The following is a 70,946-nucleotide window of genomic DNA, read 5'->3' as shown; positions in this document are numbered from 1 at the left end:
TTTACTGCACTACACGCCACGCACCGGCTAGAACAAGGTAGCGATGGAGTTTCTCAGACACTCATCATGGCAGAGCCAGCGAAAAGTAGAAAGCGAGTAAACCGTTGTTGGAGGAACAGGGAAAGAGGAAACGGCAGATTGACCGAGCGAGGAGTGTCGTAAAATATATACTCTAAAGCTGTAGGGGGAGCTCTGCAGAGAAAACTGCGAGCAAAAGTGAGAAAATAGCAAAGAAATTGCATAGGGGGTCTTTAAAGCCATGAAGGGGTTTTTCATGAAAAAAAATATGGCTAATATATGTAACTGTTGTAAAAAATGATGTCATGAGGTACTAATGTGAGTTTTTAGGAGTTAATCAATTGGCTGGAGGTCTTAACCCTGTTTCTGTCTCTCCACGCCCCATGTAGGTTTCTTGGAGCAGGGCCTGCTGGTGAAAGATCTGCGCAGGCTGAGGGACGCCTACATCCACACCCTTCAGTTCAAAATGGACGTTCTGTCCATGTTGCCCACTGACCTGGCATACATCAGCACAGGAATCCACACTCCTCAACTGCGCTTCAACCGCCTGGTCCGCTTTCCACGCATGTTTGAGTTCTTCGACCGTACCGAGACGCGCACCAACTACCCCAACATCTTTCGCATCTGCAACCTAGTGCTCTACATCCTTATCATCATCCACTGGAATGCCTGCATCTATTATGCCATCTCGAAATCCCTGGGGTTTGGCTCCGACCAGTGGGTTTATCCGAACATCACAAACCCCGAGTATGGGTCCCTGACACGTAGCTACGTCTTCTGCTTATACTGGTCAACCCTCACGCTCACTACCATCGGGGAGATGCCTGCCCCGGTCAGGGATGAGGAGTACGTGTTTGTGGTGTTTGACTTCCTGGTGGGTGTGCTGATCTTCGCCACCATTGTGGGAAACGTGGGCTCCATGATCTCAAACATGAACGCCACGCGAGCTGAATTCCAGGCTCGTATAGACGCCATCAAGCACTACATGCATTTCCGCAAGGTAAGCCGGGAGCTGGAGACACGAGTCATTAAGTGGTTCGACTATCTCTGGACCAATCAGAAAGCTGTCGATGAGCAGGAAGTGCTGAAGAACCTTCCGGACAAGCTGCGGGCAGAAATTGCCATCAACGTGCACCTGGACACACTGAAGAAGGTGCGCATCTTCCAGGACTGTGAAGCTGGACTGTTAGTGGAGCTGGTTCTGAAGCTTCGTCCTCAGGTGTATAGCCCAGGAGATTACATATGCCGCAAAGGGGACATTGGTAAAGAAATGTACATCATCAAGGAGGGCAAACTGGCTGTTGTGGCCGATGACGGAGTGACTCAGTACGCTCTTCTGATTGCTGGCGGATGCTTTGGAGAAATCAGCATCCTTAACATTCAAGGCAGCAAAATGGGCAACAGGCGAACTGCCAACATCCGCAGCATCGGCTACTCTGACCTGTTCTGTCTGTCAAAAGATGACTTGATGGAGGCTGTGATGGAGTATCCTGATGCAAAGAAAGTTCTAGAAGAACGAGGCAGGGAGATTCTGATGAAGGAGGGGCTTCTTGACGAAAGCCTGGCTGCTGGAGCTCTGAGCGTCATAGATACTGATGAGAAGGTGGAGAAGCTGGAGTCATCTCTGGACGTTCTGCAGACACGTTTCGCCCGCTTGCTCGGAGAGTTCTCATTCACACAGCAACACCTCAAACAGCGGATCACCACTCTGGAGCGCCAACTCTGTCACACAGGCCTCGGGTATATGTCGGACCACGAGGCCGACGTGGATATGGACGCAAACACAAGTGCAGGTGTTCACGCACAATCACACTCAGAGACTCATGAACAATCAAACGCATTGACAGAATCACACATGGACATGGACACAAATGAGGTCCACAGGTCATTAACAGATATACCTGCTGAAAACTGCAACCAGGTAACAAATGAAGCTCCTACTGAGCCAAAGAATGAAACATGAGTTAGAAGACAGCATAGAAAATGACTCTCATGGTTACCTACGCTGTTATTGGCAAATTCCTCAGGACAGCCTAAAGACAGACCCAATCTGAGTTGGTACTTCATGACATTGTGTATTGGAGAAATGACAGACTGCTCCTGAAAGCGGAGAAAACAGAGAGGTAGAGAGGGAATGGAATCTCTTGACAGAAGCCTTTGTGCCACAGCACAGTGCCATGACTTTTGCGGTCCACGGGGACAAGCACCCTGAGCACCCAAGTGTTGCTATGTGACTCGATGTGTGTGTGTTTACCAGTACGGCTGGTGATGACACATGCTCTAGACTCTCGTGGTGATTTTTCCAAAGGGTTCAATTGGATTCAAAATCACATCACATTTCCCATGCTGTTAATTACTCTCTCTCAAATTGTTTCATCATTTGTGATGTGCTTAAGTTTGATATCTGTGACATAAGTTTAATCGATATAATAGCCAGAAATAATATACGATTCAATTATTATGAAATAATGTCTACCATGTAACAACAGAGGTCATCTGAGGCCAGTTGATCAGTTCACCATGTCACCATCTCAGTTCACTCAACTCACTAACTATTCATTGTACAGTTTTCAGGTTGTGCAATCATTACCTGATAAACAAATCACAGAATACCACAATGTTGGACTCAATCTAATGGTCTCTTGCCCAATCCCGGGTGGGAGGAGGTGGCTCATATAAGATATCATGTACCATACTTTACAGTAAAGACATATTTATACATATTTCTAATTATATTGTGATTCTTACACAAGCAAAGAAGTGCTTGAAAACAGTACATGAAAACATTGTTAAAGCAACTGTTAGGGTCACACCTCCCTACATAAATTAACTTCATTTGACATTATGATTTGCTTTGTCAAGAAGTGACAAAAATGTAAAATTGGGTTTGCCTTAATCTTGAATTATGATCACTGGCAGCATGCAATTATACCTCGGAGAGTATAGCTTGCATGTTGCTTTCGATATCCATGTAACTTATTTAGCTGTAACCACAAACATTTCAGGGCACAATGTTAGTTTTAGGATTTTCGATATCACTCCTAGAAAAAGTATTAATCCTAGAAGCTAAATATGTGCAAACACTTACTACACTTCCCATCCCCATTATTGCAAACACTAAACAGAATAAATGTTTCCGGGGAATTGAAAAGACTTCAATTGAGAAGCCTCTATGAAAACTTGAGAACTGTGCAGACCAATCAAGTTGCCTGGGCATCATCATACGATGATGAATATCAGCAACCTATTGTGAGCAAAGGTACCATTCAGGTCACCTGAGTGTGCTTCGGTTGATTTTGTTTACAACAAAAAGCCTGTCACTCGAGAAGCTAGTTGTTTAGATGTCACTATTGCATCTGTTGTACAAGACATTGACAGCACAATAACTTTCAAATAAAAAAAACAAACAGAAAACAGCCAAGGCATTTGCTGAGAATAAGGATGTTTTGGCTGTTCTCCCTACAGGATTCATGGTAGGCTATTTTGTTGCTCTGATTGGTTAGGTCTATCCAATAGTGTGCAGGTGCATTTTCCCCTCGGTTGAAACATGCCCCATAATCAAACCCCATAATTACGTCCTAATGGTGCCATGTCAGACTCAAATTCTGAATAGTATGGTTACGTCAGGCTCGATCAGAGACTTTATAATGAGGAGACACAGCACTCTAAGGGCCCTAGTTTAACGATCAGAAACACAGCGCAAAGCGTATTCTTATTACAATGCAAAGCTTATTCCTATCTTACACTCAATTTTTTCACCAAGTGCTTCTCTTTTATTATACAATGCGCCAGGGGTGTGGCAATTAACAACCTAAGGTGTGGTCTGGCGCATTATCTAAAAATCGCTATCTTACACTATCTAAAAAGCATTATGCCACTGACCAAGAAAAACCTGGTCTAGTGAAAGGCGCATATGAAGCACAGCTGAAGACGCATTGTCACGAGATGTAAGCACCAACTCCTCTGCAGGATAAATGTCCTTAGGTTTTTTATTCAGTCATTCGAACATTATTGGGTTGCTTTTTTCAGGCTGTGTTTTCGATGGTAACCCATTGTCAGTCAATAGTCAAAGTAATTAACTATGTATAACTGTTTTGTCATTGACTATGACACCACCGTGAAGTTAGTTTCACTTTGCCTAGGAGTTCAAATAATAGACGAATGCAGATGTGTGTAGGCTATACTCTGCTAGGTTTTAGTAAAGCATGGTTTAGTGGAATACCTGTTCCATATGGTCTCGCATGCAATCAGATTCCTTCAAATTCACCGCTGACTATCAATATACCGATGCGCTGTTTGAAGTTGTGCTGCTTGCTGTTAAAAGGGAATGACAAATGTCATTTTCATTGGTTTAAAGGATATTGCTCCCAAAACACACCCATGACTGATTAAGAAAAATAAGAACCACCTTTTTGCGCCATGCACACGACATTTGATAATAAAACCACCCTGAATGTGGACAGGACAAACCCCTAAATGTATTTAAGCTATTCGCCAGTGACCATGCATTTTAGATCGCCAAAATAGGGCTCAAAGAATCCTCCATAGAAGAGGTTAGTTTGTAACGGACAATTTTTTTTTTTTTTTTGGGGGTGGGTCAGTGTTTATACCAGATCTGTGTTTGCATATTTAATACGTTTCATACACGTGTTTCAACACTGCATTTCGGTCATTGCTTTTACCTTACCAGAGCCCGTTTACGGAGAGCCGGATCACTCCCTATTAACTCCATTGTACCTGCAATATGTTGCAGTTCCGCTAGGGGCGATCACGAATAAGTGCAAAAACAATGGGGGTCTATGGAGCTAGATGGCTAAATTTGTCTCTTTCACCTGGTTGTCGTTGAGAAATTGAAGATTTGATTGTGGTTTCTGCAAGCTCAATATGGATTATAGGTCAAAAGTTGAATGAACGAGTAGTCACGTCCTTTCGATTTTTTACAGGTTGGGTCATTGTTGCCCACAACACACTAGCTTTCTGCTAATGAATGATGTCATTGACACATTTGAAAGGCTTTTTAGAACAAAAAAGTGACTCCAAAAATATAATACTCAGCGGTTTGTATTTTCTATGCCCCCTCTTTTGACTGCAACATTCAAATTTCTGGGCAAAAAATTATATCCCGAGAAAAGTGGATTTGAGGGGTACAGCTCCATAGGCCTCCATTCATTCTGCACTTATTCGTGAGCGCCCTCATGTGGAACCAGAAAAGGAACTGCAATCAGAGCTGTACCCCTAAAATCCACTTTTCTCGGGATATAATTTTTTTGCCCAGAGATGTGAATGTTGCATGCGAAAGAGGGGACAGAGAAAATACACACCGCTGAGTACTATACTATATTTTTTGAGTCACTTATTTGTTATAAAAAGCCTTTCAAATGTGTCAATGACGTCATTCATTAGCAGAAAGCTAGTGTGTTGTGGGCAACGACCCAACCTGTAAGAAATCGAAAGGACGTATACTCGTTCAAATCAACTTTTGACCTATAATCCATAGTGAGCTTGCAGAAACCACAATCAAATCTTCGATTTTACAACAACAACCAGGTGAAACAGACAAATTTAGCCGTCTAGCTCCATAGACCCCCATTGTTTCTGCACTTATTCATGATCGCCCCTAGCGGAACTGCAACAGATTGCAGGTACAATAGAGTTAATAGGGTGATCCGGCTCTCCGTAAACGGGCTCTGCTTTACCATAGACCTCTCCAGAATAAGTCCCGCCTCCGTAACTTCCGTATCCATCCAACTTCCGGGCGTCGATTGTCTATGGGAAATAACATGGCGTTTCAAAATATCATACCGGTAAAACATCTGTAGGTAGCGAAGTAGAAAAAAATGGTGGGCCGATTGGCCTACACACTTCTGCCATCTAGTTTCCACTGGGTTTTTTGATTGTCGGTGCCGTTAAAGTAGAAATATATCAGTAAGAAGCACTAAGCTAACGCATGCTTCAGACGCCGCGACTCCCCCAGTCAAGGTTGCATAGCAACGGCAATGTTTCATAGTTTGTCTTCACCGAAATAGGTGGCACTAACCCTGCGTGAAATCCTCATGTTTGATAGGTTGTTAATACCAGGGGCGCATGCAGGAATTAATGCTATGGTACGCACACCCATCACCCCCCCGCAAAAAAAAAACAATATTTGTCCGTTTTATTTGTCCGTTTTAGGTCCGTGCATTGGTCAGTCAGCAAAAAAGTAGCCTACATAGCATAACAACATCCACATGCAATAATACAACGACAACGTCTACAATGACCTGTTCATTTGGACAACTTGATACAGCCCTATACAGGCTAAAGTTACCTTTAGTTTTGTTCTAGCATAACGTGACGTCTGGCTTTAGTGCAGTCTCGTTCTGACAAGCACACCAATTGCCTACCTTGTTCTTGTCCATCTGGAATAACTCCTAGCTTTGCTGCCTCCATCCTTTCTGTTTTCGTTGTCTAAAACTTGTGATATCCATGATGAGTATTGAGTTAGTGAATTAGCTCAACATTGTGTGCTGATAACCATATATAGATAGCCGAGTAAAAGAAAACAAGTAGCCTATTGCGTGCCTGCGTGCATATTCTCTCTCCTGCTCAAACAAAATGTGTGCAGGTTAATTTTGATAACGTGTTCACTAACTTTACGTAATAGAAAATGGTAAATAGCCTGATGGCATGCAGCTAATGGGATACTGTGCATAGTTGGGAAGGTATGGTAGGCCAATTTGGTGTGAATACACACACACACACACACACACACACACACGGAAATTTTCTCTCGCTGTTGAGTAGCCTGATGGTACGCACAGTGCGTACGGACGTACACCTGCAGGCGCGCCTGGTTAATACATTCTGAAAACGTTACTGTTCTGATCAAGGTCATGCAAAATAAAGCTATCGACTCAATACGATTTAGCCTCTGATTCCTAGTCTGCTTATCATTATCTGTTATTCGTGAAAAAAAAATCTCATCTCGTCATGTCTTTAGTGTCTTCGTCGGCAATTTCTTTCTTTTTCAAACATCTCAATAACAGCCAACAAACTCGCACAGTCAAACCAAAGTTAAGGTCATGTTGAAAAGAGGCTGAACCTTGCAAACGATTTACATTTGTAGACCACTGAAACCATGCATTAATTATCACACATGAAAATGACCATCACGTTAGGTTGTGACTGGTTGGTTGTGAGCAAGATCAGAGCCCGTCTACGGAGAGCCTGGCCACTCCGTATTAGGTCCCATTGTACCGAATTTTGGTTGCAGTTCCAGATTTCCACTGGGGGCAATCGCCATGAGTGCAGAATGAATGGGAGTCAATGGAGCTAGACGGCTAAATTTGTCTCTTTCACCTGATTGTCGTTGACAAATCTCAGATTTGATTGTAGTTTGTATAAAACTTCAACATCTGTTATAGGTCAAAAGTTAAATGAACGAGTACTTATGTCCTTTGGATGTCTTATAGGTTGGGTCGTTGTTGCCCATAACACGCTAGCATTGTGCTAATAAATGACTTTATTGATACGTTTGAAAGGCTTTTTAGAACAATTAAGTGACTTTAAAAAATATAATACTCAACCAAGTGTATTTTCTTTGCCTCCCCTTTCGAATACAATATTCAAATGACTTGAAAAAAAATTATATTCCGAGAAAAGTGGATTTTGAGGGGTACAGCTCCATAGACCTCCATGCATTCTGCACTTTCGTGGAATGGCCCTCATGTGGAACCACAGAAGGAACTGCAACCAGTTCAGAAACCGGAAGTTTTCCGAGAGTGGCAGTTCTCCCCTTATTAGACATTCTCTGGCAAGATCTAACGCCCTCCTCCGCCCGCGTACATCGGAACTAGCTCCTGGTTAGCATTAATAATCGTTTACTACTTAAACGGCACCGACAATCAAAAAATCCAGTGGAAACTAGATGGCAGAAGTGTGTAGGCCAATCGGCCCACCAGCTTTTTCTACTTTGTCACCTACAGAGTTTGACAGGTACGATCTTTCAAAACGCCATGTTATTTCTCATAGACATTTGACGACCGGAAGTTGGAAGGATACGGAAGTTACGGAGGCGGGACTTATTCTGGAGAGGTCTATTACCTTACGCATGCCAGTTATGTATCCACCAGCTGCCTGTCTGCTAACCTGACTCTCGCCAGATGAATTTCGTCCTGTTTAGCTCCGCCTAGCTTAACTCACATCCATCTGGGACCTCTTCCATTGAGAGTGATTTCTGCACCAGATTTTATGATACAGCCAATCAGGACGCAGGGCAGGAGTTTCATAGATGTGACATAGCATAGAAGCGACTGTGAGACTGCTATCAGCGTCACGGGTTGGCTTCGATGTGAGTGGTTGAAGTAGCACGTCAATAGATGACGGACAAGTGGCTTATTCAATCATATGCAAGCATTTTTGATTTTACGGTATTTAAGGGGGTTTGGGGGGTTTCCCTACTGATAGGTAGTGCTAGCTACTAGCTAGTGGATCCTTCGTGAGCCAGAACCAAACTGACAACTAGCATAGCAACCTGTAGTGCTAGATAGCAGGAATAGCAAGAGAGGCAGCAACTGTCGTTCATGCATAACCCCAGCCAATCACAGACAGAGTAGGGCGTATTCTCATACATATCCCAGCCAATCACAGACAAATAAGGAAGCGGGTGCCCAGTCTCGTCGTGCAAGCGGGCTGCGAATGTTTGTTTTTTTTGTAGGGTGGTAGCGGAAGACTGTCTGTGATTGGTGAATACCACCCTACAAAAAAAAAAAAACATTCGCGAGTCCGCTTTGCATTTGACGAGACTCGCACCCGCTTCCTTATTTGGGTTTTGGGTTGCCTGGTTTTAGCCTATGACAAAACGGTTGAAATTGAAACTAAGTGATCGTGTATGTGTAGGGTGTATTTCATACACAATCTGGCAACCTGGGAGATGTCAGACAATAGAAAAAATGAATGGATCAATGATTTTAAAATGAAGTTTAATGGCCATGCAAATTACGGGAGTATTCCGGGAGAAATAACCATAGGAAATAACAAAACGGGAGGGTGCTGGGAGATGACCTTGAAATACGGGAGAACCCGGGAAAAACGGGAGTGTTGACAGGTATGATCCCGCCCCTTCCGCTGCCAAAAGTTGTCATGTGATTACACCATGCCAATCATGTGATGATCTCGCAGCTTGGTGTCGTGAAGCCTTGCACACACACAGTGTGCCCAAAATAGCTGCCCAATAACTGACCAAAGTGCGTTGCAAGATGGCCGGCAAGTGGGGGACTTGCCTAAAAGGGCTGTGGCTATATATAAAGTTGACCAGACTCTTGACACTCTCGGCCGCCAAAGTGCAACGCTAACAATCTTGCAGGCTGGCTCTCATAGTAAATTACTAAAATGACTGACTTCTATTCATCATGACGAATTTAGACAAAAGCAGATACTGTATTAGTTGGGGGCCTTACACCCCATTGTTTGTGCAAATTCATCTACAAGCACCAAATTTGGCACAGAAGCAGCTGAGGGCATACTGAAATGATTTAGCCAGGGCGCCCTAGCCAATGGTCCCTGAGACCAAGATGGCGGCCAAATCCAATATGGTCGTCGCCAGAAAGGGATTCGGCTGTATACAGTTGAAAGCGTGAGTATTATGCAGTAAATTCATGATTTTAAATGGATGCCTCGACAATGTGCATAAGTAGGACTTTTGTTTAATATTTCTTACCCATTTGCAGTGGAACTGAAACCCCTGAGAAGCAGACAGACTCTTCAGCTGATCTGATGAAATGCCAAGTCCAATTTCCTCCAGCAGTCTTAACAGCACTAAATAACGAGGACCCGGCTCTGAAGTCGCATTCAAGGAACAGACTAAAAAACATGCTTATTCAAGCACTGTTTGATTACTTGAGTGACAACACAATGTATGTAGACAAGGTAGAGATTTGTCTTTGGTTAATACATGGTCAGTTTTTTTAAAGGAAAATTTTACTGAAACGCTTGGATTCTGACAAGATAGAGTTGCTTGCTCTGTCAGGGAACCCAGTCACATACTTAATTAATTATTTTTTGCATAGCATAAAAAAGCTTAAATAAATTAATACATTTTAAGTTAAACTGTTAAGAGGAAACAAAGCTGGAGCCAGTAGTGGATTCCTATCTGATATAACTCTGATGCAAATCAGTGTGTTCATGTCACATGCCTTAAAGTGTGCGCTTTTGATGGGAAATTGCATTGAATTATAAATAAGACATATTTTATGATGCCTTACTTTGTTCCTTATAGGTAGGCCTATCCATCTCACGAACAATATGTGGAGCTCTTAAAAAATGTCCTGTTCAGCTTCCCTTTTCTAAAAGAAAACTACGGATCTGGATATGTAAGTACTGACTTTCCCACAACCTAGAAATACTCTACCAAATTATATTTCATGATAAGTTTTTAATATTGTTGCTAGCAGGTAAGTAGTGGTGTCTGTTAATACTGGGGGAGGTCCTAAGGCCGGCACATGCCAATTTGTGACGTCAACATAATTGATCTGGCCGCTATATTGGATTTGATCAAAAACACTAAAAAGATTTCACAGGTCACAAATGTGGTCCGATTTTCACGAAACTTGGCACAGATTATCTTCAGACCAAGCCTCACAAAATATACCTATTGGCGTTTCAATATTCAAAAGACAATCAGCTCAATACAGCCAATCAAATTTGGTGGCAAAGCAGCCAAACAGGAAGTGACCTCATATCTCAGCAAGGCTTTGATGTATGAAGTCCAAACTTGGTATAGAGCTATAGTTTTTGAGCCAGATGAGATACAAACTCGATGTCTATTTAATCTTTTTTGACCATGAAACCCATAGAAATACTTACATTTATGATTGGGTTTATTAGGACCCCCTCCCAAATTCCCTAAATTCAATATGGCTGCTGTCCGAAAAAGGGTTTTGGCTACAAATTTTGAACCAAATGCGGATGTTATGTTTATTTTATGTTTATTGACCACATGAAGTCCATTGGTATATTTATATGTATAGTGTAAGTCTGAAACCTGTTTTCTTTTTTTTTACCACAACTTTGAAGGTTATTCTCAATGTTGATTCATTTCCTTAAGTGAATACATTTCAAAGTGTAATCATATAAAAAAGAATAAGGCACAATTATTATTGCACAGCAATATTTATATTATGCCAAATTGTTAAAAGAATAATATAGTCAATTTGTCCAAAACTCTTAAAGGTTTTCTTAGCATAACAAAAAAACAGCGATAACATAAAAAAGCAACAGTGAATTCTCTTGGTCTCTCTCATGAATTCTCATGGTCTGTCTCATAATTGTGGTCATAAGAACAAAACACTTGTAGAAAAGAAGTACACCTGGTCAGGAAGAAAGTTGGTAGGAAAGGAAGTAGTTGGCTAAACACTGTTGTTGGTCATCTTATGAGACCACAGATGACCACCTACGACCCATTACAATTCACATACAGTCCAGAGGTGGGTGTGGAGGATGCCTTAATCTACCTGCTTCATAGAACACACTCTCACCTGGACAGGGCTCATGTTCTATGATTTCTCAAGTGCTTTTAACACCATACAGCCTATGCTGCTATGTGAGAAGCTGCAAAGGATGCAGGTAGACACCTCCACAATTTCATGGATTACTGATTACCTGACTGACAGACCACAAGTTGTGAGAATGAAAGGGTGTGTGTGTCTGAGCAGGTAGTCAGTAACATAGGAGCACCACAAGGGACTGTGCTGTGTCCGTTTCTTTTCTTTTCTTTGTACACCTCAGACTTCCAGTAAAACTCGGAGTCATGTCAGCAGAAGTTCACAGACGATTCTGCAGTTGTGGGGTGTGTCAGTGATGGGTGAGGAGACGGAGTACAGGCAACTGGTGGACCACTTTGTGACATGGTGCAGAAACCACCTTGTCTTGAATGAAGACAAGGGAAATAGTGGTGGACTTTAGGAGGACCAGACCTAATACCATTTGAATACTAGGTGAGGAAGTAGTTGTTGAGAACTACAAATATTTGGGGGTTCTTATAGACAATAAACTGGATTGGAGATACAACACTGAGGCTGTATATAAGGTCAGAGCAGACTATTTCTTGAGAAAGCTTAGGTCATTTAATGTGTGTAGCAAAATGTTGCAGATTTATCAGTGTTGTTGCAAGTGCAATTTTATTTTTTCCCCCATCTGTTGGGGCAGTATAGCATTACAGCCAGGGACACTAAGCAACTGAATAAAAACTTTAAGGAAGGTTGGCTTTGTGTTGGGGACAGCTCTAGAGCCCCTGGAGTTGGTGGTGGAGAGAAGACTGCTGAACAAACTGTCAAATATATTAGACAATACCTCACATCCACTATACAAATTACTGTTCAAACAAAAAAAAGTGTTTTCAGTTGGAGGCTATGCCAACTAAGCTGTAAGAAGGACAGATACAGAATAATGTTTTTTTACCCACTGCAATAGCACTTTATAATGACTTCCCCCTGAGCAGAGAGAGAGAAATAATATTTTTTAAATAATTTATGTATGTATGTAGGCCTATGTATGTGAATGCTGTGTTTGTCTGTGCTGCTGGAACACTGTAATTTCCCTTTAGGGATGAATAAAGTCTATCTATCTATCTTCATCTTTCACCATTGCTGTTCATCTTGCTCAATGCTCACACACATGGAGTAGCACTAAACAGCTGCTCCACCACAGTTCAAGTCAACTAGTATTCTCAATATTTGCTCAATATTGCCCAAATCTATGCTGGAATTCTGACTCTCCCTCATATATGCCTTCCCTACATTCTCAATTAGAAAATTGGTGCGAATATTTAGAATTATCAGGTTGTTGCTTTCTAACTGGGGGTCTAAACGTAGGCAATCACAAATGTAAGCATTCCAGTGTGTTTGTCATGGTAAAAAAAAATAGACATTAAGTTAAGTTTTCATCTGTAGGTTATTTGGTTCAAAAGTTATAGTCAAAACCCTTTTTCGGACAGTAGCAAGATTGGATTTGCCATAGCCAGAAAAGGTGAAATATTTATCAACTTTACATTTGTATCCCATCTGGTTCAAAATATGCAGCTTAATCCCTTTTCAGGTGGCGGCCATATTAGATTTGGCAGCCATCTTGGTCTCAGGGATCACTGGCTCGGGCGCCCTGGCTAAATCATTTCAGTATGCCCTCAGCTGCATCCGTGTCAAATTTGGTGCTTGAAGATGAATTTGCACAAACTATGGGGTGTAAGGCACCATAGGCCTTATGACCCGAGCTACATTTGTGCCAAATTTGGCGCTTTTAAATGAATTTGCGCAAAATTACCTATCTATGTGCTTAAGGCCCCCAACTATATGGTGTGAACACACAGTTAAGGCCCCTATACACATAGAAGCGACAACAGCACTGGCACAGCACTCTGAACCCATACTTTCAATGGCTTGCATGGCACAACAACGGTTTGCCGCTGCACTGAGCCAAGTGTCATTTTGCTGCTCTTGCACTGAATGTAAGTGTAGCATCAATATGAGGTAATACTGGTAAGTGATTAGTAAAAGGCCATTATTTCTCATCCATGTCTTCACCTTCATAGCATCTAGCATCCTTCCTTGAGTCCTTCCTGTTTTTGTGGGAGGGGCTAAGACGTAGCGAAGGAAGGGAGGGGGGGAGGAATGGCAAATAATGGACACACAAGTACCCACACTCATCCAAATTGCCCAGGAGTTGAAAGAAGGCAGTTAGCATTAGCTAGCTTGATAACGGTGGGATTTTCTGCACCGTATCACCTAATGAAAGTATTTGCACCTAAACAACCTAAACAGATGAACATCATCTAAGAGACGTGTTTGAAAGTAGCTGAAAATGTCAACAGATATTCTCAGGTATGGACAATATTTTACCTAATGTTAGCCAGCTAGCTAACTTGCTAAACCTAGCTACCTCTCTGTCTGGATAGTTTATGATGTCAAGCTTTTTCAGGTCTTCGTTAAATTAAGTTCAGCCTCTAACGATTTGGTTTATTTGTGCAATGTCTGACACTTGGTTAAGATTTTTGGAGTGTGGTAGCCAGCTCTGGCTCTATTGAGAATCTGAAGACTATCAATAGCCGTCTTGCTACTTATCGATGCTAACGGTAGCTCTCCTAGGTAGCTAAATAAAGAGGCAAGTTAACCGTTACTACATTACTGGGACGTATAGGTTTTCATATTTTAATAAGATAAGTTACCTGGTAGTGCTCATTTGGAGACATACAGAGACCACATTAGCATTAGAGATTTGGGTATTGTTATATTGCGACTGTCATCAGCTCAGTCATGGGTAATTTGAGCCATGCTATTTCAGTTAGACAACTACAGTAAGCTTACTATCGTAACTTCAAACCAGACTATTCCAACATCACGGTCAATTTAAAATTGTTGCTAGAGATCAACTTGATCCCTTGGTGTTCTGGTATTTTCCGTATGGAATTGTTAGGAAATAACGAAATTAATGGGGGGGATATTGAACAGCACGATCGCAGTAGGACACTTCACGAGTAAAGCATTCTGTATTCTTTGGACGTAGGCCTACATTTCGCCTGATCGATTCATTTCAGCATCATCCTATTTAATGCCAAGATGAAGTTCAGTGGTCCTGTTACACAGATAATTAAACATGGTATTAGGACCAAGCATTATTCCGAATAGCATCACGACAAACTACGTGGTGCTTTAAAATAGTTTTTTGTGCCTTTGTACTGAAACAACATTGAATGAAAGGTTATTTGCTATCTCAAATCAGGTCACAGCTGTTCGATTCTGATGATGCTGTAACGAAATAATTCTCCCACAATCTGGTCTAGGCTCTTGTTAGGTGGACATTTTGTCGGTTTGCTGCCATTTCAGGCCATCCTTAAAAATATTTTTGTTTGCAGTAACAGCCAAAAAAAATTAAAAATGGGTCGGTAGGTAGGTCAATATTTTTTTTTTCTCAAGATTCAAAGTAAAAAAAAAAGTACAATTTTGGTCATGGTGATTACGTAGGAATGAATTTACACAAATGTGCATATCGTGACGTAACTGACTGGGTCTTCAACCTGTGCCTTCAGGCGCACCATTGCAAACCTCATTCTGATGCAGGTTATATAGACCAGCCTTTCTCAAACTTCTTTGACCTGAGGCCCGGTCATGGCAGACTTTTGGGTCATAGGGCTCATCTACATGTACCCAGAAAGAAGGCTACAATAGCTCTTGGCCACGTTATATTGAAATTTGACTATGCAATACTCAATGCTATACAGTGTATTATACAGTCTCTGCTCTGTTTCTAAGGAAGTTCCAAAAAAACAACGTCGTTCTATTAAGTTTCGTTAAATAAATAAATAGCCTTCCAACAGGTTGAAGCGGAGCTTTGATACCAACGTTATCGATTAGTTTCAGTTTCTCTCGCGCAGACGCATATTGAATGAATGCTCATACCACCACTTAATTGTAGGGCTCCATGTTTAATGACATCGATAGCAGAAACGTTTGTTTTCTTTTTTCGTCGATCCGCGGTTTCTTGATCAACTGCTCAGCAAATTATCAGATGAAGCACCGGGCCTAATTTCACTCCACGACTCCGCGGACCAGCAGTCTCCATGTTGCGGACCCATATTTTGAGAAATGCTGAATAGACCACAACCAATTTCAATACTCCGACACGGTCACCGTTAGACTAGGGGGAGGAGGGATGAGAAAAGATCTGGCCACAGTTCTTCCAGAACTTCGTGCCAAGTAAAAGCGTTATCAGTTTGTGTGAATGAAACGAAGCGTAGGCCATAGTGTGACATGCGTAAAACCAATGGTGTAGAGATGACGCCACAGGTTTTTTTTTTTTAAGTGAGCCACGTTTGCATGTAGGCAATTTATATTCACAATACTTGGGCCTACTAAAATAAATATTATTTTATTGCATTTGTATTGGTTGTTTAGAGTAAAAAAAAAAAACAATCGGTCGGTATTAGCATAAGTTTTTACAACCGGCAAGTCGGTCGGACTAAAAAGGGGAAAAAATAAATATTTGGGTCAGTTCTAAATTGACAGGGTCGGTCGGGTTACGGCAAACGAAAATATTTTTAAGGATGGCCTCATATAGCTCGCTCAATATCCTATCAGATAACCTAGTATAAATTCCATAGATTTGAGTAGATTCTGACCTTTTCAACAGTACTACTATTTGTTCTGGTATGTGAAGAGTCTTCAGTTTCACCCACAGGATTTTGTGGATAGTAGGCCAAGCATGCCAACGTGTAGGCTACAGCCATTTATAGTGTGCATGTTTCCCCTCTATGCCTTAAAGGGAAAGTCCAGGTCTATAAATCGTGGAATTATTTTTGGATGATAACTAGTGTAAATTTGTGCAATGAAAATGCTTTTGTTGTGGAGGTGAAGGATTAATAACAGGCAAAAACTATCTCCAAAGAGCTATATCTACTGACAAGGTAATGTTTAATTTTTTACGATTCTCGCGAGATTTGTCGGGCCACCGTTCTTGAAGTAACGTGGCTGGTTTTCTAGGTAGAGACTTGCTTTTTATTGATCAAAATTCAACATACAAAAACTCGTAAGGACATAACAAAGCTTATTACTTGCTACATCTATGCTGTGCTAGATTAACGATTTGCCTATTAAAAGTTTGTCTACCATCAAATTGCCTTCGTAAAGGTGGAAATATTGCACAGTGTACCTTTAACTAGGCTAAAAAAAAAAAACTTTACACCTCTACTAAAGGTTCTCTGCAGTCAAACGAAAGTATTTTTACCTTTGTAAGTGTAGAAAGTCAATTACTTGATCAATTACTTGATCGGAAAATATCGCGGGTGCGGGCGGCGGGTCAAAAATTGACAAAGCACTTCTTTTCACTTTGGTTCTCACTTAGTTATTAATAATGTAGGCTACAGAACATAAAGTGCAACAAACCTTCTTGCAATCTCTCTTAACTGCATAAAACAGGTTAAGATATGATTAGTCTACAAGACCTTCCATCTTCTCTTCCCCTCTCCCTCTCACACAGGCGTGTGACAGAGGGTGCGCTGCAACCTGCCGCTGCTAGATTCAGATTCAATTAATCCAACATGCTAGCGAGCCAAGCCTAGAGCAACAACTCTTTGTTGAAGCATATAGCCTACAGTGCAAATTCTTCTTGTTTCAGTGTTTAGTTCATAAGAAAGCATTGTCTCTACCTCAATATGAACTACAAAGAATAGCCTAGGCTATAGACCCTTTCAACAATAAAAACAAAAACAATGCTTGAACGTTCTATTTGGGTCCCAATCTACTTCCTCTGCATTAAGATAACATATGGAATGTTAAAAAGGAAGTCTTGTGGGGCCAACTATGATGCTGATAATGGAACTCTTGAAAGGGTCTATAGGCACATTGTTGTTTTTTTTGTCGTGTTGGGTTCGGGTCGACTCTCCTGTCGGGTCGGGTGGGTGCAGATGTTAAAAAACCTTAACCCGTGCAACACTATTGGCTGCAAAGATTATACAGACTGGTACGATTGACTGACACATGTGCGCATGTGTGCCTCAACATCACCCAAAATGCTTGATTGCATTCTCCACATTTCTAGCTAAATTTTCCTGTACAACATCAGTATTTTTGTTTAGGGAATCTTTTGTAAATTGCTTTACAATTACCGTCAGGCCTCGTTGAATGCCTTCGTCTCGCCTCAGCTTACGGCCATTCAGTCCTTCGTCACATTATTTTTAAAACGTGCATCTTTTTCTCTCTAGTTCTCTTGCAGGTAGCCTCCCGAGCATTTGCTCTGCTGCCGGCTTGTGCCTCGACATCGTCCAAAGTGCTTGATTGCATTGCATTCTCCACATTTCTAGCTAACCACATTTCTAGCATGTACCACATCAGCATTTTTGTTCAGTTAATCTTTTGTAAATTGCTTTACAATGACTGTCGGGCCCTACTCGGCCGCCTTCGTTATTGCCCAGCTCGCCTCAGCTTGCCATTTACTCCTTCGTCTTCATTAACATTCCCGGTAGAATTCTCAATCTTTTTGGCCTCTGTGTCCAGTTACATAGTCTGTCTGTTCTTGGTTTTTGTCAAATAAATTTCTAAATAAATGTGACTTATAGTCTGGTGCGACTTATATGTTTTTTTTTCCTCTTCATGATGCATTTTTTGACTGATGCGACTTATAGTCCGGAAAATACGGTATGTGTTGGAGAATAATATAAAATCCATTGCAAGGTGCCATATGTAGTTTTTTCCCCCTACAGATATCCACTAAGTTAGCATGCAAATCAGCTAGCACAGGGCCGGCACTCTTGTATTACCACTTTGTATTCAGTGCAATGGTACAATGCTAGTCAATATAATAGTGGAGTGTGACTCGATTCCTACAGAATTACAGGAAGGCTACACCGGGCGCGTAACTGAAGCGGTCTGTTCGCGCAAGCGTCTGCTGCATCAATTAGCTTCCACTATAATCATGCATACATCAAGAAAAATTACACCAGTCTTCTTTTTTTTCAGTATATTTTTTTTTTGTCTTTATTGGGACAGGACAGTGAAGAGTGACAGGAAGTAAGTGGGAGAGAGAGATGGGGTGGGAATCGGGAAATGACCGCAGGTCGGATTCCAACCTGGGTCCCCGTTGGCATTCGGACCCATACATGGTACGGGCACTGTAGCCTGCTGCACCACAGCGCCCCCCCATTACACCAGTCTTCTAAAACTATTTTTATCAGTGTTTCCCATACATTGACTTATTTGTGGTGGCCCACCACAATATCAACATTGACCACCAAACAGTGATTTTCCAGGTTGTACTAAATTGTGCTAAAATCTGGGTAGCATCATAACCACGCTGTGCTAAATTGTTAAAAACTGTTGCATTCAAGTTAATTCTGCAAACCATTCACCACGAATGGAATTCAATTCTCTGGGAAACACTGTCTATGTTCTGTGAACAGAATGCTTCAGTTGCGTACCCGGTGTAGCCTGGGTGTTACACAATAGCTCCTTTTAATGACCTTCAAATACCATGAAATAGATGTGATTTTGATGTGACATGAAAACGACTGTGTTTTACAGCCCAGAGCCTAGATATGGAAAATTGAACGTGCTGGTCACAAAACTTCAGGAGTTTCTGTCTCATGTGGCTGATGAACAAGATGAAGATGTGCCATTACCACAACATCTGAATGGTAAGGTTCACCCTGTTATGCTAGGAGAACACTTACACCTCATGTATGGCACTGACTTTTCAAAAGGATGATTGTAAAAGCAGCAGCAAAAAATCTATCAAAAAACACGCATAAACCTTACAAACACCACCACGCTCTGAAGTGCCTTTTGTAAAAAAAGGCTGCGTCTCTGCCTTGATGCAGAAACTGAGATCTCTTTCTCTGAAGATGACATGAAATAAAGCTTGAAGCTAAAGCCTGACGGGTTGGGTGCTCATTAAAGGCTAATTCCGGTATTTAGCACTTGGAGTCCCTTTTCTGGTTTGTTTTTAGGTGAACTGGAGTGATTGACACCGAACTTTTGACGATGGGTCCTGTCTCGACTTTTCTGACTCGTTTTGAATCGCCTTTGACTACTTCAGAGTGGCTGCCTATGGGCATGCACAAACATGTCCTTAAAACAACCCTTAACGTTCGTTTTCAAAACTGTGCAACTCACCGAGTGGTTAGTGGTGTTCGTTGATGTTCCAAAACAAGTAGCATAGCGAAATACAGTTTCTGTCGTGTTTTATTTGGCATTTTGTAAAATCTTATCGATTTATGTTAGAAGACTTATTGCATGTTGATATTACTGCGCCACTGGAAACGGAAACAGGGGCTGTTTATATTTGGTTGTAGTCTTTCCGCGAGACCTTCTTTTACTGTCTATGCTTCAGGCTCAAATATTGAGCGGAAGTTTATACGCGGTTGTGAGGTATCTGAAAAAATAGTTCCACAATAGCAAATAACACAGCTGGAAATCATAAATCATACAATACATTTTTAATAATCAACAAACACCACTAACCACTTAGAGAGTTGCACAGTTTTGAAAATGAGGGTTGTTTTAAGGACATGTTTGTGCATGCCCATAGGCAGCCACTCTGAAGCAGTAAAGGTGATTCAAAACGAGTCAGAAAAGTTGAGACAGGACCAATAGTCAACATTTCGGTGTCCACCACTCTAGTTCATCCCAAACAAACCAGAAAAGAGACTCTGGGCCAGATGTACGTACATTTGCGAACGTAGCGTTATCAGCGCCATGGACACACCGCAGATTGCGAGCGCTGTCAGTGAAAGTAAGACATGCGAAAGGCCAACGAAAGTTAAGGTTGCTTTTGGTAGTACAAATACTTTCACCACAAAAACTGGTGTTCTAAATAGCGATTCTGTTGTCTTTGAAAAGTTCTCTTATTGGACGATTGAACTGCAATGTGGATTAACACCTGCTTTTACAAGGCGGAAGTATTTAGGCGCAGAATAGGCGCGCTTTCAGGAGCAGTCTTTGTACATACCGCTGAATACATAACTAGGCTCTTTACTCTTCCCCTCCCATCTTTTACGCTTAAACTCCCACTTTCCCCTGGATCCTCCCATGAATGCATATGCATGACATGACAATCGCAATCTGCCACTTTCAGCTCCCGCGACAGGCAGTTTGAGCTTTTACATCATTGCGGCCTGTTTGTACATACCTCGCAATGATTTTACACGCACATTGCGAAACAAATACGCCTGAAATGGGCGCAAAAGCGTTAGTACATCTGGCCCTCAAAGTGCTAAATACCGGAATTATCCTTTAAGAGATCACTTACCTTTTGCTCCCAATGCTCTGTGATTCTCTCTTGAGACGCTCAATCAAGCATTGTAATTTTTTGTTAGGTCTTTTTTTGTTGTTGTTGGTAGTGGTGAAAATCCAAACAGAAAACACAGGCAAAAGATGGCAATCCATGTTTGCCCAACTCATACAGAAACACAAATAAGAGAGACAGCAGGCCTCTACTCCAGTGAGGCTACAGATATGGCCTAAATTGACCTAATTATGAGCCAAGGCTGCAGGACAGGTGTGGTTTTACCCATTAGCCACAGGTAGTGGCTTAATCAGTGCTTCCCCTACCATGTGACCTGCTCCAACTAATTCAGTGTCTCAGCCTTGAATTTACAAAAATAACACATGGAAAATCAGGACGAAAAAGTTTCAGTATGGACTAGGGGGTTTAAAAGACAGTTTAGAGAAAGACAAGATATTAATGATCTTTCTTTCACCCATGTTTAAGGTTTGGTGGCTGCCAATTCCATAGTGTCCCAGGAAACTGACCAAACTTTAAAGGAGGAGACGCTGGTATGTACCATTTACCCTGCTTTTCTTAGGGATTTACAAATAATATAAGCAAATTTTATAAGCATTAATATTCAAAGCTCTATTGTAATGTATGTGTTGACCAGATGAAAGCATGTGTATTTAGTTCTTTCATATCGCTACTGATAAGTGTTACAGTCCAGATATTGTTTTGAACTTTTATTTCAGAGCATTATGCTGTTGGATTTTTTTAAATAATTGATTAAACATTAGAGCCGTGGCTTCTCAAATAAAAAACAAATTAAGTGCAATTGAATACCTTTACTCCAGAAGATCTTTTAGATAGATTATTTGTTGTATTCTACAGCCCAGTTGCTCTAATGAGACGAAGCAACTTCATGAGACCAGACAGCCTCCCAATGCTCGTTCCAGGAGGTGAGCTACTCTTTTGATAGATGAACTAGAAGACATATACTTGAATATGAATAATGTTTATGCATTGTATGCAAGAGTTAAGTAATTACTGATCTATGGTAATTTATTGTGTGTCTCTCTAACAGGCTGTCAGAACAGGGGCATTTTTACAAATTACAAATTGCATGATTCACCAGCATGTGCAAGAAAACATTCCAATGAATTCTGTGCATTTTGTTTATATTTTTTAAACATGTTATTGTACTTCCAGGCCCTGGAATGTAGACAAAAGCCTCAAAAGCAGCAAACATAAAATCAAGATTCATAGACTGAATAGGAACATTGGGGAGAAAAATCTTTAATGAGAATTACAATACTGTTAATGATAAAGTCAAGCATATCTAGCAACCAGAATTGTTACATTCTTGTGATCTGTACTCAGTGGCGCTGAAATTCCTTCAACCTTTTTTTTTTCTCTCTGGTTTAGGTTTTGGTTAGCTACTACTAGCACAGACTTCTCAACTCTTTCACTCACTATCACATCATCAAGCAACTAATTGAGCTATATCGCTACCTCTGTTGTAGTTAAAGAATGCCACACCTTTGAAATACTCCATTGGTGGAGTTGTAAGCCCAGTTGATCGGGCATTTCTTACAGCGACAGTGGAAGATATTTCACTACAAAACACGCTTTCAAATCGTCAGAGCTCATAATTTGATTGCATGTCTAGCATGTTATTTCGAATTTTTAGTCGTCACCGTACATAAAAATTCTCAGTCATCTTCAACACCAAAAGCTAGAACATCTTGGGACATGTTAAGACATATCTTATGTTAACAGGAAAAATGTCCTCTTCTTTGCTAACTTGCTGAGTTAAAATTGTCAGCTTTGGATAGTTTCAGGACGTAAGATATAATATATGGTTACTCTGTGAAGGTGCCCTTACATGCTGTTGTATTTCTCTGCACAGATTCAAACATGAATCGACTTTGGTGAGCAAGCAGCCCTATGCTGCCTAGCACTACTAAGGCTATCACTGCTACTGCTAAGTTCTAATGGAAATTGACATCTGAATATAGGAAGCCCTTGATAGTGGTCAGACACACTGGTCAGGACGAGTCGGACTGTTCCTCGGACAGTAGAAGCATCGCATCCAACGACTCCAGTGATCTAAACCTCGACTTTCTCCCAAAAGGTTTGGCACTTCTCTTACACTGCTTGTTGGAAGTTTGATCACCTATAGCAAATAATGTTCTATGGCAGTGTCATGCATTTCAGTTCAACCTTGCAAATCTTCTTAGGGACGGTTGTGGTGAGACCGCAGCCTGTGGAGGACGATGGGGATGAGTTCAGAGGTCCAGAATTTGGCAGCAAAACACGAAGTAAACAGAATAGATTGATCAAACAAAGTGAGTTTTTGTCTAAAACATAACCACAAGCAAATAAACAGGCAAAAAATAAACAAGGGCCTTAACGTATGCATTTGTTTAGACTTTGATTACCAGGTAGTAAGCTGTACGGCTTGTGGACAGCAGGTCAATCACTTCCAGAAGGACTCTGTCTACAGACATCCAGCCCTCAAAGTGCTCATCTGCAAGGTAATTTGCGTAGTGACATACAAGAGAAATGCAGAGAAAAAGTGAATAATTGTGAAGTTAGCAAGAATGATGTATGGTTGTCTCGTTTCAGTCTTGTTTCAGATACTACATGAGCGATGACATCAGCAAGGATGCCGATGGGACTGATGCCCAATGCAGGTACATAAGGTCACTTAATGTGCTGGTGAACACGATTGCTTATGTTTCCTAAAACTTTGCATTTAACACATATGCCCCTGTTTGTTTAGATGGTGCGCTGAGGGAGGCAATCTGATTTGTTGTGACTACTGCACCAATGCCTTCTGTAAAAAGTGTGTGTTGCGCAACTTTGGACGTAAAGAGCTGTCCGTCATCATGGACGCTGATAAGAAATGGCACTGTTATGTGTGTTGCCCTGAGCCTCTTGTGAAGCTGGTCATGGCTTGTGACGCTACCCTTCAGAATCTCCACAATTGTGGTACAAGAAGGGGGCGCCTGGACCCGCAGAGAGGGAAAATTTTGGATCAAAAGGGTCAGCATCACCAGACTCAAGATGGTCAGTCCTTCTCTCTCTCCTCTGGCCTTTTGCAAAGGACTCAGCGCCTGATTGAGATGACTATGGCACTCAACCAGTCATTTGTGCAGTTTATGGAAGGCTGCGAGGAGGACAGCAGTGACGAAGAGGAAGACAGAACCCTTAAACTGAGGGACTACTCCAATGTTCCCATAGACCTACAGAACGCCTATGATGCCTTGCAACAGGCGGTAGAAATGGAGCTTCGTAGAAGTGGACAGGAGGACCTGAGGACGCTGTACCCTTCCAACGAGCAAGAGCAGCCTGCATCCAAGGTCAAGGATGGTCAAACGTCTGCTATGGGAGATGACCAAGAGAATGAAAGAGACATTCAACCAATGGACGAGGAGAGCAGGTGCTCGCTATGGGTACAGCAGACGCCTCCCCAGTCATCATCTACTGACGCTAGCATGGAGGGAAGTGGCATGTTTGAGTCGGACAAGAGCTCATCCCCTGACCTTGAAATGACCAGCATGAAGAAGAGCATGCCTCAAGGCCAGTCCTCCTCTCCTTCTTACTCCTCATCCTCCTCCTCTTCCACACTGACCCCGCGAGTGAAGCCAAGGCCGAGGGGAAGGGGACGCCCCCGTAAACACCCCCCCAAATTACAGAGACCAGTGGAGCCCTCATCTCACAGCTCTTCGAGTGAGACAGGGGGGTGTGCCTCCGAGAGCGGCTGTGACAGTGATTTCAAAGACCAGCAGACCACAACCAAAGGGGTTTCCTCACTGACTAGTGAGTTCCGATTACACTTAAGATTTTCAGCCTTTGTCACAATGAACCAGTAAAGCAGTGTTGTGATACTGCTGTTCCTAACTGTGTCTTCAGGTTTAGTGAAAAGTAATTCAACTCCGATATTCCTATCATGAAAAAAAAAAAAGCAGTTAGGTATAGTGAATATCAGGAGTGTGTATATACTGTATGCATATCTCTACATGGTCTGCTGACATAAAATTGAGTGTGACAAGACATTTTTTGTTGTTGCCCATAGACTTTTATCTGCAGACCGTCAACTGCACTGCTTGTGGACAGCAAATGAATCACTTTCAGTGGGATGCCATGTACAGACACCCAGCGCTCAGAGTGCTTATCTGCAAGGTAAGTTGTTTGGGTGTGTAAAACAGGAAAACAACGAAAGATCTAGGCAAAACATGAACTGGCTCAATACCTTTTAGCAAAAAAAAAAAAACAGTAATGATGAATGGGTGTCTTTTATTTTAGTCTTGTTACAGTTACTACATGAGCGATGACATCAGCAAGGATGTGGATGGGACAGATGAACAGTGCAGGTATGGTAAAACGCTTAAGACTTAAAACTGTTATAATGCACTGTTGATATTTCAAATATATTCATATATTTATGTCACTATACGTCACTTATGTTGTGCAAACTACATGATGATCTCAAGATATTAGAAATAGTTTTAGTTGAAACCTGGCTATAGAGCTATATATTTTAACAGCTATGTCCAGCAGTGCCACTGCTAGCTCTCTATAGATAGTAGTCTGGAGATGCTCCACTACAAATCCTTGAAGCTTGACCAATGTTGAGTGCAAATCCTTACCTGTAAGCTAACCATAAGATTGTAAGCTTATATTTTCGAATAAGTGTTTACTTAAACACAATCTCCTTTTCTGTGCTTATGTCTAGGTGGTGTGCTGAAGGGGGGAACCTTATTTGCTGCGACTACTGCACAAATGCCTTCTGTAAAAAGTGTATTTTACGCAACTTTGGACGTAAAGCACTCTCAGCCATCTTGTATGCAGGCAAAAAATGGCATTGCTACGTCTGCAACCCGGAGGCATTAGTGGGCCCGGTCCTGGCTTGTGACGCTACCTTAGAGAGCCTTCATAACTATGGCACTAAAAGGGCTCGTCTGGACCCTCAAAGAACCGACATTTTTGTCCAGAAGGGTCCATTTGGCCATACTCAGGATTTCTTTGTCTCCGTTCACCTCTCTGAGAGGAACCAGCGTCTCGTTGAGATGACCACGGCACTTAATGAGTCCTATATGCAATTCATGCAGAGCTTCCAAGAGGTCAACTTTGATGACGAGGAGGAGAGGACAATGAAACTCAAAGCATACTTTCATATTCTCGTAGACCTTAAGAAGGCCCATGATGCCTTAAAGAGCACTGTGGAAGCAGAAATCCAGAGATGCCCGCTTAAAGGCCCATAAACCACAGACTTACTATGCCCAAAAAGAATAGGATGGAACAAATACAACTGACGTGAAACAAATGGAATTGAACATGTATCTGTTATAAGTATAGGCTGACCAATTTGTGGAGAGCTAGAACTGAGAGCTTTTTTGGATGACCTTTTCCATTTCATTCCATTGACCCTGAAAAAAGATAGCCTCTCATAGTCTGTTGAAATATTATGGGATAGTCTTATTATAACTCCGTTGCCTCTAGTTTGTGTATGGAAACGGCAAGTGAAAATGGCAGACACAATCAATATAGTTGTAGCATTGAAAAACTTAAATGACCAAAGCCAGCTATGCAGCTCCATAAAAAGTGGCCGACGCCAAATCCTACAACATTTTCACTCAGAAATCACTTGTATATCACAATTCGAACAGTCTAAAATGCATTCTAAAAAAATCTCTGATCAAAATGAATGGTGGCTATAGCAACATAATGATCTACTTGAGAGCTCTGTGAGGAAATGGGACCTCTATAGAATAAACAGTATAAGGTTGCCAGGGATTAAGGGTTACATGTACAGAAGAAAAAAATCTTCACCATCCTTTATTCTCAACCTTTACTGTTGCACCGTAAGTCACATACAGGTCATAAAAGCACAGCATTGCAATGTATTATGAATGGTTTAATTCAGTCCCTTGGATGAACATTACCGTGCCATTTTTTCATATTTATTAAGTCAAGCTTACTGGGCAGTTTCAAGCCCTTTGTTCCATGTTTCGGTTGCCAAACTAGAGCCCCAAAGTGTTTGAGGTACAAGTATTCATTTGAGTACTAACTCCTGGTTGTCACTTAGGACTGTGTGTTCAGAGTTCGGGGTGAATTGTTGTTTATTATCCCTCACAATGCCTGCGGTCACTTTGTCCCCAACTTGTTTTTGTTGTCTCTCAATGTGTTAAATTAATTCTAACTTATTTTGGAATGAATACCCTAAATATTCATATTTAATGTAAATTTCATGTAATCATGGAACTCCAGGTCTCCGCTGCAGATTTGGCTAATATCAGTGAACCTGCGGGTGGCCATAAAATGTTTTGTTATGTCCTCTGAAATGTTTCTTTCCCATTGTGGCTTTTGTTGTGGAACCATCTGTGTGAACCTTGAAAGTTTCTCCTTACTTTGTTTCACCTTGCCAGTAGATCGATTTGAGAATAATCATGAGATTGATCATGATTCACCACAGAGCTCTTATAGTTGACGTTTTTGTGTGTGCAAAAAAGAAATCAAGAAGGGAGGCCCACAGCTCATGCATACTGGGATTATCTTGCCTTAACAAAGAGGACAAGATGCACACTCAATGGCTGTATGACTCTTGATTTGAGATTTGAGATGGATTTTGATAAAGTGATAGACATTTCCACAAGCCTGAGTGGTATGGTGGCATTTTTTCCAGATTTACCAAACATACAAAGTATCTGTTTTGAAAGTTCAATAAACAACTTAGTTGGTATTGTGTGCAGTGTGGTGTTAATTGTGGCTAACACTTTGTATGGTTGTTGAGTGTGACCATAACATTTCTATTAACAGTGACAGTTTTTTTAATGATATGATTTTCATATAGATTATTTCAGAAGCGACAAACTGCGCCCATGGCTATGGGATAGCACCTGATAGCCCACCATTGCCAACTGATTTAATAAAAAATAGGAGCCTATGCTAATGTTTTTCGCTTTCATTGAATGTTTAATTCCTTCGAGGTCGACTTTCACATTAGCCTAATTTAGTACTTAACCATGAACATAGTCGTGTTTTTTGAATGTTTAAAACGTTTCCAATATTAGGAAAGTCCTTCTAAATGTAGCCCATATTGTGGATGAAGAGTTCTGGAAACCTCTCAAGTGACATCCAACTACTCTGATTCAATCTGCCGGTAGGAGGCGGTTGTCGCACCAGATGCAACACCTGTTTGCCTGCGTGGATAAAACAGAACGCCGAAAGATGCAGGTGTCAAACGTTCAGGTGTTGTCGCAGATACTATACCAAACCGTGTCTGGTTATGGCCTTACGTGCAACATTTAGACGATGTGTTTCGGTGCTGTCGTGGATCCCTGTTATAATCCTCACAATTGGGGTCGTGTGGTCATATTACGCGTATGTGGTTCAGCTCTGCCTCAGTAAGTAGTCTAGCTAATTTTGTCAAAACGGATTCTTATTTTCTCGTTTAAGAATAGCTATTTTTGTTTTATTTTTTTACAGGCCTATTTTGTGTAGGCCTATTTGTGAGGGGAAATTGGTTATTTAAGAGTAGACCCAGAAAATTCAGAGGACAAGCAAACTTACTAAACCACTTTTTATTCTCTCTCTTGCAGTCACCCTGACAGGCACAGCAAGAAAGGGTACAGGGTGACTTCTGTCAACGTTTTGTGTGACTGACTTTTGCCTTCCCATTTTTTGTTTTGTTATTATAACACTAATTTAAAGGCATTCATGTGTTTTAAATTCTGTCACTTCCTCCTTTTCTTTCCACCTTGGGAATATGTTCACCAGTGATACATCTCTTGATGTTCCATGTTTGTTTTGGGATGTTCTCCTGGGCATTTTGGAGGTCTGTATTCACCACCCCATCCTCACCGTCACGAGGGGTAAAACCAGCAAGCTGTTTGTTCAGTGCTCTTGTGTGTTACTCATAATTGAAAATACACCTATAACAACAGTACATAAGAACCTGAATGTTTTGAGGACCGCTTTGATCGTGGCCTGCTAGAAGGTTAATTTAGCTCATACCTCATATCAAGGGTGTTACTGTGGTTTCAATATTGGGGGGATATCCATCCTCTCACATTGTCCTGTAAGACCTATTGTACATAATATCACAGTGAGTGTAGATGAGGCAGTGGTTAGATAACTCATACAGCAAAGTTAATGCTTCATACATACACTTCATACCTCATAGCCAATGCTGCATTTGAAAGTGAAACTAAATGTCTAACACTAGGGTTTAAATGTGTACCACTCTGGTGTGGTATGTGCTTGTGATGGAGAGACAGACAAATAGTTTAAGACCCCACTCTATTACACTCCTTTCTGTCCAAAGATAAAAAATAAAAAAAAGAAACATTGTGTTTGTCCAGTTCCAGCTCTCTCTGTCGGACAGGCAGCGCTACGCAGAGCAGGAGACTCCAGAGGCTCAGAGACGGGTTCTCCTGGAGATCTCACAGAAGCTGCCGGTGCATTCGCGCTCAGCCTCCGGAGGTGATCACTAACACTGAAGTCTTTTAAGCGCACTAGAAAAGGGTCACATCCCTTGATAATATCATTAATTCCACACTGAAGCGGTTCGATAATAGAGGTTCAGTCAAGAAGGGGCTTTGAAAGGGGACTATCATAAACTCTGTGTTGCCTGTCTTTAGGCTTTACAAAACTGAAATGGTCAGTTCTCAACTCTGAAGATATTCTAGGTTGTCTAGATACTGTGTGCGTGCGTGTGTGTGTGCCTGTGTGTTTGTGTGCATCTGTGTGCGTGTGTGTGGCCCTCTGAGATGAATAAAGCACTCAGGATGCTATTCTTTCCATTTTGCTAATTAAGATTTTGGTTTAAGGGCCCTATGCCTTAAAGATGAAGACCTTAGTTGGGAATATATAGATGCTTGTAATTGTCTTTTTGCGTGTGAGGTGAGATCTTGCTGTTACTTGTTGTCCAGTGACTTGCTAGAATTGTGTGTGTGTGTGTGTGTGTGTGTGTGTGTTCAGCGATCAGGTTCTGTCGTCATTGCCAGTTGATTAAATCAGACCGCTGCCACCACTGTTCAGCTTGCCAAATGTAAGAGCCCTGCTGTGTTAGTGTCGGTGTGCTGTGCACCTTCACATGCATGTGGTGTGTCTAGGCCTATTTGTGTGTATACGTGTGTGAGATTAGGGGAGTGTGAATTAGAATGCATGTCTTCCTATCTTCTCAACTCCTACTTTGCTCACATTAAGAAGTGAGTAACCAAATACTTTGTCTGTGTTTGTTGGTGTGTGTGTCTGTCTCTGTCTATCTGTGTGTGTGTGTGTGTGTGTGTGTGTGTGTGTGTGTGTGTGTGTGGAGAGTTACTGGGTGCAGGATAATTAGCCAAGGAAGTGTTTGGTCACATTTATTTGAGTGGTCAGCTGGAATGCTGAATTTCAGCTAGAGGTGTCAAGTGTCCTGTGGTTAACAGGTTGTGTAGCGTGCTGTGGATGTGCATGTTTGGTTGTGTCTGATTACACCTTGTGGCCACTGCTCTGATTGTTATTCATTAATGAGATTTTATTTACTGCAGCAGGAGGTGCTCTTCATGGACCCTGTAACTGGCATGTTCACTTGAACAGTATATCCATATGTTTTTTCAACCTCTTTTGTGTATGCCCACGTAGGAGGACAATAATAAGTGATCTGAATGTCCAAATTGAATGAGTCAAATAATTGTATAAAAGTTATCCCAGACCCACCATGATTCTGACACCACTATGAATCCTAAAGTTTATATTTTCATTCACAATTTATGCTTCATTATTGCAATTTATGCAATAATGATTCATTTAGGTGATGGCATTGTGTAGTACTCAGAAAAGTTCTGTGGTACATGTTAATTACCAAAAGTGTAATTCTAGACTAATGACAGTGGTCACTGTTTGCTGTCCATCTCAGGTGTGTACTTAAAATGGATCACCACTGTCCATGGTAGGTGAGTTTATAAGTCTGTGTGCTGTGTTCAACACTTAAGTCCTTCAGTTTGTATGCAGCTCTGCAGACTATAGTCCTATCAAAGTCTGTCTGTCTGTTTTTCAGGCTGAACAACTGTGTAGGATTCTCCAACTACAAGTTCTTCCTCCTCTTTCTGGCTTTCTCTCTGCTCTACTGCCTTTTTATTGTTGCCACAGTCGCACCCTACTTCGTCAAGTTCTGGCTGGTGAGCATGGCGTGTTTGGGCTTTGTGTGTGGGTTGCGGGAAGGAGCAGTGTTTGTAAGAGTACACAAACCAAGCATCTTTTTGGATGCAGCCTTTTAGGTTGACAGGGGCTATTGGTAAATCCTTAATAAAGTTAACAAATCCATTCGGTTTGGTTAAATTCAAACACCCTATTGCCACTTGTTTGAATATGCCAAGGCCTTTTTTCTTTTGACTTTCTCCGCTTGTGTTCTATGTTGGTCTCTTGTAGGGTCCGTTTTTGAACCACTCGACAGTGAAAGTGCACGTGCTCTTCCTCATGGTGGTGTCGCTGATGTTTGCCATCACACTGTCCTTTATACTTGGCTTTCACTGCTGGCTGGTCATCAAGAACAAGACCACTGTTGGTAATAACACAGCACCTTTGACCAAGCAAAATGGATGCATAGACAGAAGCAGGAGCACCAGGAGAGGACCTTGTTAATTTAATGGAGTTTAGCTTGTCATGTCTGATGCAAATAAATGACAAATGCCAGTGCTGCTGCGTAAAATTGATTAGTTTGCAGTCACACTTGTTAGCATTAATTTCCAATTTTATGGTGATTTCAATTATGTTGAAAAAATGTTTCCAACTCTCTCTCTTATGTCAGAGTGGTTGTCAGCTCCTTTCTTTTCCTATGGACCTGACCGAAGAGCTTTTGATGTAGGCCTGAAGCCCAATGTATTGCAGGTGTTTGGATCACAAAGAAGATTTTGGCTGTTACCTGTTTTTAGCAGGTCAGTTTGTGTTGGCTGTGACTGTTACTATGTGATATCATGGCCGAACAATTAAGATTTATTATTGTTGTTGTTGTTTTTCCATGCAGTCATGGCGATGGGCAGGTCTTCCCTCTGAGGAGGAAGCTTTTGCTCCCTTACACTCATGGCGTACAATTAAATGGATACTGGAAGGAGGCAGGGACACGTATAGGTAACGAGTTTTAATGAATAGTATATTTATAAAAGGCAGAATCAAAGTTAAACAGTAATATTATATAATGGCAGATTTTCAACAACCTTAACCATCTAAATAGAATGTTTTCAATAACCCATTGCCAGTCTTGACCGGTCTTTTATTTTAAAAGATGGACTAAATTTACTCAAAATTTCTCAAGCTGTCTTAATGTGATCTCCAACCAAGACCCGTCATTAACTTGAGTGTGTGAGGGCTAAGAGTAGAGTTACAGACACATCTCATTTTCTTCCCTCTCTCTCACACACAAACACTCATTCCTCCTGTAAAAAGAACACACAAGCAGACAACTACAAATGTGTATAAAGTGAGTGCTGCTTAAATGTTTGTGAACCCTCAGACATGGTCAGTTGTTTTTTTACAAAACAAATTAAATAACCTTATTTAATGCACCTCCAAAGCCCAATTTGTAAAGTTGACCTTCCAAATAATAGACAGAAACAAAAGAAAGTTATATAGTTTCATTATATATTCAACAAAATCTGGTTTAGTTCACAAAAACATGACATTTGCAAAAGTATGTGAACCCATGTAGTTAATTTCTTGTAGCGCCTCCTTTTGCAACCACTACTTCAACCAAACATCTTCTGTACCCATTAACCAGTGTCTCACATCTGGTTCTGCGGATTTTTGCCTACTCCTACTTGCAGAACTCAGCCAGTTGAGAGGTTGGAGGGTCAACTGGCATGTACTGCCCACTTCAGATCTAGCCAAAACATTTTTATTGAATTGAGGCCTGGACTTTGACTAGGCCAATCAAGAGTTTGAATTCTCTTTATCTTCCAGATGCTGCCATCGAGGTCAGTAACTCGAGGTGATCTGTGGGCTGGCTTTTACCCAATTTATTTTCTTTCTGGAGCATCTTGTCATACATTTGATGGGCATCCACCTCTAGGAAATGTTGCTGTGATGTTGAATGCCCTCCATTTGCAGTGGATAAATGGAGCTGGAATCTTTTAAAGAGGGTATTTCCCTACCCTCGTCCTTATGTTCTTGGATATCTCCTTTCCTCTTGGTATTGTTGATTCCTGTGGGTATGCCTTGGCACTACAGTGGTTTGGTAGATTTCCTCTCTATTTTAATCATAGTTGCTCAAACCCTTTCCAAAGGAAGACTGTTTTTTATTAATATAATATATGCTATAATTGATTATTTCAACACCCACATATGTTGTACATTAATCAATTATCTACATGACTTTACCAATGCAGCTGGGGCTTCACTTACTTTTGTCCATACATTAATTCCATGTTTCATGATTGTTTTGGCTTAACACAATTTCCTCTAAATAAGTCCATGCATTTGCTAAATATACACACCTGACAATTCATAGTTAAAAACTGGTGATGAAAAAATAAGAAAATAATGATAAAACAATAGAAAACTCCAAACTGTTCAAGGGGTTCACACTTTCAAGCAACACTGTATAACATTAACCATTTCATATTAGCCAAAGGAAAATGTATTTTAATTTAGTGTCTTAAGCCAGAGATGTTGGTGCTCTTCCAGAATGACATTAAAACATTTGTAGTTATCTAAAACCAAGTAGTTATCCATTTTAATCACAGTACATGCAGTCAACACAACAGCTTTTCCTTTCCAGTTACCTGACCTATGGGTTTGTGTGTTGTACTTTTTTTGTTTGTTTTCTCAGGGAAACATTCATCTAACGATTCCTCCGAGTGGATTTGGGACGTGCATCAGTCAGAGGTCAGACCAGATCTCCATGTGGAAGCTGAATTGTATGGCAGTACAACCTCAACCTGTACAACCTCAACCTCGTTAGTATATTGAAACATGTTCCCTCAAAACATTAGACCCATGAATGATCTAGCAGCCAAAGCAGTTACAATTTTAGGCAGACATATCATTTTAAAATACAATATTGTTTTATTACGCATTTAGGATATATATATATATATATATATATATATATATATATATATACTGTAATAAGATGCTGTAGTAAAATAAACATCTGACAGACTGATATCAATAGGCTTTTAGGCTGTAGCTTAGTAGATGCTGATTTCACGTGGAAGTCAGCAATATGTTTCAAACCATTTCTTATGTGAATATAAGTCTGATTAATAAAAAATAATAATGCAAATATTCATTTGTTATTATTTATTCTCTCCCAGTCACCACCAAATGAGCAAGTGGACAGATGAATGTAGTGCAGTAGCACATGCAACAAGTATGCCAGGCCACCAGACTGGAATGTGGTTCTTCGCACTTTTCTTTCTTTTGCCATGGATTTCCAACACACATCTGTTAATGTATATGCAGTTCTGTGTTGTATTGACTTGTGCAGGAACTAGATCTAATTAAGGCAGCAAATCTCAAAAGAGGCTAAAGTCAAACAAAGGAATACGCATAGACACTTTTCTGGCTGACCTGTCACAGCAGCACAGACACTGATAGCAGTCAGTGTGTAACATATTGATGTGGAACGTGGTCAGTCGGTACCAAAGTATCTCTGGCCAAAGTGTGTTGGAGCCACTGTGTGAACTTCCGTTGTCAGTATGGTGATGTCAGGAAACTCCTGAATGATTGATTTTGCACCTGTAGACACAGACACACATGCTTAAAAACATTCCATCTCTTAGAAACCAGGCGGTAGACTAGCACTATCTACAGGCACCAACCAAACTGGCCTGAGCACTTTGCGCAAGCTCCACAATTCTCTCCCAGGGCTTTGACCCTGAAGTAACAGAAGAAGTGTAGTCGTCTACCTTTGGATAACACCATGACCACAAGGGTGCATAGCATGCATCTCACATAGCACATAGCATGCATCTCATTTGTTAAACAAGTAAAGTGTGCAGCATGTACAAAATATAGAGCTGTGAAGTTGTCTACTCATTCACCACTCGACATGATACCAATTTGCCACAAGCTAAATTGTTTGTCAATTGTTTTGGTCTATGATGTGATAAGCCAACCGTTAAAAGCCCAATACTACCAAGCTGTACGGAGGCATATCAGAGTGGAGTCAGACATACTTCAATAAATCTATTCCCCTACCGTGCTTGTCCACTGCTCATGTCCAATTAAATGGCCTAGTCGAACTATAACCGTAACTCGGCTTAACTGTGCATGTAAACATACTGAGGTATGTTTCCCAAAACCATAGTTGCTAACCTGTTAGCAATTTAGTTTGTTTGCGAAGGGAAATTGCATTGCAACCAACAAAGTTGCTAATATTTATTTACTGTCTGGTGCTTCTGTCTCACAGCAGTCTTGATCCTGCTCCTAGGAACCCCAATCACCTCAAACAAGCTTTTTCAATCAAGAGAGACACCTAAAACATGCAGTGCTATCCCGGGGAGCCACTGGACAGGGTCAGGACAGGACGTACCATGTGGTGTAGAAAAAAGGCTGAGGAGAATGATGTGTTTGGCTTGCAGTCTGTGCTCTCGCAGAACTCGGACCGCTTCGATTACAGTGTTTCCTGTGCCTGAAAATGCACCCATGAATACACATATGCGCCACACACACACACACAGACACAGAGCTGATGCTGATTGCACATCTCATGGGCACACACATAGGATACAGACTAATTGACTGATATATTCAAGACAGGAGATCTGATTGGCATACGTACTGAGGATAGGGTACATGAGCAAAACCTTGCGGCGACTGATGTCAGGGGGGAATTTGGAGTAGTAAACTTTGGCTTTCTGGGTCTCCTCGTCGCTCTGGATGAGGATCTTCCCAATGCGGATGGACCGGCAGCAATCCCTCAGACCCTGTTCCATGGCCTCCCCTGCAGAAAAGAGCCCGTACTGCATCACCTGCTCATCCATCATCAGTTCCCATCCACAAAGACCACCCACGAGTGTCCTTACCACTCCTCATGATGCTGACTCCACAGTTACCCTTCTCAAACTTGACGCCATCATATTTGTGCCCTGGAAACCAATAGATGTGGGACATTCATATATATGTGAGGGCGTGTACATTGATAAAGAGCACACTAAAGTGAGGCATGTAGACTACACATTCTTCTCCTGTACTGCCGACTAGTGTTAGAACTCTCCACATGTGCTTAAAACTCACCTGTTGGAGTGGTGACGGTGCACTCACTGTATGGAAGCTGATTGAGTCCTTCTTCAACCACTAACCTGATCTAAAGGCAGATGTTCCATTAAATCACAAAGGTAGGCCTATCATCTCCATACACAATCATTTGAGTACCATTCTAACATTTATTTATAGTGCGTTCATGTGGCTGGGAAGTGGGAAGGTCCCCACATACTCCATACTTCCGAACTGAGAGCGTTCACTTGGCAACAACAAACGGGCTACGTTGCTATTGTTCATAAGCTAGCTAGCCAGAAGGCTAACATCTAGTTCCTCAAAGGTACTCTGGGAAGTACTGTTCAATATCACAATCGCCTGTGCTTATGAGTATAACATAAACAAACAATGAAGTGACTTATTTGGGCATTTGGTCAGTCCATTTTTTATCTTTCACTATGACGTCAAAACATTCTCCTGGGAACTCACAAAGCTCCCACTTCAAAGCCCGAAATTCCCAGTTCAGGTGACGTACCCCCCCCCCCCCCAAACTATAGAATTCTCCCACTTCCCAGGTGCATGAACGCACCATTACCACTGTAAACTACCACATTCTTAAAAGACCTAATTGAATTTCTTTTATAAATTCCACTTTCAACACGTCAGTTACTATTCATCTGAAGCACTAAAAAATGTTGTATTTCACTTACCAGTCTATCTGCACAAAACACGAAATCACCTCTACTGGTCGACCTGAGAGGGAGAAAGTAAGAGAGGAAGAGGTAACCAGTGTTGGGCCTATGGAACACCTCCAGCTGTCATCCTTCATATTCTTTCACACAAACATGCATTTGTGGGCGTTTTTGGGCGGTAACCAGGTATGCCATGCTGGAGGTGCAAACAAACTGCATCGCCATTGATAAGTCAAGTCAGATTTATTTTTAAAGTGCATTTAACATGCACACAGTGCAATCCAAAGCGCTCCACAAACAAGACACATAACAACAAGACAAAAGATGCCTGGGGGGTATTCCAGAAAGCAGGTTTACTGGCTTAACTGGGTATGTTTAAATATAGCTGTACAGCTCAGCCGGGTATGCATGTTGTCACTAAGTTTGGTTAAGAATGCTGATGGCATTTGGGATAAAATATTTTTTAATAGGCTACACGCTCTCCGACTGGGAGTTTTTGTAGTGTTGGAGACGAGAGCCTATCGGCAAGCTGTCGGTCGGTCGGCAGTAAAGTTTGGTTTTGCGCTTAAAGCAGTTCCTGCGCAACTTCATTCGTTTTCCTGGACACAAACCCACGAGGATCATTAAAGTGTAGTTTCACCAACTGGCAGGTCAGCATCACTTATTAAATTTTCCAAATGTGCACCGAAATGTGTCCAATAGGCTACCCATGCCTTCCGACATTCACCCTTCCGATGATGGAAGGCACTTAAAAAAGTTTAACTTGGCCCACAGCTGCAGGACCCGCGTTAAAATAGAAAATTACATTTGGGATTCTCAAAGAATTCTATGGCCCACTCAATCTGTGACAACTAGGCTAAGCATCATTCAAAGCAGTCAATACAATACGTGATGTCCAGTGAATTATTTAATTGTTCTTTTGACATTAAATAGGCTATCTTAAACATACGCATTTACTCGGTCAGTTTGGCTATTCTCTGCCAAGCAAGGTCTCGGACGCAGGCGCTTAAGTATTGCTCTTTTTTTGTTATTACAGTTCTCTCCTCCTCCGCCTCTTAAAAATACGGTGCTCAATTCCTTTCGCCGGTTTCACTCATGATTTCAACTCTCAATAGATGATGCCTTTATAAGTTCGCCGTGAACGCGCACAACTCTAGGTTATCTAACACAGGGTTGATTGAACTAACTGGTAACCGGTGTTTTGGAACCGACAGCTCGGGTTTAGTCGCCACAGGTTCAGACAACCCAGAGGTTAAGTTTTATCTCAGTGTTTGTTAACCCTTAGAACCCTAAGCTGTTTTTAGGGCATTTTCACTACCTTTATTCATAAGGATTTATTCTGGTCATTGTAAGTGCCACACACACATATTATATATTGTTTTTTTCAGCAGAGTCTAGGCTATCCAGACATCATTTCATGTATTAGTACTAGCATTGATTTTATTTTGATTTTTAAAGAATTAAAATATAAAAATCATATTATAAAAATTCTTATATTTTGACCTGTATCTCACCACAGCAAGCTCATAGCTCTACATGCATTTCATGTGTGTGTAGGGCTGACTGTCCTGAAACGGGCAATATAATTGCCATGTTGGAGGGATACTCTGGGGCTGAGCAATTTACAGAAATATGTGGTGTGTGATTTACGTAAATAAATGCCATTTTTTATTTAGCGATGAAAAATGACCATTCTGCGCTCCATATATTGTGACATGAACTGATCTGACCTGACTTGACCCAAGTTTGCCTGTTAGCATGTGTGACTATGGTGTATGCACTCATGATGATTCTCAACTTTTTACTGCATTGCCATGAACAAAGTAAAAGGCAAAAAGGTGTTTCTTTGTTGAACAAATTGGGATGCAATGTGAGCCTTGAATTGGATGCCATGCAGGAATTTGCTAGGATCTCAAAACCGGATTATGAACATGTTTTGCCATAGAGAAACACACGATAGCGTTGGATTATAAACATGCTTTGCCACAAAAACAGACAAAAACATGGGGTAAGTCCAGCTATATGAAGTTAATATTTTGTTGTCACTTCGTCTGTTTTATAACCCAGAAGGATGCGAGTAATTACTCCGAGAGTAATGGGTGTGCAGCGTTGGTTTGTGTACATGACGTTAATATTTTGCAGTCACTTCGTCTGTTTTTATAAGCCAGAAAGATCGATATCCATGGTACCAATGGATAGCCCTGTTTCTCCTCTTTCATCTGATATGCTTGCCATATCTATGCGATCAAGGGTTCGCGAGTAATTCAAACGAGAGTAATGGGTGCGCAGGTGAACGCAGAGAAGTATAGACTGTAAATATGATGCAATTTGATTTAATTTCATGATTTTTTAAATTTTCATACTTGATCGTACAGACAAGTGCGTAGTCTCTTTGGAAAGCCCCACTTCTTCTCTGTCATGCAATAAAGGTTTTATCTCGTTGCGATGAACAGTCGCGGAGCAATGTAACAGAGAAGAAAGGGTGTGTTTTTTGACGCACTTTGCGTCAATCGGGTTCTAAGGGTTAAACCTCCTTTCTGGAATACCCCTCAGATGGAGCGGCGTAGTCGCCAGCGTACCCATGACACCAAGACAAGACAAATACATTTAAAAAATAACAAATACAAAAAATGCCGGGCGGAGCGGCGTAGTCGCCAGTGTACCCGTGACACCAAGACACACAAGAAAGACAACAAAACAAATAAACAAATAAAAAAAGAAAATATATTTTAAAAGGGGAAAAAGTGATGTTAAAATTAGTCCAATTTCCAAACCAGTTAAAAATGTCCAAGGGCAATGATGATCCGTGAAAACTGCGCACAGAGACGTGTCTTCACAACCGATGCAATGCCAACAAAGTTCTTTAGCAACTGACCAACCCGTTGAATTCACTGGCAGTCTGGAGATAACGTTAACGTTAGAAGGTAGCAGGCTCGGACTGGTAATCTGTACAACCGGGCAAATGCCCGGTGGGCCGGTCCACATGTGGCCGGTGACCTCCGGGATTTTTTTTTTGTTGTTTTTTAGTTATTTAGCCTATTTGCGGCCAGTCATGTAGACCTAGGCTTAGCCTATAAATGCTGTTGCATCCATTTGGATTGGGGGGGACAGGTCAATCATTTTGGCCTCTTCATGACAGGTTCAGTGTGTGTTACGATCGCCCCACTAGTAGATAGTATACACTTGTGTTGATAGCCTAGAGTTAATGTGAATCGCTGACTATAACCAATGTAGAAGATTTGCACCAAATAGGCCTAAAGGCTGTGGTTGTGTTTCTACAACATGTTGGCACAAATCGTAATTTCTGTCAACTGTGACGATCTCCATGCATGTTCAGTAGCCTATATTTTTCCTTTAGTCAAGCAGTGACATGTGGTTTAATCAGTGTTGGGCAAGTTACTTAAAGGTGTAGGTTTTTGAACATTCTAAGTTCCGCAACAATTGAAGGTTCTAAAATTCTATGTTGAATTCAATGAACCCAGATATTCTTTAGAATGTTAATTTCCCAACATTCCCGTCACACCGGTGTGACGGTACTCCTTTAAGGGTTAATCAGTGTTGGGCAAGTTACTTCAAAATCGTAATATATTATGTATTACTTATTACTGTCATTTCAAAGTAATTCATTACATTATAATATTACTGTCTCTGAATTGTAAGGCATTACACTACTGTATTACTTTTAAGTTACTTTTACCAAAATATCTAGAAATATGGATTTGGAATTCTAAATGAAGTTTATTATGCTCAATGCAGCTCATTGCACTTCTAATGGAGGGTGATGTGGTACAACATAATGAGCTAGGCTTAAGGTTACAGTAGAATGCAATAGGTGCAGTGATGGCTCATGATGCAATACAAGGAACAATCATAGCCAGAATTTTGTTTAAAGAAGACAAAAGGTCAAAGTCTGGTCAATTGTGACAGAAATGCTCTAACTTTAGGCTTAGGCCTACTCATTAAAATCAGCAGAGAGCCCACTACCTGTATATGGTAACCCAAAACTTAAAGACATGTCAAGAAAGGCTACACAGTGCAGCTACTGGCCATTTTGGTGCCCTAACTGGTGAAATACAGTATTAACCTAAGTATGTCATCATATGGCCAACTATAAAGATGTAATCTGCCTGTTCCCAGGGATGGGTAGTATTTCTGAAACATTCACGACACAAACGCAAACAACAATGGAGGGAGAGATGCACATTTTATCTATACAGTCATTATTAGAGTTTCAGCTAAACATGACAACATTAAGGTACATTGTACAATCTGTGCTGGCGACAAAGTGCTGTCTAGCTAGACATTCCAAGTCTCCCGAAGTTTTGGAGTCTCCCACGTATTGATAGTGGCTTTCTGACGCCCGCAAATTACATAAAATCTCCCGGAACCTAGAGCGAACAAGAGCACGCAAGCCTGGACTTCCAATCGCGTGTGCATCTGAGTTTAACGCGCACACAACGGAGAGGGAGAGAGAGAGGACTGGTGCGTGTGTCCCTGAAGCGCATCCAAGACAGAGAGCATCCTGGTCTGTTTTGCTAAATCAACCAATCAGTTTTCAGTGTAGGTGGGCTTATATCTCTTTTCTCCCAAACTTAATTAATCAGTTCAGTCAGTGTATCTAGGAACAGGAGCGTCATGGCAAAGTCAGTGCCCCTCAAAAAGGAACATTTAAGACCCATTTCACATCAGACTACACAAAAGTGTACCCAATTCTCATAAGAGTAAAACATAATTATAGTCTTGCACTGCACTGTTTGTAACAGTAACTTTAGCATTGCTCACGGCGGGTTAAATGATTGCAAAAGACTTGTTGAGGTGAGTTTAACAAGTGTAATTTCATTTGCATATTACTCAGGCCTATACTACAGTAGATGGCTAGTTGCCAAGGCTACATGAAAAGGCCAAACTACTACTACAAACTACTATCACCATTTCTATCAATAGGCCTTCCTTATTTGGTGTACTGACTAGACATTACTGAACAAACATCTGAATTTCAGTATCTAAGTAGGTTAGGTTGGGATGTCTGCTATAATATACATTGTTGACATTACTGTTAAAATGCACTTCATTAAAATTTCACTTCGTATTGGCAAAACCGGTTATCATTTTCATGTTGAGGCGGTGGGGGTGTTGTCGGCAGCTGCTGAAAGTAACTAATAAAGTAACTTGTAATCTAACTTAGTTACTTTTAAAATCAAGTAATCAGTAAAGTAACTAAGTTACTTTTTAAAGGAGTAATGAGTAATCAGTTTACTTTTTCAAGGTAACTGTGGCAACACTGTTTATAATATTGCTATAATACCTTTGTTAGTAACAGTCGATACTGTTGCTTGCATCAAATCGTGCATTCGCATTTAGTGCACATCTATAGGCTTAACATGAGTTCTAAGCGTCTTTGTATGCTCATATCTGACTTCACTATGAATGCATTTATTTATGTTGTAAGACATGTAAAATAAATGAATGACACCGGCACTACGCACAAATTAATGTAAACTTACACCGCACTTCCCTAATAACTTAAGTTCTCTCGCATCACTGACAGTAGCTAGAATGCATAAAAAACCACAGGGAAAAACAGTGTTCAGTCCACCAAGTCATAAGCTATCAGCGCTGAGCAGCACCAGTTGTGATATTTATCCTACGGAGTGAAATCGTAGGTAATGTCATGTATGAAAACTAGTATTGTTAGGCAATACTATAAGTGTCAAGTCCAGGGCAGCTGAGGTGTGGCGATGACATCATCGATACGCAAGTAGGATGTGCGGTTTACAAAAGGGCTACGGTTTCAGATTTTTCCACTCTGGGATCTGAGGGGTATTTCACAAAACCTAGATAAGGGATTAAGCTGGGATTTTTAGGTTATCCTGGATGAATTTAGCCTTGACTTGGTTTTACAAAAGAGATGGCACATAAATTACCATGGGGATTTATTCTCTGCACCTAGCCTGGTCCCGACCAGGCTAACAGCCAAGCTAAGTTAATTCTAATGGTAATTATGTCGTCTTATTGATTCAGCTAGCTGTCATTCACATCAGACCTCCGTGCTCATTTTTAAGGAGCTTTATTCCATTTATAAACTATTTGCTAAATGTATTTGCACGCAAAACAAAACAGATAGTCTGCCTACTACCATATGGTTATTATTTTAGTAGCCTTATAATTAACATAGGCCTAGGTACTCATTGTTTGCTTATTTTATTGATAGACGTTTGATGAATAGCCTACTGTAGTTGATTGGAAGTGGAGGGGAAAGTTTTCGAAGGTATTTTCAACTATAATATTAAGGTAGGCTATATCATACTATGTGCATATTTGCAGTGGCAAGCGCTTTCATAATGACGTTGTGTGCCGAGACAAGGAAGCACTCACACTGGGTGCATACATAAATTTGCATTCAGTTGGTCTACCACGCCTACTCCTGCTGTTTTACAGGAATAGCCATGATTCCCCATTCCAAAAAGGACAACTTTACTTCATTGTTAGTCTATATCAAAAAGCGGTTATTCACTTTGTGTGAATGACGCAATTTTCCCGTCTTTTTTATTCCAACCGCGGGCACTTTGGAGCAGAAACGAGAATGTGCACACATTCTGATTTACTTACACCTGGCTTGACATAGTCGCTCCTACTCATCCTGGATTGGCATTAAGTTGAGCATTCCTAGTTGAGCTAGGATGACCAGACAACACTATGTCAAACCTCTTTTTATCACTTATCTTGGATGTCTTAATTTTGCCTTTGTGAAATACCCCTCAGGTTTCAAAAAAGTGCGGTTTCGGTCAGTGCGTTTAGGCTACCCAAAAAGCGTCTCCGTGTGGACAGGCCCTTGGCGTTTTTGTCACTTGAAAGCTGCATATCTTTCTTTCACAAGCGTCTTACACTATATTTTAAGCAAATACAGTTGTTTATTTAGGATTAGTGAGTGTATGTTTTAACCTTTGTTGTGGCATCCGTGTTTGTCACACATTCCGACGGCAAAGCACATGAACACTTGCTGTGGGAAAAACAAAGTTGCCACAGGGCCGGTCCTTGTCATTCCGAAGTGCCATGAATGCACCATTACTCCAGTCTATATCATACCTGTCAACACTCCCGTTTTTCCCGGGTTTCTCCCGTATTTCAAGGTCATCTCCCAGCACCCTCCCGTTTTGTTATTTCTCCCGGAAAACTCAATTTGCATGGCCATCAAACTTCATTTTAAAATCATTGATGCATTGAGGTTGCCAGATTGTGTATGAAATACAGCCTACACATACACGATCACTTAGTTTCAATTTCAACCGTTCTGTCATAGGCTAAAACCTGGCAACTCAAAACCCATAAGGAAGCGGGTGCCAACTGCGCAGCCTGAGTCTCGTCGTAAGCAAGCGGGTTAGATGAATGGCCTACTCCAGAGCTGTTGTGAAATTGTTGGGAATTTAATTGATTAACACATCACATAAACTGTTATTGAGTGTTGTTGATACACTGAACTTGTTCCCTCGGAACCAAATCTGACAGCAAGCAGCTTTGGAGTTTTGGAAGTAGGCTGCAGGCAGGCAGCTGGTGGATACTGGCATGCGTAAGGTAATGGTAAGGTAAAAGCAACGACCGAAATTAAGTTAAAACACGTGTATGAAATGTATTAAATATGCAAACACAGATCCGGTATAAACACTGACTTCGTGATGCCTCCCTGAAATGACTTTTTGCAAGTTGGGATGTCTGAAATGTTGACAGGTATGGTCTATATTTTTTTTACGTTAATCACTCCTATGATGTATTACTATTGCCTATCCAAAGCAAAGCGCCTATTTCGAAGTTAACTGATGGTCAAATCAACCCAAAATCCGATGTTTGCACCACCAGGTGGTCTGTGGCGTAACTGTGAAAGAATTACCGGTATACTGGTCTCTTCACACAACAAAACAGAAGCGGACCTAGTTTACAAGATTACCCAAAGACATTTCGTTATCATTAGCTAGGCTTTAGAAACAATTAATTGGCGTTGATGCTATTTTCAGCATCTTGAATCTAATCTTGATCAGATAAATTTCTATTGATAGGCCTACACTAGCCCTAAAAAAACAGTAACAGTTAGGCAATTCATCAGCTGCATACGTTCCAAGGCCAATAGGTTAGAAGGAAATGCATGGTATGGTTGAGGGCTTGGTTGAACCTACTTATCTCGTATGATGGTCTGTAGTTCTCGTATTTGGTCATTCAGTGGAAGGAGCTTCAACTGTGGTCCGATCAGACACTGCGCTTCGCTACTTAATGTCAAGGTGTCGTTATGTTGTCCGTTATCTCCGTCGGTGAACGCTTCCGATTGGAAGCCGCTACTGCTGAACTGTACTTGTTTAGCCGCGTGCTCTTGACTGTCATTTGCGTTATTGTTCATCTGCTGGTTATGGCAAAGCATTGTGTTTTCGTTGAAATATGTTTCCATAGAACAAAAAAACACCACGAAGCTAGGAATCTGCTACTAGGCTACCAACAACTGTAAATGTAATTCACGACGCAAACGTACATTCCCCTTGCCATCCCTGAAAATGTTCCGATCTTGAGTTTATTTAATCCGCATGACGTTGAAGTTACAGGAACAGTTAACTAGCACAGGACGTTGAGTCATTTCTGAGTCTGATGTCTGATTGGTCAGAAGAATGGTCCATCTAAAGGTGGGTGACGGCAACAACAGACAACAAGGGTAAAAAGTTTGAACCTTCGCCGACTAGTGGATATATCTTAGATCTGCAGGTAGTCGAGAACCGACAGGTGCATGATTCCATCTGTATTTCTCGAACAGTCAGGGCCGGACTGGGACAAAAAAATCGGCAAAATTTGGCCCAAGCGGCCCTCCAATCAGTCAGCCACCCACTAATACACAATCCTGACAGTAGCCTACACATAAATATGCGTATCTTTTGAACTAGCCTAAGTGCAGTGGAGCACTGAAAGTGGACAAGTAGGCCTACTCACTAGCTATCTGACTCACTGGTGATCAGAGGTGGCCAGGGAGCACATAATCTCCTGTAGCATACAAATACAAACTGTGAAAAGGGCTCTGCTAGAATTCAAAGTCTAGGCCTCATTTCAAATTATTCAATACTATACAATGCCAAATTGGTAACTGCACCTAGGCTACTGTAAAGAGCTAAATTACCCAGATTGTGTTAGGCCTAACTGTAATCTATAATCTTAACAGTAGGAGAATTTAAACCTAACACAAAATAAATATAGGGAAACTTTGTTGCCTGTTGCTGTAAATACACCACTCTAAGTCAAATGTAAAATTCTATGACTTTTACCTGACGAAAAACTCTTAATTTCCATGACCTACTGTATAATGAATGGTAGGCTACATTGAAAATACCGGTACTTCACCGACCAAAGCTTTCAGATCAGCCACATAGTGTTCTAGAATCGATTACTTGTTTTAGAGCTGTCAAGAATAAATGGCCATTTAAAAAACAAGGTAGGGCACAACCACTCAAGCAGCCAGTAACGATAAAAGATAATGATTATCCTGATAAACACCAATGCTGCCTGGAAATATATTTGTATTTAATGTATTTTTAATTAGATTTGTGAAGTGTCAAATTCCCTGACTTTCATGTCTGGAATAGACTTGATTAAAATTCAATGATATTTCAGAAATGCCATGACCCGTGGGAACCCTGTAAATATGTCCCCCCCTATAAAACCTTCATTGCTGGTAAATTTTAGTACAGTATAGCTAGATGAACTCATTTCACTTTGATGTCTTTTAGTAGGCTATCGTATGTAGCCTAGGCTAGCTTAGTTTAGGGGCGAACTGGCAATCTGGCATACTGGGCGTTTTCCCGGTGCCAAAATACATTAAGTATTTCCAGGCAGCATTATCAAGATCATTAGCTTTTATTGTTAGGCTACTGGCTGCTTGAGTGGTTGTGGTTAGCCCTAAGTTGTTTTTTCAATGCCCATTTAGTCCTTTCCAGCTCTGCTTGATCTCAACCCATCCTTTTTGTCCTTTTTGAACACAGTTCAAACATCCAGTTTTGTTTCATGGTCCAGGCTGGACCAGGCTGTTTTTGTTGCAGTTTTTGGAGCCTGGGCTGTCCACAGGGACTGCATTTTTTATATATATATATATATATATAGTGTATTCAGGGGACAGGCAGCTAGTGTATCATGAGGAAATGTTTGCTGTATGTGACAAAAAATGTTCTAGCTCAGAAACTGCGTACAAGACTTAAATAACCTTTAAATTTTATATTCTATCGGCCTAAAGGTGCGTCAGCCCACTGGCAAAAAAAAACAGATGGCCAGTCCGACCCTGCGAGTGTAACAGAGGTCGTAATTCGTCCGCCGCTCACGGCCCTTGAACCCGCCACCTCAACACTCACCGGCATGGGAGTCGAACGCTCTAACCACTGAGCTAAAAGCCCAGGCTTCCAACTCAGCGGTTAGAAGCGCTCTTAAGGTTAGGGCTGTGAGGATTTACACGGGCAACTAGCACGCTAGCTCAGTTCGCCTCCGTTACACTAGCAGTGTATTGAGGTGGGATTGGGGATTCATTGGTTTTCATTATAGAAAATAAATAAAAATGTAGACTACTGCTCGGCATGTTACTGGTAGTGGTAGGCTTCTTTATCATCAGTATTCCCATTTTTTGGCTTATAGATTAGATTATTTAAACAAGAAATAATATTTCTGCTTTCCTATTTAGTCAGGTTATAGCAACTACCATGACAACACTTAAGACTCATGGGTAGCAAAACTTAGGGATCAATAACGTATCTATCTATCTATCTATCTATCTAGACTACCTACACTGATGTAGGCAATTAACCTTTCAGTTCACTAGAAATCACTTTTCCAAAAGAGCTTTCCACCAAGAAAGCACCGACTGGCAGATTTGTGAACAATAGGTTACCCAAAATCACCAGAACGAAGGTCAATATGCAAAACCATTGACTTCAAAATTAACATTCACTTCTACAACCAGCTGTCAGTGGATGCAAGACCACTGACTTCAGAATGAAGTGACAAAATTTGCTGCCAGCCTGGGGAGTGTCCTGAAGGTAACTTTCTAAATTGAATATCTTCATTCTACACTTTCATTTTGCCTCACTTCTTGTTGAGGACCCTCAGGAAATGGCCTGCTTTACTTGAGGGCAGAGACAGCTATAAATACAGCCCTGGAGCAGAGAGCATTCACCTTCACTGTTAAAATAATAGCCTGGAAGCTTGTATGGTGCATTTTTTAAACAAATACTGAAGGGGACTTGTCCTTAGTACTGAAAACAATGCGCTCAATTCTTGTAATGTTTGTCTTCATAGTATATTGTGGTTTTAATTCCTCAGGGAAATAGTCAAGTGCAGCATCTGTCAAATCTCCATAAGGGCTTTTCCCTCAAGCCTGTATTTCTTCATACTTCTGTTGACTCCTGAACCCTAACCACAGGTGACATAAGACAAGGACTCCACTCCAGATATTCAGGTAGTCCCCTCAAATGTGTTTCAGTGTGCACACACATATGAAATAAGGACCAACAACATGATTAATGGTAGGCTAACTTAATAAGGTTCACATAAGACGTGAGTTGGAGTAATGTGCAGATACGGACACAGTTATAGGATAATGGTTAGTTTACGGTGACGATGAAGCAAACCATAATATGTAAACCTATACAACAAATACAATACAGTGCTTGTTACACTGTAACTAGCCTACACAACACAGTACACAGCCAGTTATCAATATATATATATATATATAGATAGATAGATAGATACTTTATTGATCCCCAAGGGGAAATTCAAGAAATATGGAACAATGCAAAGATTCTAAATTCTAAATGTATGTTGTTATCTCATTCGTCAATATTGTGTGGGTCTGTTTCTCATTACTGATGCTTTGACAGGGTCTTTTGTTGTGTGAGGGTCTTAGTATTTGCAAGTGTTGTTAGTTTGTATGCAACATTCCATTCCATTATGATTAAGTTTAGAAAACTTGGACATAAGTAAAGTGATGGACATGTGCTCAAAAGTGAGAGGCATGTATTAAGCATTACCACAAATGGCTAAGCATTATTTTAACATACTGCACTGCTGCATAAACGATAGTTTCTTGTCTCTAAATTGTGCTTCATGTGGGATTGACATATGGGTTGTGGACATTAGAAGGTGGCCAACACCAAAGCCCCGTCTATTATAGGTGAACAGCCTATAACCTTGACTGACTCCTTTAAATTTCTTGGCTCACATATCAGCCAAATTTGAAATGGGACATTAACCACCCACCTTATCAAAAAGGCAAATCAGAGACTTTATTTCCTAAGACAACTGAAAAAGTTTCATATCAACAAAACCCTTTTGCTGCTCTTCTACAAAGCCATCATTGAAAGCATCATCACATCTTCAATCACTGTCTGGTATGGGAGCTCTGACAGTCGCACCAAGAGGAAATTAGAGAGAGTTGTCACCAAAGCCTCCAACATCACTGGTTGTGACCTTCCATCAGTCCACTCTCTGTATGCTGAACGCAGCTTGAACCGAGCATTCAAGATCATCAGGGACGCCTCACATCCGAGCCATGATCTCTTCCAACTTCTGCCCTCTGGAAGACACTATAGATCTCTGAAGACAGGAACGACGCGCTTCAACAACAGCTTCTACCCTTCAGCAATTAGACTCCTGAACTCCTGAAGATTTGCAACTCTACTTATTTATTTATATTTATTTTTTTATCCCCTCCCGCTATTAAACACCCCCCCCCCCCCCCCAAAAGGACTGAGCTACAAAAAATACCACCAACATTGTTGTGTGACAATTAAAGTTTCTATTCTATTCTATTCTATTCTCAGACTGTGATTCAGCTGCCACAGCACAGGAGTAGACATCTGGCCATTTGAGAAAGTACTTAGACTTAGTATAATTAGGCCTGTCATCCCACTATATTGAGTATGTGCCATTGATTGTTCACCTAAGAGAACAATCAGTTTACTGGAGGAGAAACTGAAACTAGGGCAAATTAAACTTGGTCCTTATTAAATGTGTCTGCATTAGAATAACTTCTTCATACATTAAAGGCACAGTCAGCGATACACAGTTTTATTTTTTGTCACATTCAGCAAACATCTCCTCACGATCAGCCAGACGCCCATCTTGCACTGTCAAACAACTTGGTCTCTGCAGCCTTGGCTCTGAAAACTGGAAAGTGGGGGCAGCCTGTCCCCCAACAAAAATGAAACACTGTGTGGAGTTTCCCTGGAAATACTGAAGGGAGGGGTGAGCTACCTCTCTGGTGTGTTTTGTCTGGTATAATGTACATTGTTTTGGACAAAAGTGTCAGCTAAGAAATTTAAATATAAACATAAACAAACGCAACGTCATGCGCAATCGCTGACTGCACCTTTAAACTGTAGTGTGTGGCTTCTCACAGAGAGCAGAGCACCATTCATACTCAATACTTCTGAACTAAAAGATTAATTTGGCCTAAAGGAATCATATCACTCCAGAAAATCAAAATGGCCTTTGTCAAGGTTGTGTACACTGTTGGTAATTTAGTTGGCATGTGGATCATGTGGCTTATTCAATTAGACTCCAGCTTTATCTGAGTCTTCAGCTCCGTCTGTGGTCCTGCCATTCTTCATGCAGTCACACTCAATCACAAACAGAGGGGCGGTATAATAGTCCAGCTCACTGGCTTTGACAACCTGAAAGTGTGTATCGCAAGTATTATGATTAAAAAACCACAGCACTAGCAAATGCAGCTCATCCACCAGTTATCCATTTAGGGAAATTATAATGATCTCTCAGCAGTGTGTTATGGGGGTTTTGACTCAAACTATGGGTCTTGTTAAAGACTACTGGAAATCATGCCTTGACTTATCTTTCCTGACAATACCTTTGGAATGTAGTTACAATGTTTACAATATTTAAATAAAAAAACAATATTGTGTTATGGTTTATTTAAAAACATATTTAGCTTTTCTTTTAATACATGGGTGGCAATAGATTATTCTCTCAAATTTGTATAAGAAATATCATTAGGATCCATTAACATTGTGTTAATGAATATGTCATTAAGGGTACAAACAGCATGATGTAACCTCTTTACTGTAACAGTAAGAATTCTCCTGGAACTGAAGTTTCTTGCAGATGTCAAATGAACTCTTTGGGTGGAGAAAGACAATTATGCTATAATGTAGCTCTCATTTCAGTGCATGGCCTAGTCAAATTCAGAGATCCAAAATAATACGAGATGATCCACACGCAAGATTCTGTGAATGAGAGCTATCTGGTGTGTGGATGGTGTCTTATTCTTTTGGATACTGATGTGCTGGATCCTGCACCCATACAATTTTGGCCGTGGGATATGTGTGGCCTTCCACTGCTTAAAATTGAGTGATCAAACAATCTAAAATGCAATTTGCATTTGTCTGACAATCAATTGTGGTGCTAAATGGTAAATATTGAGAACCAATTATAAATATGACCTGGTACGTCTGTCTCGACTCTGAATTGGCTGTGAATGTAACTCACAGTTTTTTCACAGTCTTTAGGAGCTATATATTTCAACATGGTGTCTGTGAGGATCTATATTCATCAGGTGCCTCCAGTGGAGGTGCACAAATGAGTTAGCTAAATCACAGTGATGTGCTATAGACCATCAGTCTAGCAATGAATCATTGCAGGCCATTACTCTTGCCTACAGTTTAATGTGTTGGGATTGCAGTGACTCAGTAGTAGTGATGAGAAGAGGGAAGAAAGGCTCTCTCATATGGAGAGCAGAGCTGAGGACAACTTCATAGCTGAATAACTGGGCACATCTTTTCACATGTGCAAAAAGAAAGATTCATCAGTAAAAGTAAAATACCATGCTTTATGAAAATCCAAACAGATCTGTTTTGCTTCATATAATATAATAATAAGAAAGGTATTGTTTATCCATTTTCAATTATCAAATACTTTAAATAAGATAAAAAACAAATTGTTTAATTATGCCATACAAATTCAAATCATACTAAAAGTTTTCCTGGACATTTTTGCATTTTTGATTTTGCTCACACAATTTCTCACTGGCCTTTTTACTTTCTGTGTCAGACAGCCTTATGCAGTTCTACCAGGACCTATATTTTAATAAATTTAATTAGGCTTCATCATAGATGTCGTACCTGTCATCGCCATGTTATATTTGTTTGCAGAGGGAAACAATACTTAAACCCGTGTTTAAATTCTATATTCTATACACACAGTTAATATCTGAATCTAGGCTTTTTTCAAAGCTGGGCGACAGTGAACAACGAATAAGTGGTTGGACTTGACCGTGCGCTGTACAGATTTTAAATTGGCTGACATCTATATTTACGACTGAAATCGATGTAATCTCGCACAATCGAGGTGAACCCAGCTCTGTGATCACACGCCATTCAGTAGCCTATTAATCTGCACGCGAAGACGGAGCCTATTTTGCCCTCCACTACTTGCCCTGGTATCTGAAATTGCGCACATCTCTGATCAAGGGGCCGCAGACGGAGACGCACAGCCCGTGTTTGCGTTTTCCCTCGGTGTCGCCTTCCTGAGAGAAAGGGTGGCAGAAAAGGGGATGAATGAAAAGTTGGGGATGAATGGAGCTCTGCCCTCTTTAATGGACACGGGAAAGGACGTGAGGCGTTCCGGAGGAGAGCGAGAGCGCAGGCGCCCCACCCCTGCCTTCAATTAAAAAATCTCAAGGTTTTTCTGTGCAAAAGCGAAGATGGCGACAGACTGAAACAGCCAGCGGAACAGGGTTAAAGATGATGAGGAGGTACAGCTCTCTACACCACACTCGGAAGAAAAAATAAGTGCAATGCCTGACCATTTGAAGAGGACCATTCTCAAATAAGATTTCTTTACTGGACGTTGCTATGCGTTTCCTGGATGATGCTCAACTGGCGATGGACATGTCGGTCGGCTTTCGCGGCATGTCTAAATTGAGACTGTTTAGGGAATATTACGCCGGTCGTATTCATTCTGTTATGAATTGTGAAAATTAAAGGCCAGTGGTTCGACAGTTGTTTGATTCCCTCGATTCAACAGCGTGGACAAATACATCTATCATCATGTTGCAAACGAGGTAGGTGACATTGTTTTGGGGGATATATTGCGGAGGTGACAAGCCCATCTGAGCTCGCTTTTGTCTCCCCCCCTAAAATATGATCAGGGGTGCTTGGATGTGTCGAAGGGAAGATGACGCTGTGGTAAAAATTTGCTGTGCACCCAAACAAAGCGACAAACCATGTACCGACTCAGAGAGGGTACAGAAATGGCGAATGTCTTTGGCATCTCTCTTATTTTTCACCGTCCTTCTCTCTGACCACCTCTGGCTGTGCGCGGGAGTTAAGCTCAAGTCCAAAGACAGGAGCCAGCGTAGAGCCTGGGGCAACGCCACCGACGGGGCCCAGCCGGTCCTCGGGGGAGATAAATGTGTTTTTCTTAGCAATCAGACCAAATCCGCGCCCCCCACTCCTCAGTGCACTGACCCCCAGAGCCGGACGCCTCTGGAGTCCTCATGCATGGCTCTGTATCGGCAAAAAATCGGCCTCATGGGATCATTCTCAGCTTCCGCGGTCATGTCCCCCCATATGTTCTTGGAATACTTTCGGAATTTCAGCCTCTCTTTTTGTGACACTTACTCCGTGGCAGACCTGCTGCAGGGCATGGCGAGCCCGGACGGGTTGAACTGCAGCCTCGCGAACGTCATCCGGGAACTGTTCGGCGGCGGAGAGGAAGACGGGGATCTGTGCAGCGCGTGCGTCCAGGCGTACGCTAGGCTGGATCAACATGCTCAGGAAAAATATGAGGAGTTCGACCTCCTCTTTCTCAAGTACCTATCAGAGGACTATTCCGTCAGATCGCACACAGAGTACTGTAAGGTAAGGGTTTGTTTCCCCCACCATAGCGCGCGTGTGAGTGTGTGTAAGCTCACGGGCTTGCGTCAGAGGTTGTGTGTGATGAGTGACAGCGGGGGGACAGAGGTGAGGCGAGGCCTTTGTGGTTTAATGTGCTGACGCAGTTGAGGCACTGAACTCATGTTCTGAAAGCCTACACTACATAGGCCTGCCCTACTCATTTTAGAGTAGGTAGGTATACAGGTTGCACAACCTGTGGTGAACCTAGACTGCCTGACCATGGAGACCCAAGCGCCTTTGCTGATCAAAACTAAATAAGATATTGGCTTTGGCCTTGGCCGTGTGTGTGTGTGTGTGTGTGTGTGTGTGTGTGTGTGTGTGTGTGTGCAGGGTGCAGGATCAAGGTGTCAGGGGAAGAAGGAGGGAATGTGTCTTTGTTTGTGAGTGGACTGTCTGTCCTAGTTCTTTTCCTCTCCAGGTGCACCACTCTGTCATGCTGAAGCATATTGGTCTCTTTGTCACTGTCTCTCCCCATTTCTCTTACTCACCTCCCTGCACTGCTGAAAGAAAACATGAATCTCTTAATTACTTAACAGAAGAAGTATCAGTAGTCACACACAATTATGTTCTGTGTGGTCTGCATTATGTTGAAATGTATGGTGGGTCCAGCGTTTGTGGTTGGTCCAGATTTCCTTCTCACTTATGCTGGAATCGAAATGCTATTCAAAACAGATGCTTTATCACTTTACATAATCAGTAGTGGGTATATTGTCAAGTTTGACGTTCTACGATTGAAAGTTCAGCGTCAAATCATGTAAGCCACTATTCTGCAAGCTATCTCAGCTCCTCTGTGTATGACAGCCAGCCATGCACAACGAAACAAAAGGCAGACAGTATCAGTATGCCCTCGAACAACAGGCAAAGACTGCTCCACATGTTCCACCATTTTAATGTGAGTGTAAGGCTTTTAGTCTACTCCACCCTCACACAAACCTGATAGCGATTCTTCCCGCATGTTTTAAGTGCACCTGCAGACACACAGTGGTCCAAGCAAAGCAGGATATAGCATGATAGTTTGTTTGAGGTGAGGTCTAGAGTTTTGTAAACCTTACTCACCACTGTAGCTCTTTGGTAATCAGATCAGCCAGCAACAAGACAGTGCCAGAGATGCCTTCAGGTGTACAGTGAGAGGAATGAAAAAGCCAGCATCATGTGGTGGCTTGATGATGGTGCCCATCCAATCCATCACACCCCAGCCTCTCACAACGACAACAACACCATGGAAACACATCAGTCGCCCACATTTCAATGACAGTTCCCTCCAGCTGCTTTCTGTTTCAAGACTTTGGATATGTTTTGTGAAATGAATGCTTGAAACGTGCCGTTTCCGCGTTGTCCTTTTTGCCCTGTCCTGGTTAATTTTTGCATTACTGTACTCCCCCTAATAAGCCAGGCTCGTGGGGAGAGACTTTTTAAAATGGATTCTCCAGTGATGATGACTTTTTGAGAATCGACTAAGAACTACTTGACTGGCATCCAAACAAGCCTAATTATAGTGTGCCCAGTGATTGGTTCAGATGCTGCCTCTGCAGACCCCAGTAATAATATTGATATTGCTGTCCTAGTAGCGTCGCCACTGTGATTGCTGCTATTATGCCATTCCTCATACTGCTGTCTGTTTGAGTAATTTTACATCAGTAATTACCAGCACCAGCATAACACTTACTTTCATAATGTGTTTTCTCTAACAGTAACATTACGTGTGTACTAGCCTCTTTGCTGGATACATGTGTTCCAAAAATCTTCCATATCACAGAGCGAAAGCACAGAACACAAACATAAACACAACTGATAAAGTTTTGAAATTGTAAGTTTCTTAGATGTCAATTAAAGATGGCCCTGGGTGATTTCTCAGTGAGATCTTTGATTTGAGCGAGCTTGTTAGTAAAGTTAATGAGGTTCTAAACATCCCTCTTTGTACATGCAGATTGATACAGTAGTGTTCCTAGTGCATCGGAGTGTGTCAGAGTGACAGCTCTGCAGGGTCTGCATATAAGGTACGCATAGCTGATCTGAGGGAACCACACACATACATTGAAGGCAATATGCATTAAGCCCCACATGTTTACGCACACAATACTTGTTCAAGGACAAATGTCTTACTGTGTTCACATTCACAGAAAAGAGGGCCTTTCAGACTATAGATTCTTACGGCTGTGCCATAATGGCTGAAGCACTCTCAAATAAAATAACATGCCACTCATCGCAGCTCATCTCTCACTGACAGATATTGCTAATTGCAATGTAATTGTCATGTATTTTCCCATGGTCCTTAGCCTTGTGACAGGCTATGGTGCTACAGATAAAACTATCGTGTTAGATTGTGAAAATACAAAGACCACATAGGGAATACATTTGGCATAAGACGAGACACACATTCTGGCTTATGCATGACAAAGAGTTGCCATTATTTCAAGGGTTATGTTTTACATAAAGATGTTCCATAGTCTTTGCTACTGTATGGTACTGGACTGTGTTGCAGCCTATTGCCTATGACACAATATGTCACAGTATGCACATATGATGACATAATGTTTGTCTGTTTACTGTACATTTTATAATACATCAAACTGGTATCTGAGTCACTATATACATCACTTCCTTTTGTGTGTTATGCTGCCATTGTCTTCAGATTTTGAAATTCCAAGCCATTTCCTTAATGTCAAAGGTGGGCACTTCAAGCTGTCTTTTGTTGCTGAAGTGACTGTCCCACTCCACAGAAGTAATAATGGTTTTGGCCCATCTTATCTGGAAGGCACAGTTTTCTGTCAGTCCCTCTCACAGGATTCACACTAAAGAAGAACTTTAAAACATCCCACTTCTCCAGTAGGGCAAACATCACTGAGCAGAGAGGCTTTCAGAAACACAGACAGCCAGACAGCCATAACTTTGTCAGTGCTGCCTGTCTGTTACAGCCACACCGCGGACCTAACAATAACCTGAGATACAGGAAATTTACATGTATTCATTTGGCAAAATATTATATCCAGAGCTATTTACACTTGAGGGACAATAAGCAAGCTTCAGGTGATGCTCCACTCTAAATTAGATACATTTTACATCCTCCAAGGCTTGGGCTGGTGCAGACTCTTTTTTTCCCCATTGGTCGGGAACATACAACCACAGGGCATTCCTGTCACATCAAAGTTTGTGTGTATGTGTGGTGGGGTGGGTGGCGTTTTCGAGTCACTGAATGTTTTGGTACTTGCACTTGTACTTTTCTGCAGAAGTGCACTTCATGACTTTTTGATGTGTGGGGGGGTCCCCTCTGTGTGAGTGTCTCTTTGCTTTGCTGGAGTCCTCTCCCCCTGCGTGTGGTGAGAACCCAGCTTTGTAGCCCTAGACTAGAGGGACTCCCCTGCGTTCTACAGCACTATGGTAAGAACCCAGCTCTGTAGCCCTAAGAGGGACTCCCCTGCTTTCTACAGCACTGCAGGGATCTAGAGCTCCTCTAGCCATTGTGTACAGATGGCCTTTACCAGAGCCTGAGGACAGTAGGGAACCTGGGATTGCCTTCTGACTGACCTTTTCTCCACCCATGGGTATAGACGCTTTGTTTACTGGACCAAGCAGGTGACCATACTGCTGCAGTAGTAAAGCAGCTATCCCCAGTGTAGTCCATTCTCTGGCTATGTCCTTGATGGCAACTGTTGCTTCTCTCGACTTCCCCACAGGTCTTTGTCATTGGTGAAAGCCATGTCACAACCTGAAGACGAGGGACATTGTAGCATTTTTTGTCAGTTTCTTATCAAGTTGTCTGATGCAGATCAAGACACGTCCTGGACAAAAGCCTGTCCCAGTTCCCCTAGCCAAGCTGCTTTGAGAGAAAGCGTTTATTGTCAGCAGAGCTACTCAGGTAAATGTGCGGTTGTTCAGCCATGAACCTTATTGCATAATGCAGAAATGCCTTATGTCCAGTCTGGTTGCCATAGGAGAGGCCCCCTTGCTTGGGGGATGAATGCTTTTACCACCCTGGTAGGACATTCAGAGTTACAGCACTCCCCTCTGTGAGGCTTGAAGGCAGTGGACTAGAATAATGAGTATGGAGGCTCCTCGTGGCGGCTCTGAATAGGTACGACTGGTGGCATTTTAGGATCAGGTGCCACCACCGATTTGTGGTCTTTGGAGTGGATAATATGTCTCTCTTGACCCTCCTAAAGGAGCTGTTTTGTGTGTGTGATCCCCAATGCGTCGCCTGTCCACTCTCCGTGTGTTGGCTCCTGGTAAATGATAACAGGTCTCTCGCACAGGCCTGGGCAGAGGCCATTTCGTCGACGGGAGGTGGTTACTCAGACAAGGAGACCTGCAAGACAAAGAGCGAGACAGTGAGAGAAAGCAAATGATAGAGGCAAGGCTGTTATTTACCCATTTAACTTCAAGCCAGAGAAGAGAAGAAAAAAAAACATTTTATTGTTTCAAGGAGAAGAAGAACAGTATGAAAGGAGAACCTAGGCCATTGGTCTGTACTTTTAAGTTGGTCTGCATACCAGTTGTCTTTTCTCACAGACTTGCTTTTTATTTCTCAAACCTTTAAAGTGAAATACGCATACCTTACTGGAGTGCTCACATGCATGTGGACAGAAATGCATGCTGGCGGCTGCTAGGTTAGTGGAGATGTGTTGTGTGGTTGTGATGTGTCCCCTTGAGTCAAATGGAGGATTCAAGTGCCTGTCAGAATGCACCAAAAAAGATGTCAGTGAATATTCCCTTAAGTGCAAATGCAGAGAAGGAGTCTGATTTTTCGGTCTGAGTCGAATAGGACCTTACCTTGTATTAGAATGTGGTGAACTGTTTTGTTGATGTTGTGCTACTGAACTCTTCTGGGTGATACACTGTATTAGTTAAGAGAATGAGGGGAATTAGTTTATTATTATGTTTGGCCAAGGTTTAAATAATTCCTTTTTTATTTTGGGATTATTGATATTTCATATGTGGATGAAACATTTCAAAACTGTTCTTTATAGCAAAAAAGGTGTTTTTGTATCACATTAAGTGGCAAAATCACTGAGTGTCTAAGAATTATGAAGTGCCATGTGTCACCATTAAATTCTGATCACAGCCACTTATCTGGTATGGAGCAGGCTTTCTATAATGACAGACAGAGGAGGATGGTTGGCACTGCCAATGGCTGTGCTGTGCTGATGATGTCACCAGTTTTAAACGACAAGGACAGTTATTTTCTTTAAAATGGAGTGAACAACTGCATGTAAAATATTTTTTGCAAGAAAGATGTTTCCTGTAGTCTACTTTGGGAAGGAGTCGTTAAGAGTTTGATGTAGGCTATATTTTTTAATTTTACGATGGTTACACATTTTGGAAATTGGAGATGAACCAAGGATTTCTAGGTCTGGATTCACCCTGGTGATACCCTTTTCTCTGTGTTGCCCTGGAATACTGCAATCTGTACCTGGACAAGACTGATATTAGTTTGAATGGTTAATGTTGCAGTCTGCCTGAATTAATGTCATTAAATAAAATTGATCAGGTAGTGTTTTAAAGGTGAATTTATGTTTAGACTTAAAGGTAAACTATGCAGTATTGGCCTTACTGTTTTCTCGTTTTTTGCTTCTTTTTCGCTGGCTCTGTCATGACGAATGTCTGAGAAACTCCATCGCTACCTTTTTCTAGCCGGTGCCTGGCGTGTATGTGTATTTGAATGTAGTAAAGCAATTTGTTACATTCGTTATACTTCCTGACACTGAGGCCGTCAGCCCGCCGGCCCACAGTTGCAAGGGTGGTTTTTCCGTTCACAGGCGCTAGGGGGAAGCGAGACGGCCACCATTCAACCCGAAAAAAGTCATATAACCATTCCAATGACTCTGAAGCTGTTAAATGAAGATAAATTAAGCTAAAAAACTTGCATATTAAGCTAAAAAACCTGCATAGTTAACCTTTAAGCTATTCTTAAACAACCAAGCAGTATTCTTCAATTTGTCAGGGTCCCTGCACCTGCTGGCATGTTGTCCTTGCTTGGACCCATGATTGACAGATGAATCATTAACTTTATTGGTTGGATTTTAGGATGTGTAGTTTTAGATTTGGGAGTTAATTGTGTGTGTTTCTTTTTCTCAACAAAGCCTACCCACAGAGCCCAGGATAGTCACAGGCAGAATCTTTCTTCAGAGCTGATTAATGAGTAGGCCTATATGTGAGAACAACTTTGGCAGATGTAACATTGCACTAATGAAGCATGTTGGTTAACCATGGCTAGAAACATCAACAAACTCCTTTTTCAAGCACAACAGCAGTGTCTAAAATGGGCACATACTTTCACAAGTAGTCAAACTATATAAAGACCTGCTTTGTTCGGGTCATCTCCAGAGAAAATGTGTTTTGACTGTTAACTTTACTGTCAGTAGGACTAAAGTACATTGTGCCTTTAAAGAAGTAGTTAATCTTCTCGATATCTTCCACTTTTGAGTGATGTCATTGGTTGTCATCAATAAGCCTTTTTACCGATAAATGAGGAGCATGAGCTTATTTTTAGGAAATGATCAGTGGTAAGCAATAACAATGGCCTGAACTTATGTATGAGTATGTTTGGGGGACATCCCTAACATGCCCCATAAATAAGAATACAGCAGTGCTATGATGTGGATTAAACCTGGCGTACTTCATACAGTTTTCCTCAGATAGAGGGCACCTTGTATTTGATCATAGAGCTCCAACTCTCCAACAGTCCTTTGTGATTGGGTCTCTCTGTCATGCCTTCAGACATGGTGTCAGTCAGACGTTTCAAGTGGAACTTTTATTATTGGTTAAAAAACAAATCCTCATGTGATGAACAAGGCTGTATCTGGGATTTCCTGAAAGATACATGTGGGACAGTCCATTTTATTTTCAGAGTCCTCTATGATCCATTTTGAACGCTATTAGCCTGGCCCCGCCCCCACCTAGATCTTCTTTCAAGGAGATCTAGTCTGGAACACCATAGTTCATAACCGTTTCCCTCAAACAAGAAAATGTCAGGCCAATCAGCGACAAGAGGGGAAGACGAAACCGAAACTTACTGTGATAAACAGAACCAGCAACACCTGCAAACATCAAAAAATGCAGTTGGAAAAATGCTGAAATGTATTTACAGCAAAGGTAGAACCACATACATTGTTTCCTGACTGTTGGTGCTGTTTGTTTTCAGTTTGTAAAGTTGTAAAATGTGAAGAAGAAGTAGGAAGTAACATTAGGAATCTCTGATCAATGTGATTGGTAAGGCTGGACCAATGATTTCATAGTGCCCGTCGTGATGCAAGTGTTGCAAACGTTTCCCAATCGAGTCACCAGACTCTATTCACTTTGTGACTGAGTTCTGATTTTTCCAGGCTAGGAATATGCTATGACCTAGTATGTCAAATGTCTGCTAGCACTTGAGCATAAAATAGCATCAAGCCTGAAGACTGTGTTTGTGTGTGTGTGTGTGTGTGTGTGTGTGTGTGTGTGTGTGTGTGTGTGTGTGTGTGTGTGTGAGAGAGAGAGAGAGATAATGGGCTTTCCTCTGCTGAAAGACTTTGAGTTAACAGGACCACACATATACACACACTCCTATACTCTAATACACTGTGGAGCAGACCTCCTCTCCCCAGTAGTCTGTCATAAGGACCGGCATTACCATCCAAAGCGCTGAGGAAGGGGCGGCTCACCCAAAGGAACCCGCTCACCCCGATACCACCAGCATTCACAGACAGGCACCTACTCCTTCATCGGTGATGGCAAACTTTCATTTCCTCCTGCCATTGTGCCTAGCTGCATCATGACGCGTTGAAGCTGATGCGTATGAGTCCCTTTACTGTCTCCGCCCTGGCTCTGATTGATGCCACTGTGTGATGATTCTCTGCGGAGCGGCGGAGGAGCCAACACTTCACATCAGAGGGCCCAGGCGATAATAAGATCTTTGGGATTTCCCCGTCAGCCCCGGGGGCCTATAGGAGGGACGCGGCGTGTGTGCACCAGAGGCAGGCGCTACACGGCACGCTCCATAGTCCCTCACAGTGCTGCTGCAGCAGCAGCACCACGCCAGAGAGACCAGAGATAATGTGAAGCTATTAATCCTCTCTCTTGTGTCACACTCCAATCGGAGTCCTTGTCCAGCTGCTTCATCATCGTTGCCGTGGTTATAAAAGCAGGTGCCCGGGGTGAAACCAGCATTTGTTTTGGGTGCGGGGTCAAAACGCGGTGGGGACGTTTCTGTTTTTGTACTGTGTGACAGTTTTCAGTACATAAAATATCCCACAAAATCTGCTTGTTCCTTAGATTTTTTCCTTGCCTTTATAATCAGTGTGGGTACTGCAATAAGTAAGCAGCATTTGTGGATTATACTATAGTTTTACCAAGGAATGTTCTAAATGAATGCTTAAAAATGTGATTCATTAGTCATATAAATACTCTGTTTGTAACCGACTTGCCTCCCCCGCCGCCATGTTTTTGAAAATCAATTAAAAGTTTATCACAAAAAAGATTAGATTAATTTGCATGAGATTAAATGATTTGTTTTTCTTTCACTACCTGAAACACTTGCCTATAGTGTTAGGTTAACTGTAGTGTTACTTAATTACAGTGGTGGTTGAGGAGAGTGACTGAAGGAGCTGGAGTATTTGATTCTGGAGCCACTCCAGGCTCTGGTGAGTGACTAGGGAGTGTGTCTCCGTGGGAGGTGAGAAGACCTCTGATTTATCACAGCTCAACTCCAAATGACAGGGGGGAAATGGCTGACACTCAGTGCAGATCACTGTGTAGTATGCTTTCTCATGGTCATGCATGGATCCACATATGGATATAGGCTACAGTGTTTATGTACTTATGTACAGTGTTTATGCATTCTGTTGCATTATTGTTTCCTTATGTCAGTATATTGCTTACATTGTTAGGCCTGAACAAAGCTGGAACAAGACAATGCATAAGATGCCCATGCTATAGCTATGTTGTTAACCTTGCTCCAGCCCTGTTGTTGCTTCATGTGCATGGTTGTCAGGCTAAACCAAGTAAAGGAATCATGCTGTGGCTGTCTGTATGTAAATGCCAGTGTGAGGATTGCTCGCCAGGCTCAGAGCATTTTGGCCCAGCATGGGGAAAAGCCCTTATTTTATTGATCTATCTAATCATCAGGGCTGGCTCAAGTATTCCAACGAAAATTGCTTCCCTCACCGTAACTTCCATCGTGCATGAAGTGGTCTGTTTACAATAAGTAGTGTATGAATGAATTGTATTAACTGACATAAGCATCTGTTACAAATTTATACAGTTTAAGTGGAAAATGCCATTTTGACAGATTGGGTATGACTGCACTGTAACCCTCCTCTTTTTTGTTCTGATATTCAAATGTACTGTCAAGGGAGTTATTTAACATGAGTATTATACAGTGAGTCGGCCATATCTGATGTTAATGAAGACAGTTAGGAGAGGCAGTGGGTCAGTACCCCTCCATCCCTCCCTCTTGGACAGTAGCTGGGAGGGGTCTACAGTCTCCATAGATACTAGTCTGTGCCTAGCAACCTTTTTCTGCAAGTCTTAGAGGATAACAAGAATTAAAAGAGGATTTCTTTTCATTTGGAGCAGCTACAGAAGGGGTTTCCATCAATATGTTACCCTCCGGAGGTTATCAGCAATTATCAAAGGACTTAATCGCAGGGAATCCTCATTTTATCAATGCAGGCGGAGTAAATTCCAAATATTTAGCAAATAAGATCATTAAGAGAATATGGATGAAAATATGAATGTGAAGTAATATTATTCAGTATGCTAGATAGGCCAATGCAAACATGAGATATGAAACAATGTTTATGATAATTAGCGTTGATCAGAACTGAAATATCTTGTTGCCTTAGCTACAGCTCAGGGTAACTCAGCTTGAATGCAGTTACTAAGAACTGTTCAGTGCTCTTTACTTAGATGTGATTGCTCAATGTAAACAGAATGACTTGAATATAAGAACACATGCACACTTTTTCTCTCATGCTCTTTCTCTCTCTCACACACACACACTGTCTGTCTTTCTCACTATTTCTCTCTTGCTCTCTGCCTCTCTGTTGGCTCAGAGAAGTTGAACTAGAACGTGCTTCCCCTCGTAATTAGCCTGTGCTCCTGTCAGATTCCTAAAATTAGCAGTGAGAGTTATCCGCGAGATTAGTATTCTACCAAACACACTCCCTCCTCATATGCAAAGACACCAGCAAAGCACAAAGCAGTGGAGCCCATTAGTGGTAGTTAATTACAGATAAAAGGTGTCCCCTAAAGTTAACATACTAATTAGAGTTGCAGAAAGAAATGTATTCAGACTCTATGTTCTTTAGTTCCCTCACAAGAGCCCACCATGTTGCTTGCTATATTAAGCTAAAGTTATGCTACCTTTAGTGTCATTTAGTAGTGGAGACATGGGCAGATTATTTTGACAGAAAGTACCCTGGTGTTGCAGTAGTGTTTGCTTATGGACTCACTTCAGGACTTGTGTGTGTGTGTGTGTGTGTGTGTCCGTGTGTGTGTGTGTGTGTGTGTGTGTGTGTGTGTGTGTGTGTGTCCGTGTGTGTGTCCGTGTATGTGTGTCTGTGTTTAGGGAAGGGGATGAGTGTTTGAGAAGGCCTCTGATTTATCACAGCTGAATTGTTCGTGGCAGGAAGAAAAAATGGCTGTCACTCAACATGGCAATTACTGCAAATTTCTGCCTGTGATTTTTTGTGTTTGTGTGTATATATGTGTGCGTGTGTTTTGTGTGTGTGTGTGTACTAAATATGTGTGAGAGTATACAGTATCTCTCTCTCTTTCTCTCTCTCTCTATCTATCTATCTATCTATCTATCTCTCTCTCACACACACACACACACACACACAAACACACAACCACATGATTGCATACTATTCTGTGGTTATGTTTTCAGTCAGTATTTTTTCTGAAACCCTAGCCTGGCTAGACTGTGTGTCCCCAGCTCACTTAGTGCTGGGATTATAGTCTGGAAAATAGCAATTTATGAGAATCAGCCAATCCAATTTTTGGTGGACTTCCAATCAGCGACCAGCAGGGAGTGGTTTAGGAAAAGCCGGAAAAAAGGACATTTGCCTCTGAAATGCAACTCTGACAAAAAATGGCTATTGTGGGAAAAGATGACAGATCGATTGAGTGGAGAGAATAAGGAGAGTCGGCCGGGCCTTTTGTTGAGGTAGACAGCGTTCTGGCTTGTCTGCCTGCTGGGCTTGAGTGAGTCTGATTTAGTGACTATCTCTCTCAGTTATCTGATTACTCGTGATGAGAGCTAGCATCAGATCCAATCACTTTGCATATCATTTGGATTGATGCTCATTAGCTACGCCCCTCCAGGCCCAGTAGCAATCCAATGGAATCGTTCCAAAGCACACTGAATGTGATTGTGGGTTTGGCAGAGCAGAGGCCAGGCTACCATAGCCCCCAGTACTGTAATTACTATTTCTGAAAACCCTATTTAGACTTTGACTTCCCCCTTAATGTCACACTTACAGCAGACGTCTTCAGCATCCAACAGGAACAGATGCGGTCCTGATCAGGATTAAAAGGGTATTGGGCAGAACGCTGGTGCTGAGACAAATATTTAAGGTTTTGGTATGTCATTGGCTGTAATAACATAATTATCTTAGTGTTGTGTGATAGTCATAATACCAAAGTTAGCAGATGTAATTTTGATTAGGTAGAACCATAGGTTTGTTTGGGAGATTTGAATAAAATGAGTTTGACTGTCCAGAGTGGGTGTTGGGACCTATTCTTGAAGCCGCACCTTCATGCTCAGGAGTGTGTCTGTGATGAAACAGATGGGTAACACAGGGCAATAAGGAGCACGGTCTTAATTTGGGATTAGAGCAGACTGAGCTGGCGTGTGTAGGGTAGACTGCAGGAATTGAGTGGAAGTCAGAGATCACAAGCTGTGCATCGGGGGGAGAGGTCTTCATGCCCTCCCTTTCCTGGCTAATGAGCAGGAGAGGTTAGCAGGACAAAAACGCCCAAAATCTCTGGACAGAGATGAGAATTTGACTGCAATTTGCGCAGAAAGGTTTTGATATTTGAGATGAACAACTGTTTAGGTTACACCCTTATTTCCATGCTCCTGAAGGTACATGTTGGGCTAGAATAGTTTATGAATATGTCTTAACCACTTTGTTTCCATTTATAGGGCTAGGAAAGACTCAATGAAGATCAATTTGATTAATTTTACTAAAAGTGTACTGGATTAGAATTGTAGGCTACACCTTCAAAAATATTTTTGTGGAAAAAAGACACATTGATATGCTGAACCATGTCCTCCTCTCCTCCTCTTGCAGTTATTCTGTTTTTTTTTTCTCTCTCTCTCTTTCATTATTTGTGTTCTACATTGTGTTTACATTTCATCTTTTATCAGAGATTCTTCGCGCCAGGCTCGCTGTAAAACTAAGGTACCGGTATTTGCGCTCCTTGGGAAACGATTCAGTGGCATTGGCTTGTGTTTGTGCCATGTGTAATCTACGGAGTCCTTCATCATCATTATTGAGCCCTCTGGTCTCCTCAAAACACCATCTTTGGTCTGGTCATGGGCTTACTAGTGACTCCACTATACCTGGGTTATTAAAGACAAAGCCTAGAAAGAACAGTCCATAATGAGACCTCCACATCACGACCAACATGTTGACATACATATACATCTTCTTTCTGTTTTCTTACAATAATCTAAAGCGTTTCACTGCAAGCACTGATGTAATAGACTGTGTGTTTGGACCATATTGGGGGATTGACACAGCTTTTTTCTGTGTGTGTGTGTGTGTGTGTGTGTGTGTGTGTGTGTGTGTGTGTTTATCCCACCTCTAGTCTGTGTACAAAGCCTGGCTGTGTTCTGAGTACTTCCCCACCTCGCAGCAGCAGTGCCTCCGCCGCATCCCGTGCAAGCAATACTGCCTGGAGGTGGAGACCAGCTGCCCCTTTGTGCTGCCAGACAACGACGACCTCGTCTACGGAGGCCTGTCCAGTTTCATCTGCACAGGTAGGTCAGCATCACCCAGCACTGGATTGGGGGTGCACACTTGTGGTATATGAGATATAGACATAATAGTCTCTTTCGGACCAAGTAGTTATAGGAACTTATCGTATTTTCCGGACTATAAGTCACACTTTTTTTATTTTTTATTTTTTTATTTTTTTGTTAATATTTTTATTTTTTTATTTTATTTATATATATGTTTTTTTCCTCTTCATGACACATTTTTTGACTGGTGCGACTTATACTCCGGTGCGACTTATTGTCCGGAAAATACGGTAGTTAGGAACAGTCCAGTTCTAAATCAGTTCTACTAACTACTCTCCCCGAGACCCGTTTTTCATTTGCGTTCACACTGACAAAATCATTGGAATTGTTGCCGTGTCATACTAGGTTAAGTTACAGGTTAAGAATATGGTGTCATCTAAGCATTCTGACTAGCACTAAATTGGAGAAATGAGTGGCTAAACTGTCCTGTCCAGTTGTCCTAAAGTGTGTGCAATTACATCTGATATTTTGGGGGATTCTTCGCGTAGGCTATATTGGTTACGCATTTTTCGGATGTTATGATTTGTATTAGGCTACTGCAGTCGACAATAAGCAGAGTTGAGGAAGAAACTACTTAACGTAAGAAACAAGGGATTAACTTAAAGTAATAATAATAATAATAATAATAATAATAATAATAACTTGGACTATACCGCCTTTCATGGTACCCAAGGTCGCTTCACAAATTGTGTGTGTGGGGGTTAGGGGTCAAAGGACTTAGTGAAAAGGAATGTTTTGAGGTGCTTTTTGAACATAGACAGGGACGGGGCAGAGCGGACATGGAGTGGTAGACTGTTACAGAGTGTGGGAGCATTGACAGAGAAAGCCCTGTCCCCAAAAGTCCACAACCTGGTGCGGGGGGTGGCCAGCAGGTCCTTTTCAGAGAACCGCAGGGAACGCGACTGAGTGTAGGGGTGGATGAGATCTGTGAGGTATTGTGGTGAGAGTCCATGGAGAGATTTGTAGGTGAGCAGGAGGATCTTGTCTTGACTGGCAACCAATGGCGCTGTTGGAGGATGGGAGTGATATGCTGCCAGGGCTTTGTGTGGGTTAGAACCCTGGCAGCTGAGTTCTGGACATACTGGAGTCTGCTAAGGGCCTTGGTGGGCAGTCCAGACAGGACACCATTGCAGTAGTCCAGACGGGAGGTGATGAAGGCATGGATGAGTGTCTCAGTTACTGAATGTGTGAGTGAAGGCTGGAGTCGTGAGATGTTTCTGAGGTGGTAAAAGGTGGGCTTGGTGACATTGTTGATGTGGGACCGGAAGGAGAGAGTGGAGTCCAGGATAATACCCAGGTTGCGCACCTCAGGAGATGGGGAAATGGAGCAGCCATCCACAACCAGGGCCAGGTCTCTAATTTTCCTGAGCAGTGGTGGAGGGGCCACCAAGTAGGGGAGAGCCGGGACAGTTCAAAGACTTTTTTTTATCAAACATAATTTACAAAGAGATCGTACCATACTGAAAGCTAATATTTTGTCACTAACAACCTACATCTGTCCTTTCATATGCAAATACAGTTGCATTTTCAGCTCTGAACAAAACTGTTCACTAATTATTTTAGAGTTGGACCAATCATGTAGACTGTCACTAAGGGTTCCTATGCAAAGGGAAAAGACCCTGCCCTGAGGTAGGAGCTGAAAGAGTTATAGGAACCCAAATCTGTCCTGTCCGAACACGAGAAAAAAGGGTTCTAGGAATGTTATGTTCTTGGAACTGCAAAAATCCCTCCGATGCGAAAGAGACTAATGTGAGATAACAGATCACAATGCAATCTATTAACTAGCTATACCATCACAGTACAATCTAATAACTAAACATGACAATCTACCATCTAGCTCCTTTGGTTTGAGACGCTGGTAGGATAGGATGATAGGTAAGAGCGTGTTTAATTTGGTGATGTCTCTGCAGAATGTTTCTTCCTGCCATATTGTTCGTCTGTGAATTGTCTTGGTGTATCACACAAAAACAGCACCCTGTAGAATTATTCAACAGAGTTGTTTATAGATAATACTACCCACTGCACCACACAGAATACACTGCTATCCAATTACTGCACCTGTCTTTATCTGTGGCTTGTTTGCGGTAGTGACCAAAAATATGATGATGTTTTCAGGTACTCCTGCAGGGGGCGTTGTTCACCAAGACAATCCATTGTGAAATTATATGTTTCTGTTCTTGTTCTTTGAAAGACACTGCATATTCTTTATATGTTATTTATCTCAAGACAATGAAATGAAAGGAAAGCCAAATAGACTACCCCAGAAAAAAAAACAAATCTGATTTTTGTGACACGGACATAACATTGCTCCTTGGCTCTTTGTGTGAGGCTCTCCTCTCTGTGTACTGCAGGGCTGTTGGAAGATCTGGACAGCAGTGGGGGACCAGAGTGTTGTGACGTCAGATGGAGCGGATGCGACCCATCCATGGGGGCAGCGTGCGCTTTGACCCAGCTCCAGGGGTCGTCGCCATGGCAGCCGAGGTCGTGGCAGGCAGTGTCATGTGCCTCGCGCCTCTGCAGTGGCAGACTGAAGCTGTGCATGCTCGTCCTCATCCTACTGCACACTGTTGTCTCCATCACAACTGTTGGCGGCGGCAACGCAGGCCTGGACGCCATGGTGACCCTGGAGGAGAGTCCGGTCAGGGAGGAGTGACCTTAACAAGCAGCACCACGCCAATCCTCTGCGTGCTCCAATCTCATCTGCCAGCCACATCCTTTCTTTTCCTGCCTCTCCTTCATGGACAAATCCAACTGACTCCTCTCTCCGTAGGCGTGGTAGAGATCTGCCATCGCATTGCCCCCCCCCCCCCAGCCTCTTGCTGAGAGATTCTGAGACATGGGACGGACAGCCCACTTGACCTGAGAAAGTCCCACCTCTTCCCCCTCCAAAATCAGATGGTGATTGGTTCCCCTGCCCGATAGCGGTGTGATGTCACAGTGCAGGGTATGAGTACAAGTGGCCTATTTACACTGATTCCGTTTTACAGGCTCGTTTTCGGAACTTCTGTGTCCATGTTACTGCTGCTGTCTCAGCCTCAAACATTTGCTTTTCATTTTGTTTTCAGCTATTATCTATTACTACTATATATACATAATATTATATATATATATATATATATATATATATATATATATATATATAGAGTATAATATATAATATATAATGACTAATGACACATCCATTCTGTAGTTATTGGGCATCATCTTTCACAGTGAAACTATAGTATTCATGTTCATGTTATGAAGTGCCAGATCGATCATATCACGTGAAACATTAGGGCTGCTAAGTTCTCTGTAAAACCAAAAGATAGTGCAGTGAACAAAATCATTCCCATGGTCATTTTACAGCTCTGCATGATTAACTTGGAACATTTGAAATGACACTGCACAATATTATCCATGGTCATAGCACAGTTTATCATCCTTTTATGGCATTATTTGGGAGTATGTTTCACCACATATGAAAATGTACTTTTGATTAAGTAAGACATTTGGTGAACATAAAAGCTTTGCTTGTTTTCAGGGTCTTCAGTAGGAACCATCACCAACAAATCCACAAAAATACTATTGCACAGAGTTCAATCAGTGACTACCTGCCATGGGGCCTTTCTAAACAATACGTTAATGACTTGGGAGACAGATTTTAATGAAATAAAGAAATATTTTCTCTCTTTTTGACATGCAGAAGATAAAAGGCGGTTGTGACATATCATATTTCCAAGAATGAGGAATGTTTTGTCACAAACCCCTTTTAAAACATTTCACAGGTTTTACTCGCTTTATTTGATACCGTATAATGTTTTTTATCACATTATTATGTCTCTGAAGATGATGTCTTAAGTTTCTTTGCTGTTTTGTCAGTTATAGGCCTTGTGATCTTTGAATGTTTCATGTGCTTTCAAAATGTATAAAAATGTTCTTTCATTTAAGTACACATCACTCTGTCTGCCCCACAGACCATCTCCATAAGGCCACTTGTACTCTTTTGTAGCTTGTGTGTGTTGTGACTGGTGACATGTAGACACACCATGACATTCTTAGAAAAAGGGTTCTTTAGTTTGTCCTCACAGGAGAACCCTCAAGAGATCCTACAAAGAACATGTAAAGGTTCCACATAGAACCAAAAACATTGCTCTATGGAACTTTTAAGCCTTCGTTGCAAATAGCATGCATAAGGTCTAAGTAGAACCTTGAACCATTTTCTTTTGTAGAACCTTGGAACCATTGCTTCTTCTGTAAGGACAAGTCAAAGAGCCCTTTGAAAGGTTCTAGATAGCACCTTGTTTTCTAAGAGTCTCAGAGGGGAAGCCTCTCCTGCTCCTTCCTCTCGCCATGAGGGGAACACTTCTTATGGCATTTTATACACTGTGCTTCTATGGATAGGACTTTTTTGCA

At 41.6% G+C, this 70,946-nt stretch overlaps 5 protein-coding genes across 7 annotated transcripts in view; 4 read left to right on the top strand and 1 right to left on the bottom strand.

Annotated features, from left to right (window-relative positions):
• Nucleotides 1-2,628, top strand: part of cnga2b (cyclic nucleotide gated channel subunit alpha 2b) — an 18,573-nt gene extending 15,945 nt beyond the window's left edge. The window contains exon 7 of the mRNA XM_048231616.1: nt 408-2,628. Within this exon, the coding sequence (XP_048087573.1) occupies nt 408-1,981 (1,574 nt within the window). The 3' untranslated portion in view covers nt 1,982-2,628. The remainder of the gene's footprint in view (nt 1-407) is intronic.
• An 11,038-nt stretch (nt 2,629-13,666) lies between these two features.
• LOC125286470 (transcriptional regulator ATRX-like) lies at nt 13,667-27,493 on the top strand. 3 transcript variants are annotated; one of them, XM_048231606.1, is made up of 12 exons: nt 13,667-13,868; nt 19,059-19,171; nt 21,247-21,311; nt 21,637-21,704; nt 22,764-22,879; nt 22,986-23,093; nt 23,176-23,282; nt 23,374-23,441; nt 23,531-24,570; nt 24,827-24,933; nt 25,057-25,124; nt 25,487-27,493. In XM_048231606.1, the coding sequence occupies exons 1-12, from the start codon at nt 13,849-13,851 to the stop codon at nt 26,013-26,015; spliced, it is 2,409 nt and encodes an 802-aa protein (XP_048087563.1). In that variant the 5' UTR covers nt 13,667-13,848; the 3' UTR covers nt 26,016-27,493. The 3 variants fall into 3 exon arrangements, with proteins under 3 accessions (XP_048087563.1, XP_048087556.1, XP_048087547.1); XM_048231599.1 differs by lacking the exon at nt 13,667-13,868 and adding an exon at nt 18,204-18,640 and having other exon boundaries at nt 22,986-23,066; XM_048231590.1 differs by lacking the exon at nt 13,667-13,868 and adding an exon at nt 18,205-18,640.
• An 82-nt stretch (nt 27,494-27,575) lies between these two features.
• Nucleotides 27,576-34,226, top strand: LOC125309261 (palmitoyltransferase ZDHHC15A-like). The gene is made up of 10 exons (XM_048266052.1): nt 27,576-28,157; nt 28,353-28,379; nt 28,531-28,625; nt 29,115-29,235; nt 29,734-29,803; nt 30,653-30,685; nt 30,794-30,914; nt 31,165-31,300; nt 31,544-31,670; nt 34,220-34,226. The coding sequence occupies exons 1-10, from the start codon at nt 28,040-28,042 to the stop codon at nt 34,224-34,226; spliced, it is 855 nt and encodes a 284-aa protein (XP_048122009.1). The 5' UTR covers nt 27,576-28,039.
• On the bottom strand, nt 34,018-45,230 carry LOC125286604 (uracil phosphoribosyltransferase homolog). Its single transcript, XM_048231806.1, has 7 exons — nt 44,792-45,230; nt 36,642-36,684; nt 35,971-36,040; nt 35,760-35,822; nt 35,516-35,677; nt 35,267-35,365; nt 34,018-34,470 (listed from the first exon to the last, which is right to left on the bottom strand). Exons 1-7 carry the CDS (start codon nt 45,055-45,057, stop codon nt 34,364-34,366), a joined length of 810 nt encoding a protein of 269 aa, XP_048087763.1. The 5' UTR covers nt 45,058-45,230; the 3' UTR covers nt 34,018-34,363.
• Nucleotides 45,231-52,021: 6,791 nt separating this feature from the next.
• On the top strand, nt 52,022-69,626 carry nalf2 (NALCN channel auxiliary factor 2). Its single transcript, XM_048231667.1, has 3 exons — nt 52,022-53,509; nt 66,338-66,509; nt 68,903-69,626. The coding sequence occupies exons 1-3, from the start codon at nt 52,790-52,792 to the stop codon at nt 69,202-69,204; spliced, it is 1,194 nt and encodes a 397-aa protein (XP_048087624.1). The 5' UTR covers nt 52,022-52,789; the 3' UTR covers nt 69,205-69,626.
• The last annotated feature ends 1,320 nt before the right edge of the window (nt 69,627-70,946 follow it).

Source organism: Alosa alosa, chromosome 2 (genome assembly GCF_017589495.1).
Source record: "Alosa alosa isolate M-15738 ecotype Scorff River chromosome 2, AALO_Geno_1.1, whole genome shotgun sequence".
In the NCBI taxonomy this organism is placed as follows: Eukaryota; Metazoa; Chordata; class Actinopteri; order Clupeiformes; family Clupeidae; genus Alosa; species Alosa alosa.
The sequence above is the reverse complement of the archived record's forward strand: the minus strand, read 5'-3'. Positions and strand labels throughout refer to the sequence as shown.

What these genes read in the sequence shown, in the direction of transcription:
- LOC125286470 (XM_048231590.1), top strand. Translation starts at nt 18,585, where the DNA reads ATGACCGCAGGTCGGATTCCAACCTGGGTCCCCGTTGGCATTCGGACC. An exon ending in CTTTAAAGGAGGAGACGCTG is followed by an intron (nt 21,312 to 21,636) that starts GTATGTACCATT and finishes TGTATTCTACAG; the next exon opens with CCCAGTTGCTCTAATGAGAC. An exon ending in GGGACTGATGCCCAATGCAG is followed by an intron (nt 23,442 to 23,530) that starts GTACATAAGGTC and finishes CTGTTTGTTTAG; the next exon opens with ATGGTGCGCTGAGGGAGGCA.
- LOC125309261 (XM_048266052.1), top strand. Translation starts at nt 28,040, where the DNA reads ATGGCCTTACGTGCAACATTTAGACGATGTGTTTCGGTGCTGTCGTGG. An exon ending in ATGGATCACCACTGTCCATG is followed by an intron (nt 30,686 to 30,793) that starts GTAGGTGAGTTT and finishes TCTGTTTTTCAG; the next exon opens with GCTGAACAACTGTGTAGGAT. An exon ending in CAAGAACAAGACCACTGTTG is followed by an intron (nt 31,301 to 31,543) that starts GTAATAACACAG and finishes CTCTTATGTCAG; the next exon opens with AGTGGTTGTCAGCTCCTTTC.
- LOC125286604 (XM_048231806.1), bottom strand. Translation starts at nt 45,057, where the DNA reads ATGGAAACATATTTCAACGAAAACACAATGCTTTGCCATAACCAGCAG. An exon ending in TGTTTTGTGCAGATAGACTG is followed by an intron (nt 36,041 to 36,641) that starts GTAAGTGAAATA and finishes ATCTGCCTTTAG; the next exon opens with ATCAGGTTAGTGGTTGAAGA. An exon ending in CACCGTCACCACTCCAACAG is followed by an intron (nt 35,823 to 35,970) that starts GTGAGTTTTAAG and finishes ATTGGTTTCCAG; the next exon opens with GGCACAAATATGATGGCGTC.
- nalf2 (XM_048231667.1), top strand. Translation starts at nt 52,790, where the DNA reads ATGATCAGGGGTGCTTGGATGTGTCGAAGGGAAGATGACGCTGTGGTA. An exon ending in CGCACACAGAGTACTGTAAG is followed by an intron (nt 53,510 to 66,337) that starts GTAAGGGTTTGT and finishes TCCCACCTCTAG; the next exon opens with TCTGTGTACAAAGCCTGGCT. An exon ending in GTCCAGTTTCATCTGCACAG is followed by an intron (nt 66,510 to 68,902) that starts GTAGGTCAGCAT and finishes TGTGTACTGCAG; the next exon opens with GGCTGTTGGAAGATCTGGAC.